The sequence below is a fragment of the Beta vulgaris genome, chromosome 3 (assembly GCF_026745355.1).
Source record: "Beta vulgaris subsp. vulgaris cultivar EL10 chromosome 3, EL10.2, whole genome shotgun sequence".
In the NCBI taxonomy this organism is placed as follows: domain Eukaryota; kingdom Viridiplantae; phylum Streptophyta; class Magnoliopsida; order Caryophyllales; family Amaranthaceae; genus Beta; species Beta vulgaris.
Window position 1 is genome coordinate 29,378,304 of NC_079204.1, and position 72,089 is coordinate 29,450,392.

Here is a 72,089-nt window from a genome sequence, read left to right on the forward strand (position 1 = left end):
GTTGATTCATTACATATAATACAACCCTTTGTGCAGCTATCCTTGTTAATGTTAAAAGCAGAAGGAAAAGCTTGATCTTAAGCAAATTGAATCATATATTCCTGTAAATAGGAAAACTGTCAGCATGTACGAATTATGAAATGTAAGACTCATTACTGTCATAACTACTAAAACCTGATACACAAAGTTTACTTTTTGCATTTTGAACATTTTATAACACTGTACTCCATAATCGTCAGAACAAAGAAAACCACACATTCAATCTAACCCTAAATGATGCAGGACACGGTAATGCTTGGTGCCGACTACTACGAAACAGATGTAGAAATTGCATCACAATTAGCTGACGGAGGCGTTCCAATTGGAATAGGAGAAAACACAAATATCAAGTAACAAGCATTCTTTCATATCTTTGTCTTCTCCCATCATATAACGAAAAGTTTGCTCATGCTATACCACATGCCTACTTCTGTAATATTTTGCAGGGAATGCATTATTGACAAGAATGCCAGGATAGGAAAAAACGTTATAATCTCAAATTCAGAGGTAAGATTCATATCCATTTCCTCTTTTTCCTTCAGCCAGAGCACGTAATATCAGATTAGTAATCACTACTGGTAACTAAGTTAATATTTGATATATATCATTCAGCTAAAGAAAGCAGGCAGCAGCACATAGTTTTTTTCTTATCAAATAAGAGATGGTGATGGTGCATAACCTAAACGACCTGTTTGGATAGAAATGAATGTCAGTTATGTAATGAATTTTAATGTAATTTTTTAAGAAAAAACTTATGCCAATTTTAATGGTAATGAAAATTAATCTCAAAAAAGAATCTCAATACCAATCAATACTTACTTTCAAAGTGATAATGAATGGAGATGAGATTTAACAAAGATAATACTTCCTCCTTTATCAAATTAGTGAAACACTTGTTTCTTTTATGTGAGAGCTTTTCGAGAAAAATGTTTCACTTATTTTAGAACGGAGGAAGTATATATGCTTTGGAGTTGCTAAGCATTACCATGGACCTTAACAGGAGATTTTCCTTATAAAATTACACTAAAATCCATTACGATAAGTGTTATAGTTTGCCAAAAGAACCATACCTGTCAGACAAAAGAATCTTAAATGAAATAGCATTTTTTGATTTTATCCATCACTAGACATACCGCTTTTTCCCCAATGAGCTGAAGAGTGAACTGAATATCAGTCCAGGATTTTGAAGGAAGGCTGATTAAGTTTCATTATCATGCTGCTTAAAGAAAGAAAAACATAATCTTCTCGTATCGAGTTTCTTTGGGCAGATATTATTCTAGCACTAGAATTTTAACATACATTTCATTTTACATTCCTTCAATATTACAGGGAGTACAAGAGGCAGATAGATCATCAGAAGGGTTCTATATTCGTTCTGGAATTACCGTCATACTAAAGAACTCTACCATCAAAGATGGGGTTGTGATATGACAAATGAACTACCACCAGGCACCAACCCGTTCTCCCAGGAACTCAAGTGAAGATGACATCCCAACAATTATGGTAGAGATGAGAGAAAATGATGGGGATGAGACCTGAGTGTGAAATGATTTTGTATCAAGGGAAATTATGTCTGTATCCTGAGTATTGTCATAACATCTTCCATAGAAAGTGAAAAGGCTAAATTGTTCTCCAACTGTCAAATTTTCCAATGGGACAAATCAGAAGGCACAATTGCCCTACTTTAAGTTATTGGTCAAATAATAGTACATAGTCTTGCGAGAAGCTAATCTACTTGATAAAGTTCTAGTTGCTAGCAAGTTACAACTTTCAACTACTTTCCATAGATTCCTACAAATTCTCTCGAAAAGCACGCAATGATTAGAGCATGAGCAATGGGGTTGGTTTTGGTTCGTCTAGCAAAAAGTAAAGCTAGCTTTACTTAGTTTTGCTATTGGAACAATTGGCCCTTGGAGTTGGTTGGTCTGGAATTCTAGACCAACCATGCCTTGGATGGTGTGCATAGCAACAAATGGGGTGTTGCCATATGTATCAATATTGTTTTATTGTTACTGTATTTTTTTTTACAAGATTGTTTTTTTGTTTTAAAGTAAATAAAATCAGCTTATAATTTTTTTAAAAAAATTACATTACAAATATAAAAAAGAATTATCTTTAAATTGAGCCTAAATTTGATATATTTTTTCACAACCTACTTTTCTTTCTAATAACTTTCTCCTACCTAAAATTATTCAAAATATATATAAAGTAATTAAAATATCACTAATTAAAACATGAATAAAAATTATTTACTCTATATAAGAATAAGAACATTTTGGATAGAAATTGTATATGATGGAGTATACCAAAAGTAAGAGAGAGAATTAGAAAAGCCAAGTAGGACTAGTCTATCCATTGTGAGAAAAAAAAGATAAGTTGGTGGGAAGTTAGTGGGATGTGAGGTGTAAGAAGAAGGAAAGGAGAGAGAATGGAAAAAATATAAAGACCAACAAAAACCCACCCACCCATTGTACATGCTCTTACACAGAAAGCATTAAATGGCACATCTAGCAGCCGGTAGCACATGATGCTAAAGGTAATGAATTAAGTACTATCATAGTTCCGTAAAGAAAGTCTTGTGCCAATGTCTGTGCTAATGAAACTTCATCCTCAAACCTGTGATTTTCTTCAAATTTTCTACAGTGGTAATGTGTGGTAATGAAAACTTATGAAGGAATTGAGGATAGATAACAATATAACATTATCATGGATATCGAAATGAGACTTCTTCACAAACTTACTACAAATATATTATGACAACCACCATTTTTGGACTCTAAGAAAATTACTCCACGGATCTTTTAAAGAAATGCTATTTGAGGGTGTCATAGATATGCTAACAAAGGAACAATTAAAATTAAATGAAGGGAGTGCCACATCAATGGGAAATTTGTCAAATTGTTCTTAATTGCATTTCATTTTAGCCCTTTGCACCTCAATCAATTAAAAACTACTGAAACTTCTACCAAAAAGACCAATGTCAATTAGATACTAGAAGGAAATAGAGGCGAAAGCAAGAAATGACAATACATAGTACATTGAGCTAAAATCAAAGGAAGAGCTGTTCACAATGAAACTTTAATTCATGTTCAAAACGTTGTAAGACAAAATGTTCCTCTGGAGCTACAATACTGGTGACAATGCATTTGTCTTCTGAAAAAGGTTTCCTACCTGTCCTCCCAGCTCTATGTAGATAGTGTACTGCAGTTTTTGGCAAATCAAAGTTGTATATATGTGTTGTCTCTGGCAGGTCAACTCCCCTAGCTGCTAGGTCTGTCGCCACAAGAAGATAGCAACTCTTCTCTCGAATCGCCTAAAATTCATGAATGGATAATACTGTTGTCAGTTTATACAGAGAAAGGGCAGCTAGAACCCAGCAATATTATTAGGCAAACAAGTGAGTGGAAGATCAAATAAGAAAGAAGCTTTGTTCATAAGTAAATGCTTTAAAATATATATATCTCCCCCAATATTCATACCAGATTAAGTTTTGGCAATTACCTCAGACAATTGGCCTTATGTAAGTCTAAAAACATGAAAAAAAGAATTATTAATATAATAGACTATTTGAAGGTTGACCACAACATCATACTACTGTATTTGCTTAAACTTTGGACAGGAGGATAAGCTCCGTTTATGATATGAAATTCAGCAACATCTATTACATATTTCAAAACACACAAATTCACGGAAACTATTAAGTTATTACTTGTGAAACTCCTTTGCAATGCAACAACATTGGAGAAGAGAGATCAGAGACCAGATAATATTTGTAATCAAACAACACTAGAAGGATATACCAAGAGAGAAGCTGCTCGTGAATTGAAATTCTGGTCTTCCTCTAGAAGTGAAATATTAGAAAATTCTTCACATGAGCTTTTTAACAAGTCAACCAGCACAGTAGATGTTGGCATTTCTCCCGTCTTTTTTGACTTCTCAGACTACAAAAATGAAAATCAGATTTATAGAAATTAGCAAATTTAAACTTCAAAGGTTAAATTAATTAGCGTCTTTAAGCTTCAAATGTTGAGGAGGGGCTTTCATAAATGAGAAATAAGTAAATAAGAACACCTGGGTGTACAATCTAATTTGCAGGGGGAGGGACATTCATTTTGTATGTCATAGATGATTTTTACATTGTTTCTTGAATTAAAGCTTTAGAGATTAAACTTTGGCACTTAGCAGGGCCTCTCACACTACCACAATTCCCCTGAGTTCAACAGTGATTATACAAAATATTCTACAAGGACTAACTAGCCTTAAAGACATCTATAAAGTGATCTTCACAATTTATAAAGTCACATATAAAAAAGTTAGCAGAATAACGTAATAGGCAAAATAAAAAAATAAATATAAAATCATAACAGCTTCTCAACCGCTTAAATAGCAAGGGTCGAAGTATATGTATTATAATCTGAAACTTTTTAAACCCCAGTTTGATCTGTCCTCAAAAGTCAAAACACAGAATGCAACACAAATTGACATTTCGATAACTGAAGATCAGTAGTTGCGGCTCCTATTTACAGTCTACACATATTCAACCTACAAACATGACATTTACAGCACCAACCTGTTCATTGACAAAAAGTATGGCAGACTCGGGCAAATCAAATTGCAACAAGGATATAATAGCTTGAAATCTCTGGTTTCTCGGACAAATCTATTGAAAAACAAAGTAATCCCAAATCAGAAAGACGTGAAACTGGAAGTAGATATAGTGACAAAAGTAATTAGTATTCAAAATTCTGCTCAACAAACAAGAATTTGCTTGACATGTATCAGTTAATTACTTGTCGAGTTACCATAGTTTAATTACATTTTGACAATCCTCGGTGGCACTAAAACAACCACTTACTTTTTTTTTAGTTTCTATGATCTAAGCAGAAGCTAAGGAAGTTGAATGTCAGCATGTCAAGGCCACAGACGACAAAGAAAATCAATCAGAGGAAACCATAGTTGTAAAAGAATATAAATTAACATTGGTGACAAGAATTTTCTTTCTAAATAACTCCTAATTATTGGGATTTTGGATTACAGACTTTTATTCATGTGCACTATGAAATACTTGCAGCTGAAACCCAAGAACGGATTGGTAATTTTGTTGGCTTAATGATATATTCATATGCTATAACTGTCGCCATCATAACATAATTTGAACTAGTTATGTGCTAGCTAAATTGATAAAGGTAGTATGTAATAGTTTCTTCATTAAAAACACATTACCGACTTGAAAAAAGAATAATCTATGTTACAGGGGCTCGGGTACCAATGTCGACCACAAGTATATGTCTAACCATCCAAGTGTCTGACTCGTCTATTTTACGAATATTGTCCATGATTTTGGTCCAAAATGAAGTGTCAAAGTATACATACCTATGTCCAAGTGTCAAGGATCTGACACGGGTAGACCTATCGAACGGGTCAAGCAAGTGGATTTCGAGTTCCATAAGTACGGGTCTGGTGTACTTTCGAGTTGAGTTACAAGGGTTGTGAGTCGGGTTGGTGTCAAAAATACAAGTCCATGACGCCTTCTAATTAACATTTTAAATTTTGTATTTTTCATAAAAAATGAGCATTTTTCGTTTATAAAACTGTTAGTTCATCTTTAGTATGATATAATGATCATATTAGGCTCAGTTCTTTTGGACTGAATTAATGAAAATTCAGTTCAGTTCGAACAAATTCAGTTCAGTTCACTTCAGTTTAATTCAGTCCAAAAGAACATAGCCTTAGTAACATATACTTCCTCCGTTTCTTAATAAGTGCAACATAGAGAAAGTGGGGGAATATCAAGGAATGTAGAGAGAGAAAGTTGGGACCACAATAAAGTAGAGTAATTCAAGTGATGAAACAAAAAAGTTGTGGTCCCCTCTTGCTTTTTGGTGGCATATTTGTAATAATATTAAACTTTTTTTACCATTTTGAGCTTGGTTGCACTTATTGTGACTATTCCAAATAAGGAAAATGTTGCACTTATTAAGAAACGGAGGTAGTATATGATTTAAACAAAAATTGGTAAATTTTAGATCAATCATAGTACTACAACGATGTCCTATCAAAACAAACCAAAGATATTGAAGTTGATGTGAATGTAAACACTTATATCAAATATATTACATTTAAAAAACATTAATTTTAAAAATTTTAGTAGAATTTTGGGTCAATGGGGTCGGATTCAACACTAACCGTAATCCAAAATTTCCCGATTCATCGGGTTCAAATCAGTTCGGGTTTTTCGGTTTAAAAATCTTGTTCACCCAACAAAATCGGGTTGGGTCTGGTCATTTTTGGATAGGTCTAAGCACGGGTACTTGAGAAAAAATGAAAGAGTCCAAGTAACATAGGATAATCTAGTACGGAACAGCAACATGGGGTAGGAACCAGAATAGATTGGTGCCATACCTAATCTACAGGAACTGTAATTAGGGTGGCAACCTCTACAGAATACAAAGCCAAGGAGTTTCTAAAATTCCGGCACCTAATATGTTCATGAAATGGGCAAAAGTTCTTCTATTAGAATATCCTAGCTGCAAGCGATAGTGTGTTTATTGTCAAAAAAGAAAAGAAAATACACCATGCTACAAGTAGAAGATTATGATAAATAATACAGTAATAATCAATCCATAAGTTTGCTAACAAGTTCATGAAGTATCCTTTAACCTTTAATTAAGTGAATTAGATTTATAATGACATTCTCAATATTTATGATACGACCTACGACTGCGACTCGAGGCTGGTAGGGAACCATTTTCCTCAAAGTTTAATTTGCCCAACGACTTTACAATAAACTTTTACTAAAATAGATTTCGGGATACGATTAAGCCCAATTTTAAGTATCACCTAACACTAGCTATATTCGATCAATAAGTGGATCAAGAAGAACAAATTTGTCGCAGTTACTTTTCTCTCAAAGTCTGCAGCAAGTGAGAGTACTGATGGTCTATTTTTGCTTTGTGGAACAATTTCATCATCCAAATGGGATTAACGATGTTAGAACATTTATAGAAAGAACATATCTTTTCGGGAAATGTCATGTGTCATGTCCCATGAAAAACCTAGTCATACTTCGCATCATGGCCTTCAATCAATTAACCACATAAGTTAGTTAGATGACTAACTTCACTATCACCCACAATAATTAACTAATATCCAATATATTCTTGTTTGCAAAGAAGTTCCAATAGAGAATACAGAAGATAATGTTCATCATTACCATATATCTGTGATGCAATCGTGACGGCATTGGTTCAACTGGATTAACATGGACATGGACAACATTTTTCTGCCAAACAGAAACAAAAGGTCATGTAACTCTGCCCAAAATACTACTGTAAAACTCAAAAAAAAAAAAGCAATCAGAAATTTCAAGTGATAGGCACTCCATGATTTGGGTCCAATCAGTCAAAAAAAGCTAGGTTTTGAGTTTCTTAAGGACCTTGGTCCATTTCTGCTGCACACAATCTTGCAGAAAGTGTCTATGCTGAGGAATAGATGCACTGGCAAATATAGTTTGACGGGAATGGCTTGATGAATATGTTGTCAGCAACTTTCGCAGGGAACTAACTTGTCTGGAGGTGTTAAACATGAAATCAACCTGTGATATAGATATACATAAGCAGCTATTCGAAAAATATGTAGAGTATTAGTGACGAAAAACATAAGGCAATTTCGAACCCATAAAAACTTATAGCTTAAATATTTCCTCATAATGCTTCGAAACATTCCTGCATAAATCTAGGGTGTGGCAGGACATCAGAACAAGTAGGCTGATCCATCAAATAATTCTATCTGCGAATCTACAAGTGCATTGATCTATTCCCAGAAAATTATCCTAGATGATTTCTTAAAACATTTGGTGTCATCATTATGTAATATTTCAACTCCATACAGGCTGTCAATAATAAGTGAAAAGCTGACACTCACCTCACAACAGTCCTACGCTCCTACTAACCGCCGTGGGATTATATGATTACTAACACGAGAAGGAAATGTTTTGGAGATTACATGATTATGGATTCATGGTACATTAGAAATGCACATTTTCCACAAAATTCCTATTCATAAAGAAGACTGCATCTTCCGAGTTCAAGAAGCTTGCAAAAACATTTATATTACCTCATCAATTACCAGCACCTTCATTGCTCCAAGATCTATAACATGCTTCTCAAGCATTTGACACAAACTTGCCATAGTAGCCACCACTATGGTTGGGGGATCTGCCTGAATATACAAGAACATGAGAGGTTCCTCTTTCTAGCCACAATGTAAATAAAATTTTGAATTAATAAATATTGGTTGAAAATATCAACTTTGGAGGATCAAGTTAGAGTACTGACAGCCACTCTTCATGTAATAGCAACTAAGTGACTAACAATACTTATGAGAAGCAATTGAATGTGACACTTTTTGCTGTTGCAATATGCAAAAATGGAAAACAGCCAAGATCAAGCTAGAAAATATGGCACCTTTAGCCAAGTTTTATGTCTTTTCAACATTCCTCCATCTAGAAGGGCCATGACTGTGCAAGCTTTTTGCTGCTCTGTTCCAGAATCTGTGGGTTTTGCAGCCAACATTCTTGCAACTTTTGTAACCTTAATATTCAAACAAAACAACATCAGTACAGGGTATTTCTCAACACCCCCCCCCCCAAATGGGATTATGGAAAATATGTTCAGGAAACATCTTCTGTCTCTCTACATGGTAAAAAGGATGCATTGTACTGCAAAATCTCAGGCTGAAAAATATCCTTACTTGCATACCAAGTTCCCTTGTTGGCACCACAATCAATGCTTGGACAGATGATCTTTGAGTATTCATTATGGAAAATACTAGAAGGAGATAAGTCAACGTCTTCCCAGAACCTGTCTAGAGAACAAATAAAGAGAGATATGAAGTTAGTTGACCAAAAATGAACAAATAGATAAGATGATTTACATGTAACCAAGATAAAGGCATTCCTTATACGGCTGCATCTTTATTTTCAAACTGAACTAGACTTAATCCATTTAATGAATGCAATCTAGAGGTATCCATCCCAGATACAGGGCCAACTAATCCATGGTCATGACCAGCACAAAACCACCTCAGATCAGCAGCCAAGATTACAGTTCGCAATTGGAGACTTTGAGCTTTTCCAACTGGCTGCAAATCCAGGAAAATCCCATCTAGCCAAAGCCCCTCCCATTGCTTGTTTCTTATGCAAAGCAGCTGTCAGAGCCCTATCTCTCTCTAACGACTCTTGTTGAATCTCCCCTTTTCCCTCTCAAAACTATTGTTAAGTGGAATAGAGTTACTCTCACGCCTTAGACTGACATATAAACAATTGTATACTGAAAGAGGTTTGATTAAAAACAATGGGGTATTGATAGTCGCATTCCTAGAATTTTTACAGGTGTTTAATATTGCTATTAGGCATTGGGATGTTGATTGAATTTTTGGAAAAAACTTGCTCCGATCCTAGTGACTTGATTAGTTGATTACACCTGATCATTGGAGTTTGGACAGCTGTCATGATTCTCCAAGATGTTCTGGAAGTTACATAAGGTGTAATTTGAACATTTTCCAATATTATGAGCCAAACATTCATCTAGTTATAATAATTTAGGTAACTATATTATTGAGGAAGCTGTTGTTGATAGTATTCATGTTGCCCTTCCTAGCTTGATCCGAGTGTAAGTGGTTTGCTACTATACTTGATCTAAGTATTAAGGTCAATGACTTAACTAGTTAATTAGAATTTTATAATCAACACTTAGGAGTTGACATGATGTTGATTTATGTATTACAATATGCAAACACATTTTTCAACGTCCATGACATCTATACTTCTGTCCATCAACCTAACTCACAAGCATCCAGCTCATTCATGCCTATTGCTCATATCATTGCATCCATTTTGAAAAATTAAAAAGTGTGTATCATCTTTTTACTTTTTTTTTACGGGGCATCATCTTTTACTTATAATAGCACCAATGAATACTTGTCATATCAGTTTCAAATAGATGAAGATCTTCATATATCTGAATGATGGCGTGAACATCAAATGCGATCTCCTACTGAGAATGGTACTAGGCAAAACAAGATCCTATGATTCCTGCCTCTCTCCAACAAGCATAGAAATGTGTGTTGGTAAGAATGATTAGCACAGAGACGAAAAAAAGGAACAGAATGACTAGAAGCAGAGAAAGAGAATGATGAAGATCTTGAATGTTGATGAACTCATCATCCTATTCAGGTGGGTTAGACACCAATGATGATCCATCAATTATATATAAGGATGATAGCAGGCTAGCAGCAACTCCAAGTAGGCTCAATCTCTATCATTGCATTTCTAGGTAGGGAACAAACCACATGAGCCTAGATTGCTTTACGCATCTTCTTTCAAAAATTAAAAACAAACTAACATGGTTTTAGAACCTTATTAGAGAGGAACTATGTGGAAAAGTAACTCTATGGAGATTTGTAGAAAAGCTAATAATCACTAATTTTTATTATTTGATTGGTCAATGATGTCTGAAAAGAAATAAATTTACCTACTTTTCAATTGTTTGATTTGTTAAGTGAGGAAATCCAAGTAATATCCAAAGATTGTTTCAGATTTCAACAGTCTTTCCATTGATTTTCAAAGGAAAACTAGATGGACCAGATATAAGTATGAGATTTTTGCATATTTATGAAATTTTACTTTTTCACCAATTTTCATCCAATAAAAAAAATGATAGATTTAAGGAAGTCAGATGACCAGATTTTAGTATAATATTTTTGCATATTTCTGAAATTTTACTTTTTCACCATTTCTTCACACAATAAGCGAAAATGCGAAATGATAAATTTGAGGAAGTCATTATAATTCTACACTTCTACTCAATTCTTCTAAAAAATGTAAAGTTCATAACTCTTAGTAATATACTAAGGATTCCAAATATATGGTTTAATGCCCTATCTACCCTTAAATAGCAATATTGACTAAACAATGACCAATTACTGTTGACTCTTTATGAATTATTATAGTAAATAATATATAGAAGGGTATATTTAGAATTATAACTAAATTTAAAGCTAATAACCATGTTACATATTTATGAATGACAAACAATTTTAAGCATATAGTAAAAACTCATATATTTTCTTCCTGCATTTCGCAACAATTACCTCCTGCAGCTTTCAGACCCAGCTCAAGTCCACTAAAGTTTTGGGTGTTGAAGATCCGGAATTATACTTGCTCCATTTCAAGATACTTGCTACAGTTTCCTAGAATAGGAATGTCACAATAATTGCTAGTTGCTATACATTTTTGCACACTTAAAAGTACAAATTTACCTTCATTTAATATTAAAATATATGATGGGACTAATTCTTTTTGGCTCTAAAAGAGGATTTATCCATACTTCTTGTGTGTCACCTTCTTTCTCTATCTTACTTTCTTTGAAAAATGCGCATTTTCTCTATGTAGCAAGTAAATAAAAACGGAGGAAGTATATAGGGAGAAAATAGGATTCACCATTAGAACTTCTGGGAAGATACAGAACTACTAAAGCTTGGATTTGAAGCCGAAAGAGGCAAACAACGATAACCGAAAACTACAAAAGTAGGTCTAACCCCCTTTATTTAGAGGAGATAACTCCACTAGCTACGAACCAACGATAGAACCAGGGGTAAGAGGACAGATTTTACGAAAAGCGCCAAATCCCCTCATATCAATGGTCTACTCAACTTATAAAGGGTAAATTTACTATAGTTAGTTTTTTAGTACATATAATATTTCTGATATTACATAAGATCCAGTTGGTTACCACATAATTCAAGCAAAGTAGCAATTGAATCTGGTCAATAGAATTGGAAGATAAAGAACTTACATACAGAGAGTAATTTGAATCTCCAAAATAATCATATATTATTAACACATATTAGGACTTTAATCCAAATCAGATAAATTAAAAGACATGCAAAGATGAATGAGGCCCATCAAGACTCACTTCTACACCCCTTCCCTCCCAAGGGTCAAGGTTCATGAGTCAAAAGTATTTGATGGTCTAAAGTTGACTTGATGGTTGATAACGTGATATTGAATAGCTTAAAAAGGAGAATTATTTCAAGAGGTTTGATCTTATCAAAAGGAAGAAGTCAATTTCACACACCATTGGGTTGAATTAGATTTGAAAGTGACAACGCCGCAGACTCACAGAGGAAGATGCAGACTTGCATCTATAAGGAAAAGTGCCAAAAATTGAGATAAGGCAAGCCAATTGTCAATTTTAATCAATTAACTGGAAACTATAGCAAGGCCTTAACTCAACACATGTGAATGGCTCCAGAAGTGCGAGATAGGCGCGGATTGGCCACTTGAGTTAGGGATCTTTACTGGCTGGTTTAACCTGCATGCATTAATCAACTTCAGCTGCCCATAACTCTGTTTCAGAGCTAGATTAAGGCGTATAACATTCTGTTAGAGAGTGTTTGAACCTATAGAACTGATATTTGTCCTTCATCACTTTGATGAGTGTCAAATGAGATATGGTCCAATAAATGCAAGGGAGTCAATCTTGATAAACAATAGATATCTCCTTCGTTTCCAATAGGTTCCGCTTTCGTTTCAGAGCTTATTCAATGAGCTATCAATTCCATTCAGATGGCATGGATTATATCACTGGGATGACATAGAGATATGAGCTCTAGAGGGAGGGGGGTGGGAATGCTCTACGCTAGTGGATTTCAATGCAATATGAGCACCTTAACAATAAGCATATTTTCCTACTTCACATGGGCCTTCATTTGAGCTTTTATTTGCAATAATGAAGCCTCAGACCTTCGCCACGGTGCCTAAGCTAGCAAGCAATTCTGTTGCAGATGTTAAGGTAACAAAACATGGATTTGATTCTCTAGCCGATTAGCCTTATAGCTAACCATCTTAAGGTAACAAAACATGAATCATTGTTAATGAAGTTTCTAATTTCTATGGCTAAACTAGGCTTGTCAGCGATGGGACCCATGAATGATATATTCTTAGCAAACGTCATGAACCTCCTCACTATGCAAGCCTTAGATTGGTTGCAAAATCCACCAATTTGATTTTGACTTCTTCTTTTTTGGCATTTGAGCCCCTTGATATTGAAACCAAGTTTTCACTAACATTAGTCTTGTTTCAAGATCTTACAATTCATATCTTTAGCTCGAATTAGGCTTGTTTAGCTTAATTAAGGACGCTTTAGCTAAGAAAGCTATTACCAGACATGAACCCTTTAATTTGACATAAATGACATGTTGTACGGGTTCTAAGACTCTTACGGGTTTGTGTAAGAATTGTGATAATTGAAATCATTCTTTTATGGCATAAATCATAATTTCCATCATAGGTGCTATCAAGAAGCAAAAGCCAAAGTAGGTGTTCAAATTGATTCTATAGTCGTGAATGAATGTTCCGTGTCTTCTGAGCATGCACACATAGGCATTTGCACCAAGATGATGACTACATGGACGTGACAAGAAAAAATATATAAATAAAAGTATCTTACTTTCGAGTTTTACTTATTGTTTTCCTTCATCTCCATTCTATAATATAGCAAATATCCTCTTAATAGCCAATTTAAACAACCCTTACTTGCCTAGCTCGAATATTAGAAATAAAGGTCCTCTTTATGGTCATCATAAAAGCTTATCAATACCTTTCATGTCTTGTAATTTGTATCTTTGGAATATTTGTTATAAAACAATATTTTAAAATAATTGAGAGTTTATATAGTTTTGATAAAGATTCGAGATTGAAGGTCATAGATATCTCCTTTGTAACGTAAACCATGATGCTCTCAATGTTACTTTGCTAGCATTAACAGTCCTACACAGGAGGAACCTAGAATTAGAAACATATGGTGAGTGTCGTGATGAGTTATGGTGAAACAAGGAAGAAATCAGTAGATTCGGTGTTGCATGGACGTGCAAAAGCAATGTGAGGGAGGCACAAACTAATCTGGGCCCTCAAGCCCATGCGACGACTTTCATATGCCCATGGAGGTGCACGCGATTTTGCTTAATTGCTATGGTTGTTTCCATATCCTAATTGTATTAGAATTCTAGTGTTTTATATCCTATTTAACTGTTCTTAGTTTAGAAAATAATATTAGTTCCCAATTCCTGGTAAGATTGTAGATTTTCTTAAAAGTTATAATGATTTCTTACTTAGGGTGCGTTCTGTTCAACTTAAAAAATTAAGTTTCAGGTCCAATAAGTTCAGATAAGTTGCAATAAGGTCTAATAAGTGCAATAAGTTCCAATAAGGTCTAATAAGGTCAAATAAGTTCCAATCAGGTGCAATAAGTTCCAATCAGGTGCAATAAGTTCCAATCAGGTCTAATAAGGTCCAATAAGTTCCAATCAGGTCTAATAAGGTCCAATAAGGTCCAAATAGTCAATGTTTAATAAACATTTGTATTATTGTCCACTATTTTGTTATTCATAATTTCATATCACTATTAGCGGATTATGTTATTATTAGAATTTTAATTAAAGTACCACAATGATTATATAGTATTATACTTGTATTAGTGTCTATTATTTTATTATTTATTTGTATTATGTCTATTATTTTATTATTTATTTGTATTATGTCTATTATTTTATTATTCATATTATTATTAGCTGATTATGTTATTATTAGAATTTTTTTATTAAAGTACCACAATGTATATTATTATACTTGTATTATTGTCTATTATTTTATTATTCATATTGCTATTGAATAATATTATAATCATGGTCAAATAATTAAGGTTAACAATAATAATAATAATTATTATAGTTATAGTTATGTATAGGCAAATATATACTCCCTCCGTTTCCTAAAGATCTTCCCTCTTTCCGTTTAAGGGTGTTTCCAAAAGATCTTCCCTCTTTTGCTTTATTCCTTATTTGGCAAAACAAATTTCCCTATTTACCCTCTTATGTCACTATCATATGGTCCACCATTACATTATTAATTTAATTTTACTCCCTTTCTCTCTCCTATTTTAACCCCTTTTTATTTGTTTATATATCTTAACCCCTTTCTCTCTCCTACTTTACTCACACCATGCCCCACACAACTTGATTTTCCTTGGTATCTGTAGGAACAGTAAGTGGGAAGATCTTTAGGAAACGGAGGGAGTAAATAAGTAATTTTTTGTTAAATTAATTATCATAAGAGATAATTAATAATCATTATTTTTTAAAGGACGAATTATAATAATTATTATTCCATAAAAAATTTTGAGGGGTAGTATTTACGTTAATGGTAATATTTATGTTATTCATGGTCAATGTTTTTGTCTAATAAGGTCAAATAAGTTTCAATCAGGTTCAATAAGGTCTAATAAGTTTCAATCAGGTCCAATAAGGTCTAATAAGTTTCAATCAGGGTCAATAAGTTCCAATAAGGTCCAATAAGGTCAATCAGGTTCAATCAGGTCCAATAAGTTCCAATCAGGTTCAATCAGGTCCAATAAGTTGAATCAGGTCCAATCAGGTCCAATCAGGTTTAATAAGTTCCAATAAGTTCAGTTCAGGTTCAATAAGTTCAGTTCAGATAAGTTCCAATAAGTTCAGGTCCAATGAGTTGAATAGAACGCACCCTTAGAGGAGGGGTAGGATGCCATTCTCTATCTAAGCCCTAAGAAGGTCATGACTAATCGATGATTGCTCTAGATACACTGGTGAGGAAAAAAAGAATCTCAGGGAACTTGTTACATGTTCTTGAGGGAAGTAATATGTAATACAAAATCTAGGGAGATTGAGTGGGGAATGCGAGATTACTAATCATTACTAATTGATTAGTCAAACAAGGCTGGGTTTTCCCTACTTGCTAAGGATGGATTTTCCATATATATTGGGTGTTTGTCAATTTGTCTTGTTTTTCACACCTTAGATTCGTTTGCATTCACTATACGCTTCCACTTGCTGCTTTACAATCAATACAAAAAATAACTAATATCACAACATTGTAAAAGTATCATTGGTTATATTTCCACAGCAACAATAATGTGGAAGAGTGCAGAGATTTATAAAATTGAAGATACGAGAGGGGGCAGAAAATGACCTGAGCATGCAGTACACAATCACAACCCGTGAAAAGTACAGGAAGACCTTGTTGCTGGACCTCTGTTGGTGTAATGAATCCGATTTCTTCCACCCTTTGACATTCAGGGAAAAAAATTTAATCAATTAACCAATTATAATCTTAATCGTGCCATATATATGGCCACAAGTTGATGGCACACAAAAGATTGAACCATAAGAAATTCCTTTCTTCAAAAAACCAATTACCCCTTCTAGCACATTAACAAATCTTGGTGAATCACAGAATTTACAATAGGACATTATAGATTCGTGCATCCTCAAATTAGACGATATTTCTCTTTCAATTTTGTCAACTAGGTTGATACAACTAGATCATTGTTTTAGGTTGAAGAACTACCAGCAAAGCTCATGAGTAAAGGCAGTCCATCTTCATTATCCACTTGGTAATGAGTAGCCAGCAAGTGTCACGAGTAATCACTCTAAAATTATACTTATATTACACAGCGCGGCACTTCTAATTTCAAAAACATAAGAATTGTCTTGGCCTCATCCAACCATAATTTTACAAACATTTCCAGATTTGTAGTATGTTATCTGGTCTCATAAGTCATAGCCATTTCCTTTATAACATTTTATGCAAAATACATGCTACTTCAAAGTGCATAAAAAGGATATAAATGTACAACTCTACAAAGTACAAAGCAATGTCTAACACAAAGCATAGATACATTCTATCAAGATTCCCACAGATAAACCATAAATCCACGATGTTCCAGAGTGTAATGGACAAAATTAACATGACTCATCAAACCATTTACACATCTTATAATGAATTAGCAGGCAAAATATGTGTGACAAATAAAGGATCAATCAAAATTCTCCTCAAATGTACATTAACCGCCTTGCTCTATCCTGCCTAAGATGCTTCTTCCTATAACTCAGATATAGGGTTATTGCCCATCTCCTCCTAAAAATTCTGTCAATAAATCCCACTACTTGTTTCCCATGACACTCTATAAGGAAGTCCTCCAATTCATGATTAACCAGAAAATGCAATTCACTAAGAAAACAAAATGCACAACGCACAACCATATCAATTGCAAGCATGTCAATTCAAATCGTAAAGCAACTACTTTATCCGTTCCATATCAATTGCAACACATAGAGTTTCACGCCTCCCAACGCACAACCATTAATTCAATTATCTACAAGTAAAATTTATTTGAAAATTGAAATTTCAAAAGTATATATGTCAAGCCGAACAAATTCAATGAAATCCCACATGATTTTGATTACCGTTGCATAGTAAACATAATAGACTGCCAAAGGAGAGAGCATGAATAGCGTAAAAGTCCAAATGTTGCAATGAATGAATTAATCAATGTGGAGCAGCAAAGTCTTAAAAAGAGAGGAAGAGTGAAAACTGAACCTGTGGAGCACGTGTTCAGGCACGTGATCTTGACACAATTCCCGAAGAGTTGCAGAAGTCCGAAATTGAGCAACGGAAGCTCTAACTGTGCAAGCAGTTGTGATGCAGCATTGTGGGAAAGAGTTGACATAATGGTTTATGTAAAAGAGTTTATGAGGTTTATGTTTAAGGATTGGGGTGTGAAAAGAGAAAACTGGAGAGAGATTGCTCGTCATATTGGTGGAGAAAGGGATAGGTACAACTCACTGTACAAGAAGATGAGAAGCATCGACAGTAGCAGCTATTAACGAGCGATTTTTGGAAGTAGATTAGTGTCCTCTACATAAGTGAAAATGAAGGAATCAAGAGAACTAATAAGTGATCTTTCTTGATTTTCTATGGTTCTGTCTAGTGATGGCCACTGGTGCGGGCTGGATGGGCCGGACTGTGGGCCGTAGTGGGCTGGGTTGAGCTTTCACGACCCAGGATCAGACCGTGAAATTCATGGGTTGGGTGGGCTGGTCCGCGGGCTGAAAAAACTTGGCCCACACCGGTCTGTTACTGGTTTTCACGGTTCGTGGGTCAAGTGGGTTGGGCCAGGCTGACGGGCCGGCATGAGATTTTTTTAAAAAAAATTATTTAATCATTGAAATTATTCATTATTGTTACATAAAATCTTCAAAATGAATTAAAAAATATACAAATATTAATATTAATGAATAATTCGATTAATTTAAATGTGATTGAGTCATAATATATGCAATTTGATTAAAATATATACAATTTGATTAAAATATACACAATTTGGTTCAATATTTATTTTGATTTGGGCTGGTCTGGTTCATGGGTCGGGTTGGACCGGTTTTAGTAGTGGGTTGGGCTCAAGAAATCTGGCCCACGACCCACCCACTAATTTCACGGATCGAGTTGGGCTGGACCGGGCTTTTTGCTGGCCCGTCCAATACAACCCACGAGGTGGGCTGGGTTGGATTGGCCCGCACTGTTGGCCACCTCTAGTTCTGTCTCGAAGATATATATCTCTACTTTTTAAGCCCAAACTTGAATCCAGATCCTCAAGAGATTTAGTAAAATTCTAGAGAGTAAAGTTGTACTTGAACCATACATTTTAAAATTAAGGGCTCATATTGGTGGGAGGGATAAATTATGGGGTGGATTTTGCTGAGAAAAAATAGAGGAGATTTTAAAAAGAGAAAAAATGAGTCATTGATTTTTTATTCAATGGTTGATATTGCTCAAACTCTACCTTATAGAGTTATTATATAACTCTAGAGGATCCAAACACCCCAAAACTCCATCAATGCCTTAGTGGTGCACACAGGTGTAACTAGAGGAAGATTCGCGCGGATCAAAAACATAAAATGCAGCTTTATTATACCAACAACGCACGAAATAAACATCACTTTCATTTTCCCACACAAATTTTCAGAGACTTTCTCTCTCTTCTTCCCAAATCCACCAACATTTCTCTAACTTCTGTCTAACCTCTCTCATCTAACTCTTCAAATTCTTCATTTTCTTGCACAATTTCGTACATGAAGATGAACACGATTAGTTGCAAAGCGAAATCGACAAAATATGCTATTAGTATATCCATTTGATAAGAAAAGAAAATATTTTTTTACTTTTTGCACTCTCGTTTCTTATTTTTACGATCTTTCTGTTGAAGATCTTACTGGTGGTTTGTGAAAAATGAAAATAAACCTTGTAATTGATGTCCCAATGAACAAAGGAGAGAGCCCGGTGAATGAAGGGGATGAACAAGTTCGGCATCAGGAAAAAAGACAGTAAAAACTAGGTAATGTTCATTATACTGTAAATATATGTTCGTTGTATTTTTATAATATACTCATAGAATTCGCGTTGGTCAAATATTTATCATATTTAGTTATATCTTTCTTATGTGTCTATTCGGATATTAGTCATATATTTTCATTTGTTCATTGTGTATTTGACACATACTAATTGCATTAATATACATGAATTATGGCATATGTTCATTGTAACACCCCGACAATTCTCTATTTTTCAAAATATCTTTTTAATATAAAACTTGGAGAATATCAAAGTATTATCGCTGATGTGATAACGTATCGGCTTATTTACAATTTTGCAGCGAAAATAAATTATATCATATGATAACAACCAAAAGTCAATTCCAAAGGTCAACCCAACATAAAGTCGAAAGTCAACCTCACAAGTCAAAGTCAACTAAAAGTATAAAGTCATCTATAAAATGTAAAGTCAACACAAGCTCCCTACTTTCCCAAACCCATGATGCACTAGTGGAAAAAAAACGGAAGGGTTGCGTTGCAAGGGCTGCGTTTTTTTAGTGAATGTCAATGCAAAAACCGCATCCTTATAAGTAATAAAGGGTTGCGTTTTCTAAAAAACGCAGCCCTTTATGGGCTTTTTTTAAAAACAATTTTGAAAAGAATTAAGCGCGGGCTTACCATATTAAGCAAGCTCATTCTCCTTCCTTCTCCTCTCCTTCATTCTCTCTCCTCTCTCACGTCCTTCCTTCTCCTTTCTCTCACCCTCCTTTACTCCTCTGCTGGCCCATTTTTTTTCTCTCTCTCCTCTTCTCTTCGAATTCTAACTTAAAAATACGGATCTTCACGGCTCATTTTCGCTTCCAATTTTTGCCATGCTCAATCTTCAATTCGTCTTTTCAATCTTCACGGCTCTTCGGTGGAGATTTTAGCCATTCTTTAAATAATCTCTCTCCTAAACAAAAAAACAAACAAAAATATTCATTCTCAAAGTTTCACCCTCCGACGTCTGAATATTCATTCCTTCTCCATTCGTTCCTTTTCCGTTCGTTGACCTGCGCCGCCTTGCCGCGCCGTTCCTCGTCGTTCGTCCTTTTCTCTGTCAATCGAACTCTGCTTAAGCAGCAACAAGTGATGAATTTTCGTTTTTCAGATCTATAATTTCTTGATCTTTGTTTTGATGAATGTTCAAGTAATTTCAGATCTATAATTTCTTGATCTTTGTTTTGATGAACGTTCATGTAATCACAGATCTATAATTTTTCTCTTTTGTATTTTCGTTCGTTTTTTTTTTCATTTTTGTTCATTTTCATTTATTTTTTTTCATTTTCGTTCATTTTTTTTTCATTTTCGTTCCTTTTTTTTTCATTTCAGTTCATTTTTTTTTCATCATGATATATCTGGTGTTTACCATGCTTGTATTTATTGGCAATTGGGGGATGCCGATGTTCAGCACTTTTAGAAAATAATGTCGGCACCCATGTATATATGAGCTTGGATTCAAATTAGTTTTCATTATTCTTCCAGTTGTAATCTTTGTTTGTGCAAGATTATCACTTCTTCTGGGTCATTATAGGATTATTTTCAAATTAAGATTCTATTGTGGACTTTGTTCTGATTGACAGGCTTCATAATCGTTAGCAGATAGTATTGTATCATGAAACTCTAAAACTCATAATTTTTAGCAAGCAAAAAAATAAAATAAAAAATTATTTATTTTTGGGTCAAAAGGGTTGCGGTTATGGTCAAAACTGCAGCTCTTTGTACAACAAAGGGTTGAGTTTGAGGCCCAAAACCGCAGCCCTTCCATATTAGAAGGGCTGCGTTTTTGGGCCTCAACCGCAGCCCTTCGTTGTGAAGGGCTGCTACGGAAAGGGTTGCTGGCCAAAAACGCAGGCCTTCCATTTTTTTCCACTAGTGATGTATCATCTTTAAATCTATAAACGACGATGCTCTATTGATCCCAAGAGACTGCTCACCAATAGGGTCATCACATGATCCATAAGGCATAGTTATGATCAACAACACATACACACAAAACACGTAATCTGCAAAATTGAGTACTACATAGTAAATAAATAAATAAAACCTAACATGATACTAATAAATATCAAGCATGAAGAAGTAATAATATAATAACATAGCAGAATACTTTTACTAAACTAAACTCCACAACTAATAGATTAATAATTTATATCGAATAGTTAATGGAGTGAGTTGTTTAAACCAAAACCAGTCTTATGGGCGCGACTCCATACTCCCCTGACCTACGATATCAAGGAACCTTTAAAATAAAAATAGGACACGATCACCAATTCAGTCCCCAAAAAAAAGTCATGGGATACCACCATGTACTCCAACTCATACTTGTCCAGCACTTTAGACATAGGTGAAACTTAGAGTTACCAAAGCAAGCATTATCACCCGTGTGATAACGTTTCGGCTTATTCAGAATTTTGCAGTGGAAAACATCTAACTAAACTTCATACTTTATTATCATAAATAAATAAATACGTACTTTAAAATCAAACACTCTAAGTATGTCTACTCAAACAAACTTATTAAAGTATGTTCCTATTAATGCAGAAAATATGATATACTAAATTACACAAGCTCTCGATTCTCAGATTCCCAATGATGTAACATATGCGAACCTGTAAATGTCAATGCTCTAAAGAATTTGCTCGCCAAAATGGGTCATCACAGGATCAATAAGGCAAAGCCATGATCAACAATGACAAACAAAGCACGTAATCAGTAAAGCTGAGTACTACATACTAATACATAAACATTACTAACATGACACTAATAAATAACAGGGAACAATAATAGTATAACAACATAACATTTTGCATATAACTTCTACTGAACTAAACTTTAAACATCTTTTTATTACTTTAATGGAATATAGTAAAATATGTTTATGAAATTCGTAAAATTATAGGGGATTACACCAACTTACCAAATAAGGCTCTCGGTCCTCATAAAGTAATTGAATAATCCAAAGGAAATATCATGATTCAATCATGATCCAATACTAACATAAATATCAATCCCTCATGTGAATTAATAGGATAAAGTTCTCAAATCCCATATGCTTGCATCAATCTTCCATACAAACATACATAATATAATCATCATACTCAACATGGTTCAAACAATGGCATAAAACATGCAAATCCAACCAACACATAAGTATGTATATACCTTTTGTAGACAAAACAAGAGGCCACTTTCACAAGCTTAAAAGTCGCTTAGAGGAATTTTCCGCCTGAAAATAATCAACACATCCACAACTAATACTCTAGAAATTTCCAGCAACATTACAATACTTTAAACCCTCTTTAAAAGTGTTTAAAAACCTTTCCCATCATTAAAACTTTAATAATTAATACTCCCCAGTAGAGAACTATTATACTAGTTGTTAAAAACTCTTAAAAACACATACTTTGATCATAAAAACTCCATCATAAGCACCCTTATAAAATTTCCAGCAACTTTTAATATAATAAAACCCTTTCTAAACATACTTAAACATAATTTAAATCATAACAATACTCAATTTCATAAACTATAATATACTAATATGATTTTCCAACTTATAAAACCCTAAAAATTCATGATTTGAATAATTAAATCTATCTCTATTATATAAGGGAAGGGGGGAGCAATGGTGTCCTCTTTTGAAATGCCTATTTTGCCCCCCTTCCCTTTCTAAATTACAAAAGGAATGTCAAAATCAAAACCGACACTCAAAGAAAACTACGAAAATTAATTTACAAACTCACTCACAAATCACTTAAAAGAAGAAACTTTACAAATCACTCATACAATTAGAAAATCACGTTATAAAAATCACGCAAATCACTCAAATAATCAGGAAACTTTATTAAAACTTAAAATTAACATACAAACTAAAACTAATAACCTAGAACGTCAATACATACAAAAACATTTACAAAAATTTACTTAAAATCACTATTCTCAAGAACCATTCACAATTAATGGTGGGTCATGATAAAAAATAGAGGTGTATTTGTAGTGAAATCAGAATTTAGAAGTTAGACAAGGAAAAAAATTATTTACTTTTTAAAAGTGTTTCCTATATATAATGAAACTTTTATATATTTGGACCTATCTTTTTCTATTATATAATAGCGATTAATTATCAAGGTAAAAAGGTTTATGTAAAATATCATTCAAGAATTAAAGTACAACATATCTCTATTATATAAGAGAAGGGGGAAGCTATGGTGTCCCCGAATGAAGAGACTATGTTATCCCCTTCCCATTCTAAATTACAAATTCACTTACAAATCAAAGGGGCTTCAAACAAAAATACCAAAAATATAATTATAACAATCACTCACAAGTCAACTAAAATCATAAAATTGCATAATTTACGTTATGCAAATCACTAAAATGAGGAAACTTTACAAAAACTTAAAAATTCACTTACAAACTACAACCTATGAAAAAATTGACTTGAAATCAAAGTGTCCATTTCTTTACAATTTAATGAATGTACTTAATTCAAAAATCAACTAAAAAATTATAATATTAGAAATCATAAATAAATTCAATAAAATTTTATTTTGTTCATAGAATTTAACTTTGAAAAGTAAAAAAAAAAAAACAAAAAGAATGGTGAGAGACTTAAGTGACAGAAATAAACCAATCAAATTTTGCAACTAAAAACAATTATACTTCATATGTCTAATGTTCAAATTTTGACTTTTATACCGAAGAAAACAGAGTATTTGTTTCGAAAAAAATTCAAGCACGCATCGCGTGCAAAAAAATCTAGTACTAATATATTAAAAGGCGTGCATAAACCAGGAACGGTGCCACGTGGCGCTCTCCCTAAGGAGTTTTAGTTCATGTAATCCATGTACAATAAAAAAAATTAGAAATTGAATAGTATAGGCTTTGATCCCGTGACCTCGAGTTCATGTATTAAAGTTTTAACCACTAGACCAAGTTGTATTTAATGTATCATATCAAAGTACAATATTAATAAATGAAAATTTTCTTACCCGGGGCATAGCCCGGGCCTAATAACTAGTTCTTAATTTAAACATAATCAATAAATCTAAAATTTAATTTCTTGACTACATAAACTATATAATCTTAGATTTATATTAAAATCATCAAACTGTAACTCAACATAAACATATTAAAACAATTCTTATAAATATTAAATTTTCATCAAATATAACTTGAGCAGGAAGAAATAACCAAAGCAAGGAGGAAGGAGGAAAACCGACAACCAAGGGGGAGGTGTGCCGGCTGCTAGCTACTGCGCGACTGATGGTCGACCGGCGGGAAGGCTGAGAAACACGAAAAGGAGGAGAAGAGGAGAGGAGAAGAGAAAAAATAAAAGCAGGGGTAGAACTTAGGGGGAGAGGAAGAGAGAGAAAATAAGTGTGTGGGAAAAATTTGGAGTTTTGGAGGTTTATATAGTTTCCCCCTTTTAGGCTTAGGAAAAGGTGCTTAGGCTAAAATAATATTTAATGGTTGGTGATTTGAGTAGTTGGGTTCCTCTAACCCAATTTAAAATCTTTTTTGCTAAACCAAAAGGTGTTTTAGGCTATTTAAATAATTTTCAAAGTATGACTAAATAAAATGTTTGACTTCTTTAAATCGTTAAATAATTATTTTGACTTTCAAATAGTCGGCCGGCGGGAAGGCTGAGAAACACGAAGAGGAGGAGAGGAGAAGAGAAAAAATAAAAGCAGGGGTCGAACTTAGGGGAGAGGAAGAGAGAGAAAATAAGTGTGTGGGAAAATTTTGGAGTTTTGGAGGTTTATATAGTTTCCCCCTTTTAGGCTTAAGAAAAGGTGCTTAGGCTAAAATAATATTTAATGGTTGGTGATTTGAGTACTTGGGTTCCTCTAACCCAATTTAAAATCCTTTTTGCTAAACCAAAAGGTGTTTTAGGCTATTTAAATAATCTTCAAAGTATAAGTAAATAAAATGTTTGACTTCTTTAAATCGTTAAATAATTATTTTGACTTTCAAACAGTCAGCCTTTCAAGAAATAAATCGTTTAAATACTAAAATATACTAAAATATATATAAATAAAGTAAAAAATATATAAATATACTAATATATATATATATATATATATATATATACTAAAATATATATAAATATACATCAAAATATATTTATAAAATTCATAAATTTACGGGGTTACATTCATTGTCCTATTAGCATATGTTCGATGAAACATATGTTGGTCAGATGTCTGTTGCATTTCAATCATATGTTCATTTGTGTGTAATATACTAAAATATTCAATAAAATGATATGAATTAATGATGGATTAATTATCATATATTTGTGTACAAATGTGTGATATTTGTTTAAATATTTTTTGTATGATTATATGATATTTATTATACTATTTACAAGTAAAATATGCACATTTTTAGGCGAATGTTCATTGTGTTACTAATATGCATTGACTAAAATCATTTTAGTTACATGATTGTTATATTTGGTCATACATTTATTGTGTGTGGGAGCATGTTCATTGTATTATTAAAATGTGTTTGTTGTCTGTTTAAAAGATTGTGTCCATTGTATTATAAACTTCAAGAATTTTGTTTTAACTATTGCTATTTTTCTTTCTTGTATCAGTTCAGTTGAACTAGTTTAGACAACTAATGATATGCTACACTGTTCAGAAGTAAGAATATCTTCTTAATGAACTCAGTAGTATTTAGTTAGCAATAAATGTTCTTTCGTAAGACCCTGGTGTTCATATGGGATATATTGTATTATTTTTTGTTATATTTCTACCTTTGGTTACATACTACATTTTAGAAACGGTTATTTCACCAAATATCCCTGATAAAAAAAATATTCACTAAATACCCCACTTTTTTCAAAATTCACCACCCTAACCTTAAAAACTTTTTCACCAGATACCCTTTTATTGACAAACGTTAGTTCTCCGTTAGCGTTTATTTACAAGTTTACCCCAAGTCAACCTAATGAATCCTAACTAACCCTAATCCTATCTCTCCCCTAACCCACCAGCCCCCCCCCCCCCCCAACAACCTAAGCCCACCACCCCCTACCCACCACAGCCCACCAGCTGTAACACCCCGATAATTCTCTTTTCTAGAAAATACTTTTATAACAAACCTTAGAGAATTACCCAGGCATTATCGCCCGTGTGATAACGTTTCGGCTTACTCAGAATTTTGCAGCGGAAAACAACTTATTAAAAATCAACTTTATTAAAACTTATGAAACCAAAAACAATTGTCAGAACTAAACACACCAACTTAAAACTGTTGTCTGAAAACATAAGCTCCTATGAAAACAACTTAAATGAAACTAGTAATACAAGAGTCTCTCCATTCCAGATTCCCCAATGATATGCATCTTCGAACTTGTAATGTCAATGCCGTCTCAACTCTGCTCCCCCGAAGGATCACCACAGGATCAATAGGCAAAGCCATGATCACAAACACAACAAGCACGTAATCAGCAAAGCTGAGTACTACATATCAGACATACATAACCCTAAACATGATACTACAAAATAACATGCAGAAATAAACAATAATAAAACATATAAATAATCTGCAGACAACTTTTACTGAACTAGACTCTAAACTTTATTTATTTCTTTAAATGGAATAGTTATTGGCGAGTTGTCTATACCAAGAAATAGGAAATATGGGAGCTACCACATATTCCAAAATGACCTGCGATATCGAGGAACCTTTAACTAATGAGGAATGGTGATCAATCCAATCCTAGAAAAGCCATGGGCTACCACCATGTACTCCAACCCTTAGTGTCCAACTCTAGACGTGCACCAGTCTAAAGTCTATAACCTATTCTCGTTTCACTTTACGTTGAATATTTTAATACTTGTGTTCACACCAACTAAGCAAATAACACATAACTAATAATCACACAATCATCACAAAATTCCCTTTTTATCTTTAGATTAACAAGTGTTCACAACTTAAGACTCCTTCAACTTCTTTTTATACTTTACTAACTTGCATGTTGAACCTAGCCAACAGTAAACTTTACCTTTATATAGGTATAACTTGTACTTACCAAATAAGATCCACGGTTCTTATAAGATAAATAAATAATACTCAAGAATCCATGTAACACATGATTCAATCTTACTTACATTAATTCACTCACGAATTAATACATAAACTGAACTTATCTGCTTGCATCAAACTTCCATACAAACATTATATATCATAAATACTTCTAGTTTACATGTAGCACACAGGCAAATAACATGTAAAACAATTCCAGTAATCATATATATGAACAAATAGAGTCCTATACATGATACTAATAAATAAAACATTCTTAGAGCATGTTTCTAAAATATAGCACGTAGACGATGTACGTACCTTGTATAAACAAATCTGTAGGCCACTTTTACGCTCTAAAAGTCTCCTACTACGAAATCTCCGCCTAGAAAATAAAATAATGAAATAAATATCTCGAACTAAAAATTTACAGCAACTTTAAAACGATCAAAACCCCCCTTAAACGTGTTTTAAAATCGTTTTTATACGTATAAACTTTCGTTATTTTTAATCCCTAGTATAGTACAACTATTCTAGTGATTAAAAATCATTTAAAACCCTTAAAATACTTATTTTCTGAAATTACAGCATTATAAATTTTATAAATCTTCTGAAAATATATTTAATACATATAAAATTATATGCTAACCAAATCTCATGATTTATACTTTATAAATATAGTTTCTAGTGATTAAAAACCCTAAAAACTATAAATTTCATAATAAAAACTGAAATAATCTTAACATATAAAATCTGGAATTTATTATACTAATATATATAATAGTCGAAATATTTTTAAGCATATAAAACAATAATTTAAATCATAAACATGCTAATTAATAATAAAATAATATAAAAACTAATGCTTTAATGGAATCTTAGAGAGGAAGAAAAGAAAAACAACCACAACAAGGAGGAGAGGAAGCGGCGGCATCAGCAGCAGCACAAGGACCGGCGGCGCAGCGGTTTCTTGGTAATCAAAGTTTGTGACGTTTCTTGTTCAACAAGAAACGTTACTTGAAGAAGAAGAAACAATTTTTTAGAGTAAATCAAAGATGGCGCACAAAGGAGAAGAGAGAGAAGGAAAGGCGCCGAGTGAGAGAGAAGGAGGAGAGAGAAATAAAGTGTGTAGGGTAAAATTTGGGTTTTTAGGATATTTAAATAGAGGCTTTTCCTTTTGGACTTAGGAAAAGAGATTTTAATAAATAAAATTTGATGACTAATAAGATGGGCTCATTAGGACTTTAGTCATCAAATAACCTTTCCCTTTTTATCACTTTTGGGCTTTCGATTCCATTAAGCTTCCTTTTCAAATACTTTTAATAATTAAAACTCTTATTAAAACATGCTTAATTAAAACATTACAAATTTTATTAAGCTATGAAAAATATTTTTAGTTGACTTTTAAAATAGTCAACCCTTTTTAAAAGTCAAATCATTTTCCAAACTCATTTGGATTTAAATATAACTACATAATAAATACTTTAATATATTTATGAAAATCCTTTAAAATTGTGGGGGATTACACCAGCCCCCCTCCCAAGCAGCCGTGCCTCCCCCTCCCCCGCAGAAGCGCCTCCCCCTCCCCTCTCCCCCGCAGCCACACCTCCCGCCTTCCAATCCCGATCCCACCACCTCCACCCCTTCGAATCCCGAGCCCACCACCCCCACCCCGCATCAAATTCGGGGCAAACTGAAAAGTAGAAAAAACTCGCCGGCGAACTGGTGTTGAACTGACGAGTGTGAGGGAGTGGGAGGTGCGAGGGAGGGAGGCGGAAGGGGAGGCGCGAGGGAGGTCGAGGGGAGGGGGTTGTCGGAGAAGGGGGTCTGCGTGGGGGCTGCCGGGGAGGGGGAGGGGGTGGGGCTGGTGGGTCTAGGTTTGGGAGGCTGGGGTTGGGTTAGGGGGAGATAGAGTTAGGATTTTTAGGGTTTACTTAGGATTTAGTTAGGTTTATTTAGGATTTTTTAGATTTTAATTAGTTAATTAGTTAATGAAGCACTAACATCCGTTAGTCAAAAGGGTAATTTGGATAATTTTTTTAAAGGTCAGGGTATCTGTGGAATTTTTTTAAAAGGTCAGGGTCTCTGGTGAATTTTGAAAAAAGTGCGGGTATTCAGTGAATAAATTTTTTTGTCAGGGGTATTTGGTGAATAATTTTTTTTGTCAGGGGTATTTGGTGAAATAACCATTTTAAAAATCACCATCTTTTATAATTACTTATTTTCTAGAATTATATAACTATTCAGTTGATTTATTCATTATAGATACTATGTTAACGTTGTCTTGCAAAAATAATATTTGTACATTACAAAGAATAATGTTGACAACATAAATATCCACGGCAACGAACATGTAAGTAATATGAAAGAACGTATGAAGAACTTAGATGAAGAAACTAACAATTTGAATTAACATTAGGTTAAATGAAGTGAGACATGAACAATAGTAAATTTGAAACATATTTTGAAATTTAAAATTTGAACTTTGAACTTTGAAAATCATCGACAATTTTGAATTTTGAAAATTTGTAAACATAGTGAATTCTAGAATAAGTCGAAAATGTTCAATCCAAAATTACAAATGTTCATTCAACAGAAAAATTGTGTTTATAACACTAAATTTTTCATAAATGTTCATTCTGAAATTGTAAATGTTCATCAACAATAGCGTGTGTTCATTATACTACAATGTTCATTGAAATAGACAAGATGTTTATTAGTTTGCAACGCATATGGGTGAAAAGTTGAGGAAAAAGATATTAAGGTGGGTCCCACAAATGTTCAATTAAAATTGCAAATGTTTATTGGAATAACAAAACGGTACCATTTTGTACAATTTGCACCTAGAGGAAGGTGCAACAATGGGCACCGTCGAATTTGCGTCCAGACTACCCTTTGGCTATGCTTCAGCTATTTATGTTTTCATTTATTATTATTTTACTTTAAATGGTAACACCAAATATCACTTGGTTTAGTTGTTATGACTTTAGTATATAAACTTGAAATCATGAGATCAAATTTTATACAATGCATTTTTTTTTATTGTATCATGATTACATGGAGTATAACACCATCATGCGGATTGAAACTTGACTTTTACTGGATATAACGTAGTTTACTGATTTTCAATAATTAAATTTGGACTTCTTTCTACCAAGTTATATTATTTCCAGTTGCAATGAACAAGTTTGTTTAGATTCCCCCCAAAACTTCTCTACTACACCTTACAAAAGGTTAGGTACTCGGTTTATGGTTATTTAAACAGGGTCAAATGAGGGTTGGTTTGCTTTTGGGTTGAATCGAATGCGGGTCGAGTTATAGTGGATTACATGTCTGGTTAGGGTAAAGATACAGGTCAGTGACCCCCTTTTATCAAGTTTTTTTGTATTCTTCATTTGCATACTATTTTATTTTTAGTATGATATAATATCAGTATTAGTAGTTGTAGATACATAATTGTATCTCCCCGTTTAGAACATGTATGCGTGTTTTTATTGCTTACACGGGATGAATACAGATTTAACTTTCTCATTGTAATGGTTTTAGTTTTGAAAAATAAAGAAGTCATCAACAAGTCTTTAAAAGTAGACTCATAAACCTAATTAGATTTTAGAAAGTACAACTTATGGACTTATCCAATATAGATTTCTCCACAATTGGTCAATAAACCAAATGTAGAGTAAACATAGAGTTTGGGGGTGAGGGTACCAATATAATCAGATTTCAAATCCTCACATTATTGGCATATACTTACGAATATACGATTAATGTTCGAGTTTTATCAAAATAAATAACCACGCAATATATTTATGCAATACAAAAATTAATCTATGTTGGTTCATTAAACACATAAAAGACTAATTTTAGTAACATATGCAATCAAATTACTAGGAACTTAACAGGTTGTCCAAATTATCTGAATTAAGTATTGGAACATTTTATTTAGGTCATTGATAAGAAAAAAAAGACATATGCGATGATGAAAGTGATAAAGCATATAACATGCATATGAATATAATAATTTATATAGGAAAAGAAATATATAAAAGTAGATTGTTATTAAAATAAGAATTAAATTAAAATTGACCCTCAAGATTTATACCTTTGTCTCATGTGTCTTGAGTAACAATCTGCAGGAGGTAGCGGTGTTCATGGATGGTTAACCGTCCCAAATTAACATTTCGATTCGGGAGCCGAAAGTTTCGGCTCACTCTTCTTGCCAACTGTGACCGTTTAGAATGGTTACCGCCTAAGCAATTAACAGTTTCCGGTACGGTTTTCTGGTTAACCATTATTTAACTTATACTATTATATTTTACTTAATGTAAATATGCATTTTCTATTTTTTGTGCATATACTTTAAATATTATATATACGCTAATATAAATTGTATTATAAAGTGGATAATAAATATATTGAAAAATGTTATAAAACACTAAGAATTTACTTTATTTCCTATTATAGTATTTATTTTAGTGCTAAAGTTTCCAAATAATCACATACTTCCTCTAATTGTTGTTACTTAATAGCAAATATTAGAATTAATTTAATTGTTGAAAAATATTTCATAATAATAAAATAACTGAAAAAATATTTTGGTTTTTTATTAACCGTTTACTCAAAAACCATAAACGTAACCACATCGTTTATATTTTTGTCGGTTCGGTCGCTGCACCATAAAATTTTCTTTTATCGGTACGGTTGCCACCCATTTAGACCGATTTTTCGATTTTCCGTATGATTTTTCAGTTTTGATTTTTTATGAACACTCCTAGCAGGAGGTACAACCTTGAAACTTGAAGTATGAAATTAATGGAGTTTGAGTGTTTGTTGTACAGAGTTTAGAGAGTATTTTGAAAGCATTGAAGTATCGTGGTAAAACTGTAACACCTCGAAATTCTCTCTGTTTCGAAATATGTTTTCAATGTAAACCTTAGAGAATCATCAAAGCATTATCGCCTGTGCGATAACATATCAGCTTGTTTAGAATTTTGCAGCGGAAAACATAATAAATAAAATTTATAAATAAAACTTAGTCAACCAAAAAGTCAAGTCTAAAAAAATTCAAACCCAAAAAGTCAAAGTCAACGACAATAGTCAACTACGAAAAGTAAAAGTCAAAGTATGATAAAACAATCTACACAAGCTCTCCGATCCCGAACCCATGATGCATCATCTTCAAACCTGTAGATGGACGATGCACTATTGATCCCCAAAGACTGCTCACCAGGAGGGTCATCACAGGATCAATAAGGCATAGCCATGATCAAAACACACAAAGCACGTAATTAACAAAGTCGAGTACTACATACTTAAAGAAATAAATAATAAACAATCCTAACATGATACTAATAAATAACAAGCAGGGATAAAGAATAATAAAATAACACTGCATACTACTTTTACTGAACTAAATTTCACAACTAATAGATTAATTAATTTAGCTGGAATAGTCAATGGAACAAGTTGTCTAAACTAAAATCAGACTTCCCTTTAGAAGACAAAATACGGGAGCGACTCTGGATTCCCATGGCCTATGATATCGAGAAACCTTTAAAATAAAAATAGGACACGATGATCAAACTGTTCCCAAGAAAAGCCATGGGCTACCACCATATACTCCAACTCATACTTGTCCAACACTTTAGACGTGCACAAATCTAAATCTATTCCTATCCACGTTTCACTTTACATGATTATTAATTTATTCACTTGTTATGACTCACAAATTGTAACACCCCGATAATTCTCTCTTTCTAGAAAATACTTTTATAATAACCTTAGAGAATTACCCAGGCATTATCGCCCGTGTGATAACGTTTCGGCTTACTCAGAATTTTGCAGCGGAAAACAACTTACTAAAAAACAACTTTATTTCATATTTATATGTAAAAATAATTCCAGTCATCATATATATGAACAAATAGAGTCCTATACATGATACTACTAAATAAAATACTCTTAGAGCATGCTTCTAAATCACATAGCACGTAGACGATGTACGTACCTTGTATAAACCAATCGGTAGGCTACTTTTACTCGCTAAAAGTCTCCTACGACGAAATCTCCGCCTAGAAAATAAAGTAACGAAAATAAATATCCCGAATTAAAATTTACAACAACTTTAAAACGATCAAAACCCCCTTAAACGTGTTTTAAAATCGTTTTTACGTACCAAACTTTCGTTATTTTTAATCCCTAGTATAGTACAACTTTTTTAGTGATTAAAAATCCTTTAAAACTCTCTAAATACTTATTTTTCTGAAATTACATCACTTATAAAATTTAATAAATCTTTTGAAAATATATTCAATATATATATAATAATATACTAAGTAAATCTCATGATTTATACTTTACATATATAGTTTCTAGTAATTAAAAACCCTAAAAACTATAAATTTCATGATAAAAAGTAAAATAAACTTAACATAATAAATCTGAAATTTATCATAATAATAGTCATGATAACCGAAAATTATTTATATAAATAAAACAGTATTTTAATTCATAAACATGATAAATATCAATATAATAACATAAAAACTAGTATTTTAATGGAATCTTAGAGAGGAAGAAAGAAAACAACCACAACAATGGAGGGAAGGAAGGCGCCGGACAGCACAGCAGCAATAGGGCACCGGCGGTCAGCGGTTTCGGCTCTTGAAAAGGATTTGTGATGTTTCTTGTTGAACAAGAAACGTTACTTGAAGAAGAAAAAACGAATTTTTGAGAGAGGAAGATGAAGAAAACGACGCACAAAGAGGAGAGAGAGAATGCCGAGTGAAAGAAAGAGGAATCACGTGAGTCTTGGAGAAAATAAGTGTGTAGGGTAAAATAATTGGGTTTTTAGGATATTTATATAATGGCTTTTACTTGTGGGCTTAGGATAAGAGATTTTAATTAATGAAGCTTGATGACTAACAAGATGGGCTATTTAAGACTTTAGTCATCAAATGACTCTTTCCCTTGTTATCACTTTTTGGGTTTTCGATTTCATTAACTACCTTTTCAATATACTTTTAATATTTAAAACTCTTATTGAAACATGCTTAATTAAAATATTTCAAATTTTATTAAGCTATGAAAAATAATTTCAGTTGACTTTTAAAATAGTCAACCCTTTTTAAAAGTCAAATCATTTTTCAAACTCATTTGGATTTAAATATAACTACATAAATACTTTAATATAATTATGAAAATTCTTTAAAATTGTGGGGGATTACACAAATAGGACAAATAATATAATCATCCAACAATCATAACTTCCATTTTTATCTTAGGATTAGATAAGTTGATAAATCAACAACTTAACAACCCAATATTAATTTCAACTTTAATCAATAACCTTTCTTTATTTGTTGAACCTAGTCAACAACCAACCCGCGTTTCATAGGTGTAATAATCAACTTACCAAATAAGACCCTTGGTCCTCATAAAGTAATATAATAATCAAAAGTGAACAATATGATTCAGTCATGATCCAACCAATATATATATTAATCCCTCATATGAATTAATAAGATAAAGTTTTCAAATCTCATATGTTTGCATCAATCTTCTATACAAACATAATATAAATACCATAACCAACATGTTTCACACAACGGCATAAACATGTAGATCCAACTTTAATAGAAATTACATATGAACTATAAATAGTTCCCAATACCTGATACTATATAATCCTCATCCTTAGAATCGTGATACTAATTCAATCAAACATAGGTATGTACGTATCTTGTATAGACAAATTGAGAGGTCACTTTCACAACCTTAAAAGTCGCCTGAAGAGAATTTTCATCCTAAAACAACCAATATAAATCCACAATCAATCCCTTATAAAATTACAGCAATAATAAAATACTTTAAATCCTTCTTAAATGTGTTTAAACTTTTTCCATCATTAAAACTTGATTATTAAAACCTCCTAACATAGTGCTACTACACTAATTGTTAAAGAACTCTCAAAACTCATGTTTTAAATTCATAAAACTTCATCATCAACACTCTCTTTAAATTTCCAGCAACATATAACAGATTAAAACTCTTTTTATACATACTTAAACATATTTAATAATAATAATAATCAATTTCATAAACTATAATATACTACTATGATTTTTCAACCTTTAAAACCCTAAAAATCCATGCTTTGATAATTAAAAAATCCAATTCAAACATAATAAGTAAATCTGAAATTTTATTTCTTCAATACATAAATTATATAAACTTAGATTCACAATTAAATCATCAAACTATAACTTTTTAAACAAAAACATATTAAAATAAATCTTAAAAATATAAACTTTGCATTAAAATAAAACTTGAGGAGGAAGAAATTAATCAAATCAAGAAGAGGAGGAAGGAAAGACTGGCGGCCAAGGCGGCAACACAACGACGACGAGGCTGGTGGTCGGCGAGAGCGGCGGCCGGCAACGAAGAGGAGGAGAAAACGTGAGAGAGAAGAAAGAAAAGAAAGAGAGAGGAGAGAGAGAGAGAGAAAATAAGTTGTGTGGGAATATTTGGGGTTTATTATGGGTTTTTTTTTATAGTCTCCTCTTGTGGGTTTGGGAAAAGGTGATTGGACTCAAATTAGAGTTTGATAATTGATGAATTTAGTGTTTGGGTTCCTCATACCCAACTAGAAATCCTTTTCCAAATTCAAAAAGTGTTTTAAGGTTCTCAAATATTTTTCAAAGCATGTCTAGACAAAATGTTCAACTTCTTTAAATCATTAAAATAATTCATTTGACTTTCAAATAGCCAACCTTTGAAGAAATAAAACATTTAAATACTAATATATATTTAAATATAAAAACTATACGTTAAAATATATTTATACCATTCATAAATTTACAGGGGATTACAAAAATGCTCGTAGAATACAAGGTCCATTTACAGGAAAGCAATTTCGAAAATTGGGTGCAGGAGATAAAATAAGGTTTGATCTCCGCGCACGGTGGCTATGCCCGACGCAACCTTCCTGTGTCGCGCATGTGCTTCCTCATTTTGGCGTTTCGTTGATTGTCTTGATGTTGCTCGTGCACATCCTGGTGCACTTCAGGCATCCGGCTGTGTGGTGCACAACCGCATATCTCACCAAATATTGTTTGTTAAAAAATTCTTTATCGTTAATCATATAATATCTTTTAGGTCCAAAAATCAATTATTTTAAGAAATAAAAATATGTTTTTCATAAAATCTTTTCATTTAAAAAATATAATTAATTATTAGAAAAATTAATACATATTAAAAATATAATTAATTATCATGAATAATTAATTAGACTTTTAGAAGATGGGCTTTAATAATGTAATTGATTATCATGAATATATAATTGGGCTTCTAAAACTATGCTTGGAATAATAAGCAGACTTTATGGTCTTAAATCAATTTGAGCTTAGCTTGTTGGACTGCTCTTCCTTTGGACAAGACCAATTAGGACGACAAATGATACTAAATGTAGAGACACGATTTTGTGTCTATAGAAGCCCCCACTTTGACTAAGGTTCGTGAAACCGAAAGCCAAGGTATTCTATGTCGGGACAGAGAATAATTTTTAGATGCTCTGCAGTCTAAAATCGGTCTATAAATCATCAGTTTCTACAAAACAAAGATAGTCTGCAAGACGACAACTACAAGCAATGTGATTAGCCTGCAAGAGAAGATGTTAGCAGATAGGTGCAAACAACTTAGATAATAATGCACATAATGATGGAATGATGCAAACATAAATTCTCTAAGGATGCATGAGACGCTACGCAAGATCAGGGTTATGCAAGCTAAGAAGATAGATAGATTGAATGATATGCAAGGTAAGGGTTATGCAAAGCTAAGAAAACTGGAGTCATGGAGATAGATTGATTTTTGAAAACTGTTTTCGTAAAAGTCGAGGTCCGCAAGTAAGATCCATAGATTATAACTTTTCGAAGTTTGGTTTAGAGGAACCACCACATATGTAAGAATCCACTACTTTAAAAAAGCTTGTCTTGAATTAGGTTGTAACACCCCCAAAATCCATACACGTCTAGTCGCATCGACTTTGGGAGCGTTACCGCCACGATGAAGCGCAAGGCTTATTTAGAAGGAATGTTAACTCAAATCATTGTCTCAAAAACTGAAATGCGTCGGAAATAAATAAGTAATTACAACTCGGGAATCATCAATGACTCCTTTTATTCAAACCATAAACTAATTAAGTAAATCATAATAATCTTATAATACTTAATTAAAACACTTTAAAGTTCAAAGACTAAGGACTATCCCCCGTATGCTCGGTATCATGCAACATCACTAGTACACCGAGTCTTCTCCCCATTGTAGCATCAATGGTTCATCACAGGTCAACAAACACATAATAACACACAAGCAGCTATGCTGAGTACATAGTAAACCATTGAATGCATTCAACCATAAACAAAGTAATAAAGAACAATCCTAAACATGATACTACAATAACATTACATCCTTTACTCTTTATTTAGTTGGCAGCGAATGGACACCGTCATCTTACTAGAATCATACGGGCTACTTAATCCTTAATAGAAAACTTGGTCTATTAGATGAAATGCAAATACAGTTTCGTTCCTTCTCACATCCATCACCTTAGTATGCATACCCCCAAGATCGTACGGAACCTTATGCCTACTTGAGTTATCAAATTTATAAGGACACTACTGTCGTCATAGTAGGCCTGCGTAGGAGTGTAGAACAAGTCCTACACTCCCCCCATTGTTCATCACTTGTAGGGAGTCCAACTACAAGTTTATTGTCATAGTTCATTCTTAATATTGTCCATCATATCACAATAACATAGAATCGTTTAACATGTTCTCTTAGATACAATACTCAAATCTTTTCTCTTGTAACACTCTTGTTACACCATGGATCAAATAATACGAATTCAATGCTCATGTTCATAATACGATAGAATTACGCATTTCAATGCCACATATCGATTTCCAATCATAAACATGTTACCAAACAATCTCAACAATCAAAATTGTTCCCTATCATGATTCTAGGTTATGATAGAATAAATCACAACCTAATCATGATACTAGTACTAGCAACTAAACTGGTACGCGTACGTACCTTGTAACGTAGAATTTTCGCTGTCTTAACCAAACATTCCGCTTATGAAATTGGGACATAAACGATTAAGTAAGTACTTCAGTGCTACGTCTTTGATAATATTATCAACTAAAACGTGACTAACTATAACGACTTAGTAATTCGAATTATAAACGATAGTTAATCTCATTGTTTATTAACTTCCTTTTCTTTTCTATTCTATTGAGTTTAGCGTCTTTTAAGAGTCAATGTTAGTGAGCCAAACTGATTTTAGTTAGTTTAATACTCCTAAAATCAAGTTCGAATAGCAAAGGTCATAATAACATTCCATCTAAAATCAATAAACTACTTTCTTTACTTCCCACCTTACTTAATTACAACACCTTAAATCAGATTTACAACATAAATCAGATCAATAACTTAAACTAATTATACAACCTAATTAATTACTAATTTACTCAAATTGCAAATTAATTACTTACAAATTAAATTAACATAAAAACATAATATACAATATTAAACTAATATAATGTATACTATACATATTGGGGTTTAATACCACTAAACTCGCCGGCAAAAATCATCGGCGACGTGATTCCGGCAGCTCTTGCTCTCGCACCGTACGCATGACACACTCCGGATCTTGGCCCTCGCGTGACTCGCACCCACAATTGCGACATTACTTCGCTCGCACCACATTCAGATTCGTCACACAGCGCGACTTCGTCGAAGGCTCGCACAACCCCTCGAGCCTCTCGCACCACTCGCTTGACTTCGACTCCTTGGTTCGAGCACACAACAACGACCCCCACAACGAACACCACACACACAAACCAACCCTCGCACAAACCCTCGACACGACTCGCACAACCTTGCTCGCACAACCCTCGTCGCACGAACCCTCGACCCTTGCGCTCGACCCCTCGCTCGCACAACTTCGCACCACCCGACCGCTCGAATCACGACCCTCTACACTCGACACTCACTCGAGCACTCTGCTGCTCGCACACTACTTCGTCGAAGGCAACGAGAGATAAGGACAAAGAAGAGAGAGAACAGCGAGGGAGAGGAAGGGAGAGGAGAGAGAATTTGAGAGAGAAGGGAGAGAGACGGTTGAGAGGGAGGTTTAGAATTAGGGTTCCTTTACTTTTTTTTTTTCTGATTTTTATTCTTATTCTCTCTATTTATAGTATGGCATATCTAGGTCTAGTAGAACTCGATTTAATTTATTAATTTCGAAATTAAACTAAACCGAACTATAATAGAATTACATTAAAATTGTAAACGTACTCAAACTGTATTATTATTATTCTATCATATTTTTTGTAATTAATACTAAAATACCTTTCAGTTATATTCTTTATAATTTCTTATTTATAAAGAATTAACTCCAAAAATACGGAGTATTACATAGGCACTCTAAGTCGAGATAATAAGTGTAATACTCCGTATTTTTGGGAGTTATTCTTTATAAATAAGAAAATATAAAAAAATATAATCGAAAATATTTTAATATTATTTACAAAATAATACAGTTTAGGTAAGCCTATAGTTATAACTTAATTATGCAACATACTTAGTATGCCTAATTATATTAAGGTTTGGTTTTATTTTTTTTTCGAAATAAACAAATAAGAAATATGAAGTTGATTTGAAAACAAATCCTATTAGACTTAGGTTTGCCACCCTAAAAATAGGAAAGAAGAGAAAAAAATAATAAAGAAATCAGAAAACCCTAGCTAATCAACTATTCTTTTCCCCAAAGATTTTCTCTCCTCCTTATTTCTTCCCACATGTTTTCTCTCTGCTCTCCTCTACCTTCCTTCCTTCCTTTTTCTTTGCATCTGAGAACCCCCTCGTCGGCGTTCGGAAAGGGACAAAGGTCGTCAGTGGTTCGCGTCGCTGCCGGAGGTTCACATTTGTTGCTGGCATTTCGCGCTACCCGTTGGAAATCGCAAGATGGTGCTGCACATCAGTCGAGTGTCGAAGGCTCACGCGAGGCAGTTGTCGCACAGAGGCCGGAGTTGCGAGTTCGTGTGGTCGAGCGAGGTAAGCGTCGCGCGGAGGCTGGAGAGAGAGAGGGAGAGGTTGTTCGAACGTGCGTGAGTTTGCGCGTGAGGATTGTGGCTGGTTTGTCGAGTAGCACGCGAGAGTAGCGCTGTCCAGCTGAACAGTCGGAAGTCGCGAGTTGGTGGTAGGCGTGGTCTTCGTCGTCGGCCGCCGGTGGTCTCTAGTGGTCTCCGGTGGTTATCTTGTCTTTTCTTTTCCTATTTTTTAAATCATTATATATAATATGATGTTGTAATTAAAATGTAATTTGATTAAAATGTAATTTAATTTAGTTGTAAGTTGATTTAAGTTGTAAATCTAATTATGTTTTGTAATTATAAGTAAGGTATAAAGTTAGTAAAAGAAATCAAATTATTAGTTATAGTTGTAATGTTATAATAATCTTATTATTCAAATATGATTTTTGGTAGTACTTGGATATGTTGGTTAAGTGGAGTTGTAAAGGTAATATAGTAAAAGTTAAAGAAATCAGATTGTTGAGTACACTATTAGTTCTTAGGACGTTTTTAATTCTCAATTATGTTTTAAAAAATTATACGTATGTATAGTGGGTTAAGTTTTGGCACTATGACTAAGTATAGTATAAGTTAACAAAAGTCAGTTTGCACATTGTTATTGGTTCTTAAAAGGTGTTAGTTTCAATAGAGTTATGGAAAAAAAAGAAGAAGAAGTGGACAACAAGAGTAGTTATTTTTATATTCCGAAACACTAAGTCTTATATAGTTAGTCACGTTGTCTTATGTTCATAATATCAAGGAAGTAGCACTGATATATTTTCTTATTCGATTAGGTCCTGATTTCCTAAGCGGAGCGTTTAAATAGTCAGCGAAAATTCTTCGTTTCAAGGTACATTCTCGTACCAGTTCAGTTGCATATGCTAGTATTATGTTAGGTAATGAATTATTTCATTGGAACCTAGAATCATGATATGGAACGATTGTATGGTTGTGATTGATGAGATTGTTTGGTAGCATGAAATGGATTGAAATCTATATGTAATCTTGATTGTATGACTTGTGAATTGGATCGCGTTGTTATTTAAATGCACAATTCTATCGTATCATAACCATGAAAAGTATTGGATTGATATCCTTTGATTTACGGTGTAACAAGGATGTTACAAGAATTGAAGAATTGAGCAATGTAGCTAAGAAAGAACATTAAATGATTATATGTTTAATATGGTGTGAATGGACAATACTAAGAAAGGATTTTGGCAATAAACTTGTAGTTGGACTCTCTACAAGTGATGAACAGTTGAGGGAGTGTGAGACTTGTTCTACACTCCTACGCAGGCCTATTGTGACAACAGTAGTGTCCTTATGAATTTTGATAACTCAAGTAGGCGTAAGGTTCCATATGATCTTGGGGGTATGCATACTAAGGTAATGGATGTGGGACGGAACGAAATCGTATTTGCATTTCATCTAATAGACCAAGTGGTCTATTAAGGATTAAGTAGCTTGTATGATTCTAGTAAGATAACGATGCCCGTTCGCTGCCAACTAATTATAAAAGTGATGAATGTGATACTATCGTAGTATCATGTCTAGGAACGATTCTTATTGTTTTGTTTATGATTATTATATTATCTCAATGTTTTACTATGTACTTAGCATATCTGATTGTGTTGTGTTATTTGTTGACCTGTGATTAACCATTGATGCTACAATGGGAGCAGACTAGGTGTGCTGGTGTTCCTGCATGAGATTGAGCATACAAGGGATATTCTCTAGTCTTTAAACTTTATAACGTTTGTGGTTAAACATTATAGAACTATTATGATTTACTTAGTTTGTAGTTTAAATAAAATGGGGTCGTTGATGATTCCCGAGTTGTAGTTTACATTTTTATTTTCGCTGCAGTTTAGTTTTCATAATAATGATTTAAGTAATTAAATGTTTTATTTCAATAAGCCTTGCGTTTCACCGCGGCGGTAACACTCCCAAAGTTGATGCGACGTAGTTTAGACGTGTATGGATTTTGGGGGTGTTATAATAAGTTCTTTGTGTGAGCATTTGGAATTTCTTCACTAGGGAGTTCATACAAGCAAAGTCAGATATTGCCAGAGACAATGGAAGCATCGAAGAGTCCTTCAGGGACAAAGAGAGTTTGGATTGAAAATAAAAGGTTAAATTTGTTACTCAAATAGATATAGGTTGGAAAAGAATTTGACATGGCTAGGTTCAGACTCGAGTCTATGTTGGAGATCTAGAAAGAGTAGGCTTCTCAAATCATGAGACTGTGATTATTTTTTTTTATTGAAGTGGTAGTAAGATTTAAGAATGCAACTAAAAAAATACAGAGGTAGTAAGATTTAAGAATGCCACTAGGGACGAAACTCATCACGAGGATCATGCGATCTTTTTCTTTGTTAAGTGGAAAACCTAGACATAATGTTAAGTTGCCTCACCAAGCTGGAAAAGAAAAAGAAAAAGAAAAAGAGAAGAGCACTACTTCCCCTCTCTCCTCCCTACTCTCAAAAACCCTAGCCTCCATTGTTGATTTTTAAAGGGGCTTCCATCGGTTTTTACCGTTGGAAAGCCCCCACCTTTGTTTTTTATTTGTTTTTAGGTTTCCAATAACGATTTCTCCCTCGAAAGAAAGGGTTTTCGATCTCCTTCGTAAGAAAAGAAAAGGTTTTTCGATCTCCTTCGAAAGACAAGGTTTTTCGACCTCCTTCGAAAGACAAGGTTTTTCTCCTCTTTTAGAGGGGAAATTTCTACAGGTTATAATCCGGGATACTAGATCTAATGGATTGCCGTGAAATTATTTTGTTGGTGAAAAATTATGCGGGATCACAAAGGTTACCAATTTTTCGAATACGGTCAGATGAATCCGACGGAAATCATCCTCACGACTACAAGGGATCGTTAGATTGTCTCTCCAACAAAGCTGTATTTTCCAGCGATATAAGCGGGAGATGTTCCACATTGCAAGATTTGTTTGTCGATCGTAGTTTTTATGAAGGAAATTTTTGTTTGATTCAACTTATGTATTTGTTTGATTCGATTGCTTATGTAGATGTCGTATGACTTTTTATTAATGAATTAATTTTACTATTCAAAAAAAAAAAAGCTGGCAAAAAGAGAACCTTCCAACCTCAAGGTTGGGGGTTCGATTCCTACTAGGAGCACTTTGGGAGAGGGTTTCCCATTAGCATCCCTCCAAACTCAAAGTGTCTGCCCGCAAACCCAGGCTAAATTAACCTGCGAGAGGTATCGGTTTGATAGGGGCTTTCATCTTATCATGGGGTCCCTAGTGCCCCCCTCCAAAAAAATATTTAGTTGCCTCACTCCTCCATTTCTAATGAAAAATTTTAGTTTTATATCGTCACAAACTAAAATCCTCTTTTTTGACACAATTTTTCAGACTACATATTGTAGCGCTATTGTATGACTTTAATTAATAAAATGTTACTGTTCCTTCTAGATAACATTTATAAAAAAATTCTTAAAGATAATTATAAATGATTCTAAAAAAGAAAAAATTACGAAATCATAATGAGGCAAGACTAGGGGTGTTCGCGGTTTGGGTTGGTGCGGTTTGGGATGTAACCCAACCCAAACCGCAAATATACGGTTTGGCATTTTCCCAACCCAAACCGCACCGCACTTTTTCCCAAACCAACCCAAACCGAACCGCGCAAAACGGTTTGGTGCGGTTTGGTTTGCGGTTTAACCATTTTTTTTGCTCCGCAACATTAATTTTTTTAATCTAAGAGTAAAAAAATTATTAAATAAATATAAAGAGTCCAAATAAATAGGAAGTTGACTTCATAATTAAACATAAATAATAATTTATCAAAAGTGTCCAAGTTATTTACCTCAAACTTCTTTTTTTTAGTTGTATGCCACCTTGTCAAGTGTATTTAAAAAAATTAAAATAGATAATATTTTTTTTAAAAAAAGTTCATATAAGATTGCGGTTTATGGTGCGGTTTCGGTTTACAAAAATTATAACCCAACCCAAACCGCAAACCGCGGTTTGCTTGAAATCATAGCCCAAACCGCAATTTTGAAACCGCAAACCAACCCAAACCGCGAAAAAACGATTTGGGTTGCGGTTTGGTGCGGTCCAGACCGCACTCTGAACAACCCTAGGCAAGACATATCAAGATGTAAAAATCTATGTTGCCCATATCCCGCCATTAATATTAGTTGAGCACGCCTTATTCGCCTATAAAATATATTTTACAAAACTTTATCGTTCAAACCCACTCTTCTAACACTCTAAGTCCCTCGAATTTAGCTAATCATCGAGCCCACAAACACCTCTCTTTAGAAGTAGGTGAACCTCATTTACACCAAGGGCCTTTTGGGACTAGCCTCAAGTCTATCGTGGAAGAACACATCTCTTCCGTGGCAACATCGGCACCCTCAAACCAACCGTACTATATAAAACAAAAGGGCAAAGAAAGAGAGAGAAGCAGAAGAAGAAAGAGAAAAACCAAAAGAAAAGAAAAGAAAAGAAAAAAAAAGAAAAGAAAAACACACCAAAACCCCAAACTCTCGTCTCAGTTAATCAGAGAAAGAGAGAGATATAGATTTAAACCCACTCCACTCGTTGGCGCAAATTCTGTTTCTCCTCTTAATTATATATGAAATTTAGCCGTTGAAGAAGAACCCTCCTTCATCTTTCCCGCCATGTTTAGTGAGGTGGTGGAGAACAACTCTCCAACCACCACAATACCTTCTTCTCTTGACCACGTTGAGAAGACTAAAACTTTGATTTGTGCTCTCAATCTTCTCTCTCGTGACCTCCCTCTTCCCCCAGAAGTGTTTGCCACCGTTTCTTCCATTTATCGGGGCGTCGAAGATGACACCGTTTCGCCTTCTGATGCCGCCCAATTCGGGGATTTTGCCCTTAATTCATCCTCTAATTCCAATAAAGTAAGGTTCTTCAAACTTATCTTTTTCGTTTTTCTTTGTTTTCTTTAATGGGTCTTGTTTGGATTTGGATTTTGAGGTTAATTTGGGTTGTTCTGATTTTGTGGGAATTTTGGTTTTTATGTTTGATTGAACTGTATAGCTGCTTTTTTGTAAGAGGGTTTTTTTTTTTTTTTTTTTTTTGGGGTTGTAATTGGGGATTTTCTTTATTTTTGAGTTTGAGCTTTTAGTGGTTGATTAGGGTATTGTTCTATATGTTGTTTACGCTTCCAGTTGTGTGCATGATGTGGAATTTTATTTAGTTAGTGGGAATTTTTATTGAGTAGCAGGAGGCATCTGGTATCTCTAGTTATGGGGATTTGATTATGGAATTTGAGGATGCTGTGGTAAAGCAACGGCCAAAATGCATGTCTAGTAGTGCGCTGACGGAATTGAATGAGAGCCGTGTTCAGAGTAGAGTCGAGCATCGGTTAACTGAACTTGAAGGTTGGTATTTCGTACTAGTATGTTTTGATATTACAAGTGTTAGTTTTGGACTTGTTATTGCGTTTTCTTTGGGTGGAGTTTAACTTGTTATTGAGCTTTTATTCATGGATGTTTCTTTTATGTGTCTAATCTCTTCACTGGGAGATTGCTTTCTCTCAGAAGATGTTGGGCTGCTAAATGGATCATATGGCTGATTTAGAATGTTATCTATAAGTGGTGTACTGCTCTCTAGTAGCTGTTCTTTGTGCTTTTGCAGATGCTCATGCATTTAGTGATACTTCCATTGCTTTATAGCACTGGCTTAATACGCGAGTGTAAACTCAGTTTCCTTGTTGATATGTGCTTTAGTTATTGATAGATTACATATTAAAGGATTTTTTTTTGTTCAGATTTTGGTGTTTTCAAGTACTTGCAAGTCATTGCTTTTGAGTTTATCTTAAAGTAGGGCTTCTAGTCTTTTAAGTTTCAGTGCTCATGTTAGCTTTAAAAAATCAGCAATGTTATTGTGCCTTTTCAGGATATTAAGTCTCAAAGTCTTAGGCATTGATGATTAATACATTGAACTTATTTGTTAGTTACTGGTGGCTAGCCCCCTGGCCATTATTCGCTGTAGGAGACTTATGCTTCAGCTTTTTTAAATGGATTTTATATTAATTTATATAAATTAAAATATGTACAGAGCAGGGAAGAGTATTGCTTCTTTTACTAGATCTGTACTTCGGAGATTGACTCATCTAGTGGACTGACATGTATATATTTTTGTTGTTAATTAATGGCATGTCAGCATACTTATATAAATTAGTGGTAGTCATGTACCTTACAATGAAGAAGCTTATAAAGCTTGCTGCATGTCATTGAATATGTAGATCCCATTGTATTTGTAGGTCTTCTCATTGACCATCATTTTATTCTACATTTGCATTCCCTTTTTGTGTACCTCTTAGAGTTTCTGCTATAATGGCGTAAGGCAGACCTACTAGGCACTAATGTGGGTCGTTATAAGTTGGATTTTAGTTGGTATGGTCTTTTTCTGTAAAGAAAAACTAAAATTTCTTGTCAACTTAGTGCTGATGCACAATGTGGTAATGAAATTGTGGCATGGGTCTGCAGTGATGCACTTCAAAAATGCTTAGCTTACTTGTATGACTGAATCTTATGAGCTATAGTCGCTTTTGCAATTAATCAGATTGTTTTATAAAACTTCAAGGGAATCCGGCACATAAAGAAGTAAGCTACTTTCATAATTTGCCAATCTTTGAGCTGTTCTATAGCTTACTAATGCATTACGATAACACCAGAGTTGCCATCAAGTAGAGGCGAGGATTTGCAGTCAAAGTGCTTGCTTGAACTTTATGGTCTGAAGGTAAATGCTGTGCTATTATTTTCGAAATGTTTCTTTCAAAACAAAATTTGGTCAAAAAATTACCATCTGAGCCTTAACATTAGATTATTTATTTTGGCTTTTGTATCAAGAGCCAGTTAACCTTAACAATGCATTTGTTCAGGCATGTCAGATGTCATTGCATTCTTAAGGGTTCTTTCAATTATTTCTTTAATTACCCCTTGAATGTATAGTAATGGGCTAATGGCAATTGCTTTATTTGGACTGGAGGGATGACATGCTCTGCTTTGTTTATTCAATCAGCTAGCAGAGCTGCAAAAGAAGGTTCGCTCTGAAGTAAGTTCAGAATATTGGCTGCGTCTCAAGTGTGTTCATCCTGAGCAGCAGTTATTTGATTGGGGAATGACACGGTTGCGCCGCCCTTTTTATGGCGTGGGATGCCCTTTTGCTAGAGAGGGTGATGACCAATTGAGGAAAAAAAGAGACGCAGAGGTTTGTGATGCTTATGCTTTTTCTGCCTCTCTCCATTCCATTTGTTTTTTTAGTGGAGTTTACATTCATCTTTCTCTCACTTTTCATCAAGTCTCATTCTTTGTTAAGACTATATGTTTCACAGTTTGAGTGCTTGTTAGAATTTCCATCTACTGCTTCTATAAAGTTTTGGATATGATGATAACTACCATTGGCCACAGGATTCAGTGAATGTCTGATGGAAGGCCATGCCTCCAAAAGGAAATAGGAAAAGGGATGTTCGCATTATTTTAGTAGCCTTAACAAGAGCTTTAGATCTGAGTTAGATATTTTCTCCACTTCTCATGTGTCATTGCATTTTCTGGAAGTGTGTAAGTTGTCAGTGTATTGATATTGAAGTCTCTTGTTGATTTGGTGAATTGTGTTGTTGCAGAGATTATCTAGATTAGAAGAAGAGGAGAAGAACAATGTGGAGACAAGAAAAAGGAAATTCTTTGCAGATTTGCTCAATGCAGCTCGTGAGTTCCAGTTACAAGTTGGAGCTTCTTCAAAACGTAGGAAACAGAGGAATGACGGGGTTATGGTACTTTATGTTTCACTCTCACCGTCAGTTTTCTGAAATGTTGATGCTGTAAATTTATCGCAAAAAATAAAGGGGAAGGGGAGGGGACAGGCCAGGAAAATTTGAAATGCAAAGGTATTTTTATCTAGTATAGGGATATGTTCTGACTTTGCGATTTCCCAGGCGTGGCATGGAAGACAAAGGCAACGTGCCACAAGGCAAGAGAAAATGAGGATGGATGCTCTCAAGAAAGATGATCAGGAAGCATATATGAAAATGGTTGAGGAGAGCAAAAATGAAAGATTAACCATGCTTCTTGGGAAAACAAATGACCTTCTTGTTTCTCTTGGAGCTGCAGTTCAACGGCAGAAAGATGCAGAACATTCAGATGGTATTGAGCCGTTAGAAGGGTTTGGTGCAGGTATGCAACAATCTGAGATCCTGAAAGAAGGAACTCCTATCCCTGAAGAAGATGTTGAAGCAAGCGACGAAGATTTTGGCAAGGCAGGCAATCTACTTGAAGGTCAGAGGAAGTATAATTCAGCTGTACACTCCATTCAGGAAAAGGTAAAGAAGTTTTACACATGATCATTTATTACTTCTACTACTTTCTGGTTTATTTTCTGTGCATTGCTTTGCTGGCTGGATTAGTCATCTTTTCTCTTTACTGAGAGAAGCCTACTTGTTAGTCTTGTAAGAGTTCCATAATTATATTTGTGGGTCTTGTATCATCAAAATCTTGATGTCATAAATGGAATGTGCTCGTTGCAGGTCTTGATGGGTAAAATGGGGGGATTTGGGTAGAATTTTCATAAATTTAATGGCTTGGAGCCTTGGGCTATGTAAAGGGTTTGTGGACACTCATCATGAACAAGGGTTCTGGTGTTTGTGCCACATTTTTCAATTGCCATCATGAAGTTTAATGAATTTTAGGGAAGGATTTATGAGACTGGGTAGGAGAATGTGAGCTCTTGTTGCAAGAAGTGCAATCTGAGGAGCTTATATCCCTGCTTCACATGAATCTACAAGGACTGATCTTTGGAATTGGGATCATAGCATTGTCCATGCAGAAGTACACCGATTACCTGCAACAGCTCTCTGCATCAATTTTCTTCTTTGCTTACTCCGAAGCCCCTTGAGCCTCTGCGGCTCTGCTATCTTTAAAGTTCAATCACCTCCTTTCTTGCTAAGTTGGTTATTCCACTACCTGAAAGGATCTCCGTCTCAAGATGTTTGCATGAGTTGACTAAAACGTTTACTAAGGAACTAGTCAAAATAGAAGTGATGAACAGTTTTTGACCTTTATCTGATAGAAACATGAAAATGAGCCAGAATTATGTCTCGTTACCCCTACACGACAATGAATCAATTGACATCCACAACAAAGAAGGCATAAAAGAATGAAGGATCTAATAGGAAAAGTATTGGAACATTGTAGGGATTTGGGACATTCCAAAGAGGAATATGGACCAAACACTATAGAAAAGAGTTGTATGTATTTACAACCAACTAACTACTCTTTCCGTTTCCTAAAGATCTTCCCTCTTTCCGTTTAAGTGCGTTTCCAAAAGATCTTCCTTCTTTTACTTTATTCCTTATTTGGATTTTTTTCCTTTTTACCCTCTCATGTCCCTATCATATGGTCCACCATTACATTATTAATTCAATTTTACTCCTTTTCCCTCTCCTTCTTTAACCCCTTTTTATTTGTTTATTTATCTCAACCCCTTTCTCTCTCCTACTTTATCCACCCCACACCCCATAGAAATGGATCCTCCTTGGTATTTGTAGAAACAGTAACAAGGAAGATTTTTAGGAAACGGAGGGAGTGGTGAAGGCCGCAAGGCCATCTTAAAATTTTTGAGGCCCCTGTGCTAATTATAAATTGGGGACCTAAATATAAAAATAATATGCATAGATTGTAAAATTATAAATAATGTATTCTACAAAATATATCATTGTTAAACTATTTTTGACAAAATAAAGCTCGGGTTTGAACAATATAGCTAAAAACACATTTAATTTAAGACTTTTGGGCGCTCTAAAAAGCGGGGCATTGTGTGGTTGGTCCATTTGCACGCGCTATTAGACGGCCCTTGTGAAGGGTGGCAAAGGGTTGTAAGACAGGCTTGCTGTCAGAAGGTCAATTATCTTATTATTCTAAGCCTGAGATGTGTTGGGTTGGCATCTTGGTCTGTAGAGCATTGTCTCGGTGTTGAAGGTTAGAGACCTTTTAGCATAAAGGTATCCCATGTGAGTATGGCGAACAGGCGGCCCAGTTAGGTTATTTACCAACACAAACGTTCCTTGAAATTTATATCATTTCTTTTTGGTTCTTATCCAAGTGACATTTGATATAGATTTGGTTTAGAAGATGTGGTTTTGGGAAGATATTGGAAAAGGGGTCTTTCATTTTCTCGTCATATCTGATTTTGTTCCATTCACAATGCCCTTTTCTCATTCATGTTCTTTGGAAAGGGGGTGAACTGGAGAAGTCTCATTAAGATTTCATTTCACAACGGAGGTGAATTTGTCAGAGTTGGATGAGTTAGGCCTTTCAATTCAAAGGGAATTCTAATTTACATATTCAATGGAACATATACATTATGATCAATTATTGTCTGAAGTCTGAACTTATTTTATAAGATCGGATATGGTGTGAACTTATTTTTTCCGAACAAAATCTGGTCTTGAACATATTTTTTTAATAGATATATGATATGATTGCTTTTAGAATGATATTAATAATCTTCATCATCATTTTATAATTATCATCAACAGTGTTGCTAATACTATTATTATTGATTATTGATTTTACTATTTTTTATGTCATTAATATTACTATATCTGATGAGAAAATACATGACAACTGTGATAATAGAAATATATTATTCTTATATTGTTATTGTTATTGTTATTGTTATTGTTATTTGAAGTTAAACTTTTGTTTTTGTGACTTTCGAATTTATAGTATCGTAACAAAATTAACAATAGTGACAAATACATTTATGATGATTACTAATTATTATAAAGTATGTTTACCGTACATCAAAAGTACAAATCACTATCAACGTTGATCAATTTCAGTGTTCTACTTTTCTGTCAATCTGTGTTATTTCAAGTTGTACCTTATCCTTCTTTTTCTCTTACGTCTATTATTGGACATATCACAATTTGCTATTAGTTTGATATTTATGTAATCTAAAATGGTATATCCAACTCATAGCATCGGGTGAAAACTTGAAGTGTGAATGTGGAAATTATGATAACTAAATAGTATGGATTATGATTACTCAGAGTTTAATAAGTATGTTTTTTTACTATTTTAGTGCTGATAAATAGCAATTATAATTAGTTTTCTAAATATAGCCCTATTTTTTATGATCTTATCAGAACTTATTTTTTGGGTCTAGACCGACCGGAAATTAATTTTTTTGATATGATTTGATCTGAAATTATCTTGCCTGATCTAATTTGAAATAAGCAATAAGGTCTTGGAATAAAGTTAACTAAACATAGTCAAGGCTCCATCCACTTTTCCATTAGTTCTTTCTTCGCGACCCTCTTTAGTAGATAATATTGACTTTAAGACTTGAATCACAGTTCTTAATAAAATTACACCAACAATCTTTTGGCGAAGTGGCAGCTATCATCTGATGTTGTGATGCTCGGAATTGGTCCGACTGCACGGATCCGAGTGTCGGATCCTTGAAATCTCAAAATCATGGACTCGGGAACACGTTTTAGCAGGATGCAAAAAAGTTAAGTTGGACTCGGGGGACTCGTCAGTGTTTAAAGGTTAAGTATAATTACAAATCAAGAAATTATTTTTCTGGTAAAATTGCAGTCTTCTGTAAAAAACTATTTAACTCCTCTAGTAAAAGTTTGTATACAGAAAAGAGAAAGATGTTGACTGTATGAGAAGTACCGAAATACACATATAATAATGACTACTGCCTGACCCACATGACCGTATTGTTGTTTAAAAATCAAAGCAGTAGTAAAAGTTGCCTTGGAATCCCATGTGACTATTAAGTATTTACTAGCCACAACCAAGTTAAAGTACTTATTTAATTGGGGGAGAGAGAGACGTCAGAAAGAAGGGAGAAGAAAAAAACGCAGCTAGAGAAACAAAAAAAGATGCAGAAACCCTCGACTCAGCCATAGTCTCCAAAGGAAAAAAGGAATTGACGAGTCCGTCTTCTCCCTCCCAGGTCTGTCCCTGTATTCCGTGTCTGCACCTGGGTCGCACCGTGTTGTCACAGATATGGCTGGGTAGTATGCGGAGTCCGAGCATCACAGTTTCAATCTCTTTTATGTTCTGTTTGCTCATTTTTGATCTCAACAACTAAAATAATGAATAAAATTCTATGGATTCATGGAAAACTCATAGCTATTTGATGTCGATGCTTGGAAGGTATTCTTGACTCTAGAATTTTCCAAGGCAAAAGTATTTCTGGTCCTTTTTGTGTACTATCTTGTCATTGCTTCGACTTATGGTGATATTTGGTGGTGGAGATGGGGGTATTCTTTTTAGCATTACGTATTAAGGTTCCCTTTTTCTTATTTGTACAAGGGTAGCTTGTCATCTATTTTATGGATTCTTTCCTTCTCCATAAATATACTCCCTCCATCCCTAAATAGAGTTCTCATTTGTCCATTTATGTCTGTCCCAGATAGATTTCCCATTTCCTTATTTGATATGGGTCCACCAATTAAAATATTTTTTAGCTCAATATTTTTTATTATATTACCCACTTCTCCATAAACAAGATGACTTTTTAAAGTGGCCCACATTGTCTCTCCTCAATAAACTATTCATGAATAGTGTACGACGAATATCAATTTTTAATTTTGCTTTAATACAACTAAGGTCCCACTTATGATTTCTCCTTAGTACTTATGCCCAAAAGAAATGGGAACTCTATTTAGGGACCGAGGGAGTACGCCCTTGTAATAAAAGGGCTTGAGGGTTTGAGTGGAACACCAAAAGACCTCTTAAAATAGAAAGTGGGACTCAGCTTATAAAATATAAGCAGAAAACACAGCAGAAGCAGCTAGAGAACGAACAAAAATTACAAAATCTTGCTTTGGCGAACATCAAATTGTCTCTAGATACTGTCTCAGTTTCCTTTCATATTTTGTTGGCCATTGATATGAAGCAGTACAATTTTGAATCATGTCCTTGACCAAAGCTTGAGGCACCAATTGCTTTTCTTCTCTCAGCATAACTGCAATTGTATTGCCCTCTGTGCCACCTGTGTCGTAGACTTTCCTGTCGTCAATTTTAGGGAAAAAATCCAGCTAAAGATCTTAAATTGGCATCTTTGTCTACAAACTGAGCCAGCTGACTGTTTTGCCTCAAATTTGTTTGAAGGATAAGCAACTGGCCACAAATAATAAACCTGTTTAATTTATAGGAGATTCTCATTAGTAACTCTGTGCTTTGGCTTATTATCTTTGAACTAAAAAAAGGAATAATTATTACAGATGACCCTCTATTATTTTAATTTTTTTTTCTGTGGCACAATAAGGGAATTCCGGTAATCCCACTGTTAGTTTTGCATTTAGACTCACTTAGGTTAATCTAACCAATCTATCGTAAAGAAGAACAGTCCTCTGAGATAATATTTCCTCCTAAATGTCTACTTGTTCCTTCTCCTACATAAACCAGTGAAACCTTTTTTTCTTTACAGAACTCCCATGTCTTTGCCTTTGCTGCCCCATTAGAGAATGTAATTTCATATATAAACGAAAGTTGCACGAGATTAGAATGCAATCAAAAGTAGCCAAATCTTCTAAAACAATAACCAAATATCAAAGAAAATTCACAAGTACCATACTATCATCAAATTCAGTTGCAGCAAAAGCTTGAAAAGGTGCATTGACCAACAAATTCATCCCCTAATTCCAATATATTCGGCCATGCACCTTCAGATTCAGTTGAAGACTTCAAAATAAAGGAAATCATCAGCTCTCTTCAGCTTTCGGTACACGTTCAGTTGCAGACTTTGCCTTCAAATTAAAATTGCAGACTGTGCCTCATCTTGACGCTTTAGGAATTTGATTAAGAATGTGCATAGATGATCAGTTTTCTAGATATTAGACGGAGAACAGAGCAATAGTGAAAGGAAGATGAACAATTAATGAAAGGAATAAAAAATTTCAGAGGGAGATGAGAAGATCTGATTGGTGATTATTAATGAGAAACAAGGAGGTAATTCCATTGTTTAAGTTAGATTAACCAAGGGTAGTCTAAGAAAAACTAGTTAATGTTAAGCTTAACAGAATCCCTCATTAATGCCATGGAATATAGGTGCATATTCATAGAAGGTCATCTCTATTATTTAGGTTTTCTTTGGTTTACTAAAGATATTAAACCAAAGTACAGGTTTACCATTGGAAATCTGCTTTATTTATTCGTTTTTCTTATCTTTATCTGTGGTACATGACAATTGGAAGCCCTTTTTGATCTGTGAGGCAGACAACGGAACTCTGCTTTGGCTGAGTAAAGTTTGACATCAGATTCTTAGAGTGTCCACTACCAGACTGGATTCAGTATCTTATGACCTCTGGTGACTGTAAATGCTGAGTGGCTCTACATAATTTTTCTGACATTAAGGCTTTTCCTTCATTGTTCAAGAACAGAAGCAGCTATTGAGGCATCCGAGTACCACAAACCAGATCTACCTGTAAGGCAAATATTATGCACCAACCTGGGCCATGGTAATTTACCAGCTCATTCAAAGCCTACAGCCCTTTATTTCAATTGTTTACTAAACAGCTCAAAGACGCCAATTTTCTGGATTGCACACTTTGTTACAGGCAGCTGGAGCTGTTTGACACTTACTAACGGACTTCTTGCCTTGTTCGTGAAGATTGAACCAATCGTTTCTATTACCTTACAGAGGATTATAATCTCACTTCTGTCAGGTGCTGTTGAATCACTTAAAACTGGTTCAGATGAGTTGAACTAGTTGTAGATTTCTGTGCAGGTCAGGCAGATATCATCTGCAAATAGTACATGTGTGTTTTGTGGTTTGGCTTTAGGCAGACTTTGGGTGACCATCAAAGTGTTCCTCATTAAATAAATGCTTTTCTAATGTAGAGGAAATTACATGGGAAGAGGCGAAAGGTGAGAGAATAATTGGTTCCTTTGCCTGATACCTTTTTTCTGTTTTTCGAATAGCTTTAAAGGGCTCAAAGCGGTCAGTCAATGTGACTGAAATGGCGTGTACTGAGAGTCACCTGTATGCATGCAATTTGTTTCCTAGTACTTGAATATAGAAAAACTAGAAGACAAAGAGTAACATATTTTTGCTGCAGGTAACTGAGCAACCAGCACTGCTTCAAGGTGGAGAGCTTAGACCATATCAGTTAGAGGGGCTCCAGTGGATGCTTTCACTTTTTAACAACAATTTGAATGGTATATTAGCAGATGAGATGGGATTGGGTAAAACAATCCAGACCATTTCTTTAGTTGCTTACCTATTGGAGAATAAAAATGTGGTTGGGCCGCACTTGATTGTGGCACCAAAGGCTGTACTACCTAACTGGGTCCATGAATTCCAAACATGGGTTCCAAGGTATAAGATTTCTGCTTATCTTCTGTCATGATGTCTTTTTTCTGCATTTCTAATCCACTGTTTTCGTAATCTGCACTAATGTTGCCCGTAAATCCTTTTTGACTTAGTATTGTTGCTGTTCTCTATGATGGGCGACAAGAGACGAGGAAAGCAATCAGGGAAGAATACTTTGGTGAAGGGAAATTCAGTGTCATGATTACTCACTATGACCTTATTATGAGAGATAAGCAATACCTCAAGAAAATTCACTGGTATTACATGATAGTTGATGAAGGACATCGATTGAAAAATCATGAGTGTGCTCTTGCGCGGATTCTTGTTTCAGAGTATGTTCGAACCTGATCCCTCTTACAGTCTTAAAATTCGCAACATTTAAGTAAGCGTCAGGCAAATAAAATTGTGAAGCACATGAAGTGCAGAGTCTACTCAAGGTTTTTATAGATGACTTTGACAAACTGCATTCATCATTAAAATGCGAGCCTTTCTTATTTTCTCTACAGATCAATCCCTAAAGTCAGAAATATAAAACCTATATTTTTGTTGAAGTTAGAGCTACCTTGACATCATGGAAGAATGAGTGCCTAATTTTGGTAGTATACTGAGCGGCAATATTTGTGTCTGTAACTGTTCAACTGTTGTTCACTTGGTCTATAATGTGCTTGTGTTGAGTGCTTTTGACTTGTTTTCCTCTATTAGTTTGTGTGCCTTTTGCTCAAGTTATCTTGTTTGTTATTCATGTTGCTTTTGGAATCTTGCTTTCATTTTAGAGTTAAGATTTTTGAAATGCTTCCATCATCATAATCATCTTTTTGAATGTGATAGTAAGAGGGCATTTGTGCCTCCTTAAATAATTTGTTGCTTGGTATCCATCACCGAAACTCATTTGTGGAAGTTCTATATGTATCCAGATATAGGATTCGGCGCAGACTTTTGCTGACTGGCACTCCAATACAGAACAGCCTCCAAGAGTTGTGGGCCCTGCTTAATTTCCTTCTTCCCCACATTTTTAACTCTGTTGAGAATTTCGCAGAGTGGTTTAATGCACCCTTTGCAGATCGATGTGATGCTGCAATTACCGATGAAGAAGAGCTGTTGATCATTCGTCGGCTGCATCATGTGGGTGCCTCCATGCATCTTCCACTCCTTTTCATTTTTCTTTACACCTTAGCTTGTTTTACTCATGCAATTTCTGTGGTTAGGTTATAAGGCCATTTATTCTAAGAAGGAAGAAAGATGAAGTGGAGAAATATCTACCTGGGAAGACGCAAGTCATATTGAAGTGTGACTTGTCTGCTTGGCAGAAGATATATTATCAACAGGTTACAGATGTGGGCAGAGTCGGCATGGAGTCAGGTATTAATTCATTTAATGTTAGCTGTCTACCATATATTTATCTGGTGGGATTCTGCATATAGTGGCATGTATTTTGAGCTACATTATGTTTTCCAATATGGCCTTTTCAAACTTGTGCTCCCAAATTAAATTTAGTGCATTATGAGATGGTTTTGGGTATGGAGAATTGAGGGAACTTGCATCAGAGATCAAATAGTTGTTACTACTTCCATGTAGAGCTCAATCTCGTAATATGAGCTTTATCTAGTGATTCCTTGAGCATATCTTTGGAAAACGAACAGAAAGCCATAAAATCATTTTCCTTGTGCCTCTTCCCATTCTGACTGGGCAAAGAGTCGTGCAAACTCACTTCTGCACCATTTCTATTGTATTTCTGTGATTAGCTGTTTCAGACTTGCAGCTTGTGCATTTTGCTTCTGATTCCACTTGACATTTGTAGATCACTACCCTGACTAGAATATGCTCTTCTATTCTCGAATAGGTTTTTTACGCCTGTCATTTAGAGAGGTGCACAAAAGTTAGTGCATGAATAGGCACTATATTGGATCCATAGCCATGCATGTATTTGTTGTGTACTTGTGTTCTATCTTGTACCTTAACAAAATTTCTGCTTGTAATTTGAAAATATTCATTGGATAATCCTGTACTTCTGCAAAACTTTCGCCACATTTTGATCTATGGAATGCCAAACTCCGAGGTATCCTGTAAATTTAGAAAAGAATTGGGGTGTCTTCAATTTTATCTTTAACTTGGTTTACTTTACATTTTTTCATCTTTGTTGTTTCATTTCTCTGTCACTTTTGGTTCTATAGTTCTATCATTAAAACTTTAATGGACTCTTGCAGAGAGAGGAAAATCAAAGGGCCTGCAAAACCTGTCAATGCAGCTCAGGAAGTGCTGCAACCACCCATACCTGTTCTTGCAAGAGTATAATATGTGGCGCATGGACGAGATAGTGAGAGCAGCTGGAAAGTTCGAGTTGCTTGATCGGTTGCTCCCTAAACTGCATCGATCTGGACATAGAATTCTCTTGTTTTCACAAATGACTCGTCTCTTGGACATTCTTGAAGTATATCTCAGGATGCATGATTACAAGTTCCTTCGACTTGATGGCTCATCGAAAACTGATGAAAGAGGGACTTTACTTAAAGAATTCAATGCCCCAGATTCTCCTTATTTCATTTTTCTTCTGAGTACTCGTGCTGGAGGTCTTGGTCTGAACTTACAAACTGCGGATACTGTGATAATTTTCGACAGTGATTGGAACCCCCAGATGGACCAACAGGCAGAAGATCGAGCCCATCGTATTGGTCAGAAGAAGGAGGTGAGGGTTTTTGTGTTGGTTAGTGTTGGATCAATTGAAGAGGTGATTTTGGAACGTGCGAAACAGAAAATGGGCATCGATGCCAAGGTTATCCAGGCTGGGCTTTTTAATACAACATCGACAGGTATATTGACGTGTCAAAACTTTAACAATCTAGACAATTTTCCTTTCCTTTTGTAATTTCAAGCATATATTTCATCCAACAAGACCTCAAATTTATCTGTTAATGCAGCTCAGGATAGGAAGGAAATGTTGGAAGAGATTATGCGTAGAGGAACAAGTGCACTCGGAAATGATGTACCTAGTGAGAGAGAGATAAATCGGTTGGCAGCACGGACGGATGAAGAGTACTGGCTGTTTGAGAAAATGGATGAAGAGAGAAGGCAAAAGGAAAACTATAGATCTCGTCTTATGGAAGATCATGAGGTACCTGAATGGGTATATGCTGTAAACACTGATGCCAGTGAAAGAAGCAAAGGGTTTGATCACGATGTGGGCAAGATAACGGGTAAGCGGAAGAGAAAAGAGGTGGTATATGCTGACACTCTCAGTGACTTACGATGGGTGAAAGCTGTTGAAAATGGAGAAGATTTATCCAAAGCCATGACCAAGAGGAAGAGGAAGGAACATGTTTCCTTTGAGAACTTAAACTCACCGTTGAACAATAATCATGGAGGGATGGAAAATGCATATGAAGTTGTGGATGATGATGGTGATGATGGTGATGATGGTGATGATGATGATATGGCTAGTTTAAGTGATGGAAAGAGTGAAGAAACTCCTCGTGTTTCGCCTCAGAAGATGAGGATCAATGGGTCGAACTTTGAAACACCCGAATATGAAGATGATGGTGGAAATGGAAGTGGAAGTGGCACTTGGAAACTGACATGGAAGACCCATAAAAAAAAGAGATCAAGCTTTAATGTGATGGGATCTTCGACATCAATGTCTGAATCGTCTAGGGGTCAGAGTTCTGCTGGCAAGGGAAACCGATGGAGTTGATTAATATTTAAGGCCTTCTATCCAACTCTTGGAGACAGAGGTACATAGTATCACGGTTTCACCTAAGGACCTTCTCTACATCTTGGCCAACCCGTGGTCAGAACTTTGGCCCGGTGGGAAGAAAGCGATGGAGCTGATGGATTTTGCGGCCTCCAATCAACCCCTTAGAACGTGGAGTAAGATTCAAGAAGTTAATATGGAATATTGCAATGGGAACTTCTTCAAGTCTGGGGTTGGTGATGGCTTATATTTTTCTGTAGCAATTAACTGCGATGCTTGCTATCATTTTAGATCAAGTAGTATTACAAAATGCTATATGTACAAGTGAGAGCGTTGATGATAGTTCTACACTTCTACAGTTCTACTTATGTAACATTAGTTTTCTCAAAGCTTATCCAAGCGTGCCTAAATGTTCGAAGCTTCAAGTATAGTCGGCCAAATGTACCTGTCTGTGTACTGGTGCAGTAAATCTGCCTAAGATGGGGCACTGCTTGGCTAGCGAGCGATTTTCTTCAATAATAGCTAAAAAAAGAAAGAATAATATTATCATTTTGCATCGCATCAAAATATCTTATAATATGCATATTAACCTATTGGCCTTGGATGAAGCTTTGCATTCTATTTTTCTTTAAACGGTTTGGACACAAATTTGTACCTGAGGTGGAGGCATTATATTTGAAATCAAAACCTCAGTTTGCGATTTAAGTAAGTTGTCACTTCTATAGTGATCTCAGTAGTTAAACTGTTAGCGAATTATATCTGCTATAGTATTTTATAAAAAATGTTATAAATGTGATCAAAGACTGTATATGTAATAAGGTTAAAACCTGTTAGCAACTTGTGGAGAGATAAAGACCGTTCCAAATAAATCATCATATCTATATCAAACCATAGCAATTTCATAGGTTAAAAAAGAATGAAGTGCTAGATCACTAACTCTAACTTAAAATTTACAAGAAAGTAATTTATTTCCTTTTTTCCTAAATCTTAAACCTATTAAAAGCAAGAACTTGCCAAAATGCTTATGAGTTACAATTAAATTAGTAGACCCGTGTCTACCATCTAATTTGCGTATGAATTATGAATAGTGTTTTAAGTCTTTTTAGTTGAAAAACACTATTCAAAAGGTTTTATTGTAGTTTCTTTTCCCGGGTTTTATATTTTCCCTTCCATGTGTTCCTCCCTTACTCTACGTCTTTCCAGCTTATCCTCTCTCCCTCTACTTTTGCTTTCTGGAGTTTCTCTGTCCTCTACCATGGGTGATTATGAAATAGGATTGGACTGAGGTTTCTTTGCTTGACCAAAATGCATGTCTAAGGGTAGCTGTATGGGTGATACCCAAGTGTGCTAGCAGACAAGTACAATGGCCGATAACAGAAGTCTAAGACGTGAGCTCGCAGCAAACAAATTAAATATCCTCTACTTAAGGGTTGGGACTGCCGTCGCGGCCACCGAAGAGGACAAAACAAAGGGAATCTTCCCTCTGACAGATTCATCACAACCATACACGTGTCAAAGGATTACATATTTTGTCAGATGAATAGTACGCCTATAAGTAGCTGAATAGTAATATTCCTGCAGGTACATTCTCTTTCATACTAAAAATAGCTTATCTCTCTCTCTAAGCTTTCTCTCTCTATATTCCTATCGGACACTAGCTGACTTGAGCGTCAGAGGGGGTTTCCTCACAACCACCCCGAGGGTATCTCACGTTTGTTCTCTTGCAGATCATCGTTCACGGACATCCCCTTTCATTGTCGGACACTCCTTGGGTCCGTCACTGTTTCCAATACCGGAACAACTGGCGATAGAAGGAGGGGACTTCCTATCCTTTTAAGGTAGCAGTCATGGATGATGCAAACAACAACGTTAGTCATGGTTCCCCAGAACTCGAGGTTGGTCAGACTTCCTCTCAGCCTGTTATTAATGGAGCATTAGGGAACCCACAGTTCCATTACCGGACACCAGGGAACGAAGAGCAGACTCCAAGTAGCAATGTACCATTCAGCCTGGCTCAACTGAGTCAGTTCTCTCCCGAACAGTTGCAAACTGTGGCATCCTTCATTCAGATGCTAACAGGTAACCCTCAACAGAACACTCCCCATACTCAGCAGCTTGGCGGAACCCGTAAGCGACCACTGGCTACGGCCGGTAGGAACGCTGACGGTACTCCGCTCCGAAAGATGCAGTCCCCGGGTAAAGACGGACGTGAGATGGAGAAGAGGATAGACCGATCTGACTATGAAGAAGCAATATTGGAGACAGAAGAGCTATACCATTCTGAAGAGGAGACTCAGGGTTACTCCCGCCGTGAGTACAGCACCACTGGTGCTAGTAACTATTCGGCAGGGGGTCACCTTCTTATCAAGCCGAAACTCTCTCCTATCACCTCAGAGATACTAAACCATTCCATGACGAGAATCAAGATGCCGTCCTCTAAGTATGACGGCACGTCTGATCCAGATGATCATGTGGCGGCCTATGAAGGTCATATGTTCCTTTACACGCAGGTGGACGCCATCTGGTGTAAGGTTTTCCCGTCCACTCTGACCGGGATAGCTTAGACGTGGTTAAAAAGCCTCAAACCAGGTAGCATCTCTAGCTTCTCTCAGTTATCATCTACATTCAGTACACACTTTATAAGCAATAGGCGCCGCGAGCGTACTACCGGAGAGTTGCTTTCTGTTAAGCGGTGCAAATGAAAGTCTGAGAGACTATATTGGCCGTTTCAATGTTGAAGCGGTCTCGATACCCAGACTGCAGCAAGATGTCGCCGTGTTGGCCTTGATGACAGGGCTTAAGGAAGGATCGCCATTTTGGAACTATCTGGGTCGGAAGTCTTATACATCCCTGGGTCCAGTCCTTGGCAAGGCCAATGACTACATCAGGGGAGAAGAATTCGACAGGGCAGTAGGCAACCGCGAATCAGATAAGAAGGAGGATAAGCGGAAAAAAGAGAAGGGTCGCGAGAATGACTGCGGCCGAGATGAAAGAAGACAAGAATCAAATATGGTCAAAAGAGGGAATGACCGAGAAAGAGAGAACGGAAGATATGACCGCGACAGAAGGGACCGCAAAAAAAGCGGCCGAGAAGTGGCTGAACGCAAGGAGAGATTCGATGCGTATACTCAGCTCACCACCTCTAGAAGCCAGATCTTTTTGATGAACAAGGATAGTGATAAATGGCAACATCCAAAACAGATGTTCCATAAGAACCGAGACAAGAGTAAATGGTGTGATTTCCACGGGGATCACGGCCACTTGACTGAGGATTGCCGGCATCTAAAATATAATTTAGAAGATTTGATAAGGAGAGGGTACTTCAGCCAGTACAAAGCTCAGACCAAAGAAGGAGATTTGGTAAAGCCAGCAAATCGTAATGTCCAGTCTCGGATCAGTGAAATCCATGTTAGTAGCGGCGATCCCATCCATGGAGGAAGTATAAATGGGGCAAAGACAAGCTTGAAAGAATTCAGGCATCATGTCAAATTCAATGAAAGTCTGCCATGGAAGAAGCCGCCAGCGATGCCAGCGATGTCATTCACTCTAGAGGACGCTAAACATGTCGTTTATCCCCATGACGACCCTTTAGTAGTAACTCTGAAGATCTCAAACTCCATGGTCCACAAAATCTTGGTGGATGGAGGCAGCTCTGCAAACATCCTATATTTATCAACATTTGAAAGCTCATGATCGGCCGAGAGTATTTGTAGCCGGTTAGGTACCCGGTCATTGGGTTCACAGGAGCGTCAGTGGTACCAGAAGGACTAATTTCGCTCCCGGTGCGCATTGGAGAAAGTGACGCAGCTAGAGACGTCATGGCTGAATTTTTGATGGTGGATGTCCCGGGAGCATACAACGCCATCATAGGGCGCCCTTTCATTCATGACGTCCAAGGAGTCGTCTCAACTTACCATCTGACAATGTTATATGTCTCCAATGGCGGAGTTACGTCAAGAATGAAGGGTAACCAGGAGATGGCTAGGTCATGTTATCTAACGGCACTAAACCAGCCCGCCAGGAGGTTCCCAATGAAAAATCTTAACCCGCCATCAAGAAAACAAAGAAGAGCCCAGAGGAAGGACCAAGCTGAAGAGAAGTAAAACAATGAAGCAGATGAAGTAGAAACAGTCCTGAAGGGTAAAGCAATCCCACTGGAAGATCTAGAGTCCCGGCTAGAGGATCAGTCGAGACCAAAGCCAGATGGTGAAACTAGGCAAGAAATGCTGGAAGATGATCCTGCTAGAGCGGTCGTTGTCGGGATGGACATGGACCCAGAGGTCAGGACCAACATGGTGACTCTCCTTCGAGAAAATGCTGACGTATTCGCATTCTCGGCGGATGAGATGCCGGGAATAGACCCGATCGTGATGGTTCATTGTCTAAATGTCGACAGCGCAGTCCGCCTACTGAAGTAGAAGAAAAGGGCTTTTTCGACCGAGAAGAATAAAGCAATCAAAGAAGAGGTGGACAAATTGATAGCAGTCGATTTCATTGAACCATGCGATTATCCAGAATGGCTGGCAAACGTGGTAATGGTGAAAAAAGCCAACGACCAATGGCGCATGTGTGTTGACTTCACAAATCTGAATAGAGCATGCCCAAAGGATTGCTACCCTTTGCCAAGGATAGACCAGCTAGTAGACTCCACTAGCCGGCATGCCTTACTGAGCTTTATGGACGCGTTCTCGGGGTATCATCAGATTAGTCTGCTAAAGGAGGACCGGAAGAAAACAACATTCATTACAGATGGAGGAGTATACAATTACAAAGCAATGCCTTTCGGCTTGAGAAATGCTGGCGCAACTTATCAGAAGTTGGTCGACAAGGTCTTCGCGGACCAGAAAGGACGCAACATAGAAGTATATGTGGATGATTCCATAGTGAAAAGTAAAACTAACCGCGAGCACCTGGCGGACTCGGAGGAAACGTTCAGCACGCTGAGAAAATACAAATTGAAATTAAACCCAAAGAAGTGTGTCTTTGGAGTAAGAGCGGGAAAGTTCTTAGGGTTTATGGGCATTGATGCGAACCCGGACAAATTTCAAGCAATCATGAATCTGCCGGAGCCAAAAGGGGTCAAGGACATCCAGAGATTGATGGGAAGAATGGCCGCCTTGACAAGATTCATCTCAAAATAAGCCGACAAGGCTCTACCATTTTTCGCGCTGTTAAGAGGAAATAAGAAGTTTGAATGGGGAGAAGAGCATAGTAAAGCCTTATTGGCTGTCCAAGAGCATCTGACAAAACTGCCAACAATATCAAGGCCTGAGATCGGAGATACATTGCAGTTATATATCTCGGCTTCGCCTAAAACCATAGCGGCGGTATTGTTAGTGGAAAAAGAGAAGCAGCAACATTCCATATACTTTGTCAGCCACATCCTTAACGACCCAGAAGGCCGCTACCAGTTGATTGAGAAAATGGCGTTGGCAGTCGTCATAGCGGCCAGAAAGCTTAGACCCTATTTTGACTGTCATCCAATCCAAGTATTAACAAATCAAGCGCTGCAAAGGATGGATACCTCTGGGCGTTTGTTTAAATGGGCTGTTGAGTTGTCAGAGTATGATATTCAATATAGGCCACGAACGACCATAAAGGTCCATGCGTTGGTGGATTTTATAACAGAAGCATATGAAGAGGAAGAGATGGAAGAAAAAGAATCATGGCTGCTCGAGGTTGATGGGTCTTCGGCCGCGAATGGTGCAAGTGCCGGGATCGTAATAACCAACCCAGAAGGAAACATATTTGAGTATGCGATTAAATTTGCATTCCCAACCTCAAACAATGAGTCAGAGTATGAAGCAGACATTGCCGGACTGAGAATGTGCATTGCAGCCGGAGCTAAGAACGTCCTTTTGAAAACAGATTCATAGTTGGTTAGCGGCCAACTGAGAGGAGAATTCGAGACCCGGGAGGCCAATATGATAAAGTATGTGGAAAAGGCCAAAGAGGTGATATCTCAACTAGAGCAATTTGAGGTAGAGGCTATCCCTAGGGCCGAGAATACGAAAGCGGACGCACTATCAAAGCTCGCCAGTTCGGACTCTGTCAGTGTCGAAGGGATGGTGGTTATTAACGTCCTAAGAGAAAAAAGCATCACTCAAAAAGCAGTCGTGATAAACAACATAAATCAGCAAGGGGAGTGGTTCACCAACTAGTGGAGTACAAGCTGACGTGAGTGCTCCCAACCAATCCTATGTCCGCTAAGAAGCTGCGAAAGCAGGCAAATTGGTATGTGATATATCAGAATGAGTTGTACAAGAAATCATTTAGCTTGCCGTTATTAAAATGCGCAACGGCTGCTGAGGCCGTGAAAATAATGGAAGAGATTCATGAAGGAATTTGCGAAAACCATATTGGGGGAAAAGCATTGGCCCTGAAGGCGCTGAGAGCGGGGTTCTATTGGCCTAGCATGCTAACGGACGCACAGAGCTACGTGAAGAAATGTGATAAGTGCCAGGAATTTGCTCCTTGATAAATAAACCTGCAAATGACTTACAACCAATTCTATGCCCGATAGCATTCGCTCAGTGGGGAATGGATATCTTGGGGCCATTCACCACTGCGACGGGAGGCAGACGCTTCCTTATCGTGGGAATTGACTATTTTACAAAGTGGATAGAAGCAGAGTCGACAGCAAAAATAAAGGCAAACCAGATAAAGAAGTTTATCTGGTAGAACATCATGACCAGATTTGGCATCCCGGCCGCAATCGTGTTCGATCACGGGGTTCAGTTTGACTGTCGGCCCATCCAAGCTTTTCTCGTGGGCTTCCGGGTCAAATTTGCCTATTCAGCAGTATGTCATCCACAGAGTAACAATCAAGCAGAGGCCGCTAACAAGCGGATACTGGATGCTCTAAAGAAGAAATTGGACGAGTTCAAGGGGAAATGGGCCGAGATGGTGCCGACCGTCTTATGGGCAAACAGAACACCAAAAAAAGAGGCGACTGGGGAAAGCCCTTTCAGGTTGGCCTTTGGGGCAAAAGCAGTGTTGCCAGTGAAAGTAGGGCTACTCACTTACCGGATTAAACATCAGATCCTAGAGAAAAATGATCAGGCATTGAGGGAAAATTTAGACTTCTTGCCCGAGACAAGATTGAGGGCAGAGCTGAGAGCAGCAGTGTACAAGGATAGGATCAGCAAAGCATATAACAAGAGGGTCATGGAAAGACAGTTAGTAGAAGGTGACCTGGTCCTGCGAAGAACGACCGCCATCGGGACAGCGCATGCTGAGGGAAAGTTAACCGCTAACTGGGAAGGGCCATATGTCATTGCTCGAAAGATCGGTCCCGGCTCCTTTATCCTTAAGGGAATGGATGGAAAAGAACTTAGAAATTGTTGGAATGCTGATGTTCTAAAAAAGTATTATGTTTAATTAAGGAGAATGTAATGGGCTGAGAGCCTCTGATAGAATTACATAAATAATATAACTTTTGCCAACATTCTGCTAAGAATCTCTTTTTATTTTCGCATGTTGTTTAACAGCGGCCTTATAACAGGCCTTAGCCAAATAATAGAAAAAAACGATTAAGGCCATATGACAGGCCCAAAGAATACAAAGCCATATGACAGACACAATAAAAGCTAGCAGCCATATAACAAGCAAAATAAAAGCTAGCAGCCATATAACAGGCAAAATAAAAGCTAGCAGCCATATAACAGGAAAAATAAAAGCTAGCGGCCATATGATAGGCCTCTTAATAGCAAAAATTGCAAGATAAGCAGCCATATGACAGGCAAAATATAGTTAGCGGCCACATGACAGGCCTTGAACAACAAAAGTTGCAAGCAATAAAACATTCTAAGCAAATCATTGTTCGCGGATAACACAATTTAAAAGAAAAAAGTGAATCATAAATTACTGGCATGGCGGCCAACTACAAACAAAAATAGGCAGCCACTCAAAACAAGGCACTTATGAATTCAGTATCAATATTCAAGTCAAAACGTTTACATGCCACCAAAAGGCTGAAAACTAAAAGCAGCTATTACAAATTATTGGAAGCTATAGAAGATGTTGAAGATGACCGCCAAAGTCTTCAGGAAGGAGGCAACCCATCTTCAGCGACCGACAGGACGTTGGCGATAACCTCCTTGGAACAGATGAAAGGTTCATCCGCTAAGGGACGCAGATGGGCACCCTCACCAAAAGCGGTCTCCATTTGCTCCCAGTCAAAATCCGGATGGGAATGACAGACACATCTCTTGGCAGCCACCCATCCGCCATCATACCGTTCGCCTAGAAGCCCGATAAATTCCTTGGACTTCTTGAAACCGGCCACAGCAGTACGACTGGCCTCAGCCTTAGCATCTTTCACAGCAGCCGCCATCTCGTCCCTCGCCGTCTTGAGGGCAAGCTCCAAGTCCTGGTTCTTGGTCTTGACGTCCTCAAGCTCTTTGGCTTTAAGGCGTAGCTCCGCCAGCTCCTTGTCGGCCTCAACCTTGGCCGACTTCTCAGTCTTCAGATCAGCTTGCAGCTAAGTGACTTGAGATAGAGCGCCATCCCGGGCAGCTTCCAAGCCCTTAATGACCACCTGGGCACTCTCGGCCGCACGCTGATACTCAATATATTGAGTTATCAACTCCACAACAGAATTGCCAGCCTGCAAAATAAGGCGAGAGAACAGTTTTTTTTTAAAAAAAAGATACAGAGCAAAATGCTTACCACAGCAAGGTCGTGAGCTAGCTGAGCAGCAAGTGCCACCAACTTGTCCGTAGAACGATCAAAGGGCAGCTAAAATCCTTTCAGAAGGCGGTACCCCAAAGTGCCGCCATTCGCAGGAATATCTGCGAAGATAGACTCATCCTCTCTCACATCCAAAGCAGGCCTGAATTGTTGGCCAGGAGTTGTTGGAGGGTGAGAGAGGGCGACTTTGACAGAGTCACAAAGGGGGACAACCCTCGTCTCTATCCACTCTTGGGCCCGGGAATAAATTCCCGGACCAAGATCCGAGAGGAAACTCGGAACGCTGAGAATCTCACAGACCCTCTGGCGTGTAGAAGAGCCAGACCCCAGTGTCATCCCTATACTGTTGGCATGAGCTGGGGACGACCGAGAGACTTCCGGCGCAGGTTCCCGGACATGAGAGGCCGGATAACCTGAACGTCGTTGGCAGCCACCTCCATGGAGTCAACCTCCACAGATTGACGTTTCTAGGGGCCCTCAGCTTCAGGCTCCCGGGGGCGCCTGCGGTTCGTGCTACCGCCACCCCTGTTAATGGGGACCTGGACGGCAGAACGAGAAGGAGTTTGCTCCCTCCGGTCAGGAGCCCGACCTTGAGTTCGCCCGGCACGGCGAGCCGTCCTCTCAGCCGTGCGAGCCCCGCGACCAGCATTTTGGTCGGCGCCTCGCGGACCGCCAGTTAGCCCGTGGACGGTGTCATAGTCGAACACGGGCTCTTCAGGAGTCTTAGACATTTGGCGCAGCTGCTCGTCTAGTCCTAACTCTTCCAAGTCCAAGCTGACGTCACCTGGAAAAGCAATTAAACAAAGCAGATAAATATTAGAAACAAATAACACGAAAGCAAGCAAAGAAAAATGCACTATTCCAAAGGACTGTGTCGGACCAGGATTCATATTACACACCTTCTGGGTGAGCCGGCATAGGAAAAGAGCGGATAAAGGCTCGTTACCGAGAATGTATTTGGCATGGGGGAGCCAGGTGTAGGGGACCCGAGTCTCGGTCTCGTCGCCCTCGATGGCCGCTTCCTCTGACTCGAAATAATCAAAGGCTTCTTGCTCGGCCTTGGACAGACCGTACGAGGGCACATCTTCCATCCTCGGATAAGGCTTGGTAAAATGCCGACGGAGAGGAAAGGTCTCCAGGACTGTGAGCTAGTAGAAGGCTCGCTGGCAGCCCTTCAACCCACTCATCTTCGGGTAAACGGTCATTTTGTCATTGACCGTCATCAGGGACCACCAACCCTTCTCGGCAGAGCCGTTCCGTGTCAGCCAGTGAAGACGCCGGAAGAGGTTTAGAGTCTCAGGAAAGCCTAAATAACGGCAAACCCAGACGTAGACAATGATATTCCTCACGGCCAAGGGGGTGAGTTGAGCAAGACAAACGTTGAAGGCTTGCAGAATCTTCACTAAGACCAAGTCCAGTGGAAAACGTAGTCCAAATTCCAATTGATGGGCATACACAACCACATCCGCTGCCGGACAGTCGACTACTGTCGATCCTACGGCCGGGATAACCAAATTATACTCAGGTGGAAATCCATATAACTTCTTGGCCACCTCGCAGTAATTCAGCTCCAAAGCTGCCGCCCGCCTGCCTTTTGCAGATGACGGTATTCTTAGGACCAGAGCTATAGTCTATGGGAAACCATATCCCGGAATGAAGAACATCATCATGGTTCGGGATAGGTTCTGGACGAGAGGAAGAAGGCATACTGGAACTCTCACCTCTAGCAATTTGGTTTGGGATGGGAAGCTTGATCCCGGCCAGATGTAGAGGGGGTGGCATCGGTCTCCATGCTGGTGATAGAGTCACTATCAGAACCTAAATTAACACCAAGAGGAGGATGAGAAGGGGTTGACTCACGAGCAAGACGGTCAAAAACACTAGCGTCTGTTACAACCCTAGCATCGGCCAAACTTTCAAACCAAGCATGCTCCCTTAAAGGCTGAACATCTAGGCCGGGAACAACATCAGGAGGAGGGTGTCTAAGGGTCCTTTGGGCCATAATTTGGTGCCTTAGCTCCTTAAGAGTTTGGTTATCACCGCTCATCCTCGCGGTCAGCTATTGGGTAGTCAAATTTGCTTGCTCAGAAGTAGAGCGGTCATTAAGAAATTTCGACCTAAGTTCCTTGTTCATGTCGGCCGTTAAAGGAAGGTCAGCCAAAAGACGAGTTTTTCCATCCCTAGGGCTAGAAACTGACGAACTTTGTCCGCCATCAAGGGAAGGGGAGGAGGGCACACTCTCAGTCATAAAATTACTACCTAAGGAATTTTGACTATCCGACTGGTCCGACATGATGCCAATGAAGAAAAAGAAGCAAGAAACTAAAAAGTTACAAGAAAGGGTACCTGAGTGAGAATTCGCGTGAATATTAGAGTCTCGAAAAGTACCCAAAAGTGCTCGACAAGCAAGAGCTTCGCCGGAAAAAATGTCGCAACAGAGTCGAAGAAACCCCAGAAGAAAATCCAGAAGAAAAATCGAAAATTGCAAGAATCCCTCCGGTGAAAAGGAAGGAAATGAGAAAAAGTAACGTTTTTTAGCAAGATTGGGGTGAAAGAAGTGCAATTTAACCACTGAGTAGCAAGTTCAAAGTTCGCAAGAAAACAAGAAAACCAGAGAAAATGTCTGAAGGAAGGAGAAGAAGTGGGGTAAAAAATGAAAAGAAAAGGGATTTCGCTTTTAAATATCAGAATGAGCGGTTGAGATTAAAAAACGCATCAACTGCTCTTGCAGATTAGCGACAAGTGTCACCCGCACAACATGACATAATAAAAACAAAGGAAAAAACGAGCGGGATTCCAGAGTGGGTAATGATTACACTTTTTGAAATCAACAACTCACCCCAGGTCAACACGTGGCAACATCGAAGATCTGACTAAAGGACATGCAAAATTCGCTCATGTCAACTGAGTAAACATCCATGACGGCCACGACCGCCAGAGATGCTTGAGGGCTAGTTGTATGGGTGATACCCAAGTGTGCTAGCGGACAAGTACAATGGCCGATAACAGAAGTCTAAGACGTGAGCTCGCAGCAAACAAATTAAATATCCTCTACTTAAGGGCCGGGACTGCCGTCGCGGCCACCGAAGAGGACAAAACATAGGGAATCTTCCCTCTGACAAATTCATCACAGCCATACACGTGTCAAAGGATTACCTATCCCGTCAGATGAATAGTACGCCTATAAATAGCTGAATAGTACTATTCCTGCAGGTACATTCTCTTTCATACTAAAAATAGCTTATCTCTCTCTCTAAGCTTTCTTTCTCTATATTCCTATCGGGCACTAGCTGATTTTAGCATCGGAGGGGGTTTCCACACAACCACCCCAAGGGTAGCTCACGTTTGTTCTCTTACAGATCATCGTTCACGGACATCCCCTTTCATTGTCGGACATTCCTTGGGTCCGTCACTGTTTCCAATACCGGAACGGTAGCTGTCTCTAGATGTTGAGAATTGTTGCAAAACTTTGAGCAGAAAGGATTGCTAGTACCGGTGATTGAGCCGGTGTTGGAGAATATTGTGTGGACACTAAGCAAGGAGTATAACTTATAAGATGATTGAGGATAGAGAATGGTTGCAAACTTAGCTTGGTTGCCATATCTATTCCAGGTAAATTTTGTAGTCTTGCTGATCTTATATTTCCCGTATAATTTCTCAAATCTTTTCTTTCTACTGCTCATTTCTCTCTTTAAATGATATATTCAAGTTTAGTTGTCTTTCTTTAAATGTGTTAGGTTGATAGTTAGAATTTTTTTTGTAAGTTTCCAGTTTTGTCTCCCTTAACCATAATCTGAAGCATATACAAATTAGTAGAAACACTTAAGACCTGTTCCAAATCACACTATTTTATTATTTTCACTTAGTCTCCGTT

The 72,089-nt window shown here is 36.4% G+C and overlaps 3 protein-coding genes across 12 annotated transcripts in view; 2 read left to right on the plus strand and 1 right to left on the minus strand.

The window, feature by feature from the left end:
* LOC104883901 (glucose-1-phosphate adenylyltransferase large subunit 3, chloroplastic/amyloplastic) overlaps positions 1 to 1,764 on the plus strand; it is a 6,510-nt gene extending 4,746 nt beyond the window's left edge. For both annotated transcript variants that reach the window (XM_010668477.4, XM_010668476.4), the window contains exons 13-15: positions 283 to 389; positions 486 to 546; positions 1,369 to 1,764. In XM_010668477.4, coding sequence (XP_010666779.1) covers positions 283 to 389; positions 486 to 546; positions 1,369 to 1,470 — 270 coding nt within the window. In that variant the 3' untranslated portion in view covers positions 1,471 to 1,764. The remainder of the gene's footprint in view (positions 1 to 282; positions 390 to 485; positions 547 to 1,368) is intronic.
* The window catches only part of LOC104883900 (DEAD-box ATP-dependent RNA helicase 58, chloroplastic), a 20,526-nt gene extending 2,676 nt beyond the window's left edge, over positions 1 to 17,850 (minus strand). The window contains exons 1-11 of one of the 7 annotated variants that reach the window (XM_057393689.1): positions 17,513 to 17,850; positions 16,103 to 16,196; positions 8,791 to 8,904; positions 8,505 to 8,630; positions 8,155 to 8,259; positions 7,475 to 7,633; positions 7,253 to 7,321; positions 4,610 to 4,699; positions 3,840 to 3,980; positions 3,211 to 3,352; positions 1 to 101 (exon numbers count right to left, since the gene is read on the minus strand). The exon at positions 1 to 101 is cut by the window's left edge and continues 2,676 nt beyond it. In XM_057393689.1, the coding sequence (XP_057249672.1) occupies positions 52 to 101; positions 3,211 to 3,352; positions 3,840 to 3,980; positions 4,610 to 4,699; positions 7,253 to 7,321; positions 7,475 to 7,633; positions 8,155 to 8,259; positions 8,505 to 8,630; positions 8,791 to 8,904; positions 16,103 to 16,196; positions 17,513 to 17,727 (1,305 nt within the window). In that variant the 5' untranslated portion in view covers positions 17,728 to 17,850 and the 3' untranslated portion in view covers positions 1 to 51. Of the gene's footprint in view, positions 102 to 2,980; positions 3,353 to 3,518; positions 3,566 to 3,839; positions 3,981 to 4,609; positions 4,700 to 7,252; positions 7,322 to 7,474; positions 7,634 to 8,154; positions 8,260 to 8,504; positions 8,631 to 8,790; positions 8,905 to 16,102; positions 16,197 to 17,379; positions 17,488 to 17,512 lie in introns of those variants that run through there. The other 6 variants (XM_048637557.2, XM_048637558.2, XM_010668472.3 and 3 more) reach the window with 6 other exon arrangements.
* A 27,046-nt stretch (positions 17,851 to 44,896) lies between these two features.
* LOC104883899 (probable ATP-dependent DNA helicase CHR12) lies at positions 44,897 to 60,117 on the plus strand. Of its 3 annotated transcripts, none has more exons than XM_010668469.4 (12): positions 44,897 to 45,401; positions 45,725 to 45,884; positions 47,183 to 47,247; positions 47,530 to 47,718; positions 48,131 to 48,280; positions 48,443 to 48,826; positions 55,586 to 55,845; positions 55,953 to 56,171; positions 56,754 to 56,961; positions 57,045 to 57,198; positions 58,044 to 58,646; positions 58,755 to 60,117. In XM_010668469.4, exons 1-12 carry the CDS (start codon positions 45,156 to 45,158, stop codon positions 59,522 to 59,524), a joined length of 3,408 nt encoding a protein of 1,135 aa, XP_010666771.1. In that variant the 5' UTR covers positions 44,897 to 45,155; the 3' UTR covers positions 59,525 to 60,117. The 3 variants fall into 3 exon arrangements, with proteins under 3 accessions (XP_010666771.1, XP_010666773.1, XP_048493510.1); XM_010668471.4 differs by having other exon boundaries at positions 44,898 to 45,401; positions 45,728 to 45,884; XM_048637553.2 differs by lacking the exons at positions 44,897 to 45,401; positions 47,183 to 47,247 and having other exon boundaries at positions 45,743 to 45,884.
* Positions 60,118 to 72,089: the final 11,972 nt, after the last annotated feature.

Excerpts from the sequence above, each read along its gene's own strand:
- LOC104883899 (XM_010668469.4), top strand. The coding sequence starts at position 45,156 with ATGTTTAGTGAGGTGGTGGAGAACAACTCTCCAACCACCACAATACCT. Across the intron at positions 48,281-48,442 it reads AGAGGAATGACGGGGTTATG|GCGTGGCATGGAAGACAAAG; the intron begins GTACTTTATGTT and ends GCGATTTCCCAG. Across the intron at positions 58,647-58,754 it reads TTTTAATACAACATCGACAG|CTCAGGATAGGAAGGAAATG; the intron begins GTATATTGACGT and ends CTGTTAATGCAG.